At 37.3% G+C, this 60,948-nt stretch overlaps 1 protein-coding gene across 1 annotated transcript; it reads left to right on the top strand.

The window, feature by feature from the left end:
* Positions 1 to 1,290: 1,290 nt before the first annotated feature.
* On the top strand, positions 1,291 to 31,180 carry LOC131030918 (uncharacterized). Its single transcript, XM_057961884.2, has 5 exons — positions 1,291 to 2,114; positions 29,257 to 29,614; positions 30,032 to 30,177; positions 30,531 to 30,649; positions 30,894 to 31,180. Exons 2-5 carry the CDS (start codon positions 29,400 to 29,402, stop codon positions 30,993 to 30,995), a joined length of 582 nt encoding a protein of 193 aa, XP_057817867.2. The 5' UTR covers positions 1,291 to 2,114; positions 29,257 to 29,399; the 3' UTR covers positions 30,996 to 31,180.
* Positions 31,181 to 60,948: the final 29,768 nt, after the last annotated feature.

Genomic DNA, 60,948 nt, shown 5'->3' with positions numbered 1-60,948 from the left:
TGCTTGAGATTTGGCCTTGTTCAAAGCCTCGTCTATTGAGGTTGATGTGGCGATCAATAAAGGAGAGCCCCTACTCTTTAAACATCTCTACCTCTAACTTGGACCTCTTTTACTAATGGCACACATGACATTTGGATTTTTTGTTCTATTTTCCCTTTTTCTGATGGAGGTACTTTTTGGTCAGCTATTATTTTTGCTCAATTCTCTTGAACGAATGGGGAAGTCTTCTAATGAATTATCTTCAATTTCTGGGAGGGATTTACTAGTCGGGTATTATGAAGTGAGTTGGGTTTGTAATGACAAACCTTTCTTTTTACTAGATCTTATGGTGAAGGTTCTAAAGATTTGTTTATGATAGCTCTTTGTAATGTCCCCATTTTCAAGTTCTCTTGCTTTGTTGTTGGCAGTGACTTTCTCGGTGTGTGTCAACCTTATTAAAGTGGGTTTTTGATGTTAACAGTGAGCTCAAATGGTTTAGAGGACACATATGACACTTTCAGATATTATTTTCAGCGTCCAATGTGTTTTCCAAGATTCTTGGAGAGAGCGTCTATTTATAGTTAGTCATCTTATTGGGTCTAGTTATCATCATTCATCATCAATATTATCTTGTGCAAATAGTTTTCAATTACGATGTATTTCGACCATTTTGGTAACTTGAGAGTAATATTGAGCTATAATTAATTAATTTTACTAAGGTTGTTATTTTATTAAAATATTTTAATAGGCACCTTAGTGTCATAACTCGTTGGAACCGAGATGAAAAGTTTTAAATGTTGGGATGTAGAAAAGTGACTTGAAGTACCAAAAATATTTTTAAAATGAATTAAATCACTTTTTAGGGATATAAGACTTCTTGTTGTGCTTTTGGATTTAGCTATGTGAACTTTTATTGGCATTAACATTTCGGATCACACTCCATGATCCATCATCAAGATCATGGAGTGTGATTCAAAGCGTTGATGCATATAAAAGTTCACACAAATCTAATGTCTCAGATATATCAAGACCATGGGGTGTGATCCGAAACGTTGATGCAAATAAAAAGTCAGACAAATCTAATGTCTAAGTAATAAGACTTATTTAATGGATAAAATGATTTTTTATAGTTGAATTTTCTCAAAAAATTTAGAAAAAACTTTTCTACTTTTCTCTAACTAAAACTCTTAATAGTTTAAAAGAGGGAACATGGTTAGACGACGAAAACCCTCTTAAAAATATCAGTTTTAAGTGGTGAAAAATTCTTTCACTACCTAGTGATTTAACAAAGGCGCCCAAATTTGATAGTTCAATTCAAAAGTTGAGGTTTGATGATTTGGTGATGTCTTCTTTGAAGACAAATTGAGGGTGTTGTGATTTCATTTGGTATCGATATTTGCTTTTTTAGATTTCTATCTGATTTGGCAAGAACATAAGACACTCGGAGTCGAATTTAAGTTAGCATATTGGAGGCTTGTGTGGCATCTCTATGTCTATGCTAGCTGCATCAAGCAGATTTTGAGGGTGTCGGGATTTTTTGGTGGGCGTTTCCATTCATCATTACCTCTAGAACTATACTTGTGGCTAAGGAAATCGAGTAAAGCTTGTATCCATGACGTAGGGTTAAGAGGAAGAGTGATTGGGACGTGAGCTTTCTGCTGGTCATGCACAGCGAAGAACATACATTCAAAGAGTTTGGGAACGATTTATTCCTCTATTTCAAGACTTGGTATTCTCTCTGGCTGGTTTATCTCTGGTCCCTGGAGCTGGATAGGAGTCGCGGGAATGACCAGAACATTTCTGTCTGGGCGTGGCCATTAATCTTGCATTCAAGTCGGGACTCCTGAGGTTGTTGGGATTCAAAGCTTATCATAGTGCTGTTCATGCTCAATACATTTGCAACATTATTCCAGCCATGACTGATATTCATATTTGAAGGATACTCTCTGCTTATTTCCCTTCTTGCCATTAGCCTTGGCTGTAGACCTGTACGTGGACAGAGATAAAGGAAATACTTGGAGCTTAATGTACCTCATAGTTGCTGCTGTATAATTTCTGAGTATTAAATGGTAGATTATTATTTGTAATTTCTGAGCAATATTCAAGCCATCACAGACTGGTTTTTGCAAGTGAAGGTCAGCTCCCTGTATTTCTGTTCTTTGTCTGCTGTTAATATTGAATTTACAATTGGTAATCTTCAATATTCAGTCTATATGCATTTCTCTTTAATTCTGAAGTTTAATTGTATAGCATAATATTACCAGTCAATAGCAAAACTGAAACCCTGAAAACATTGCACCCAAACCATCAAGCAAACTGTTGACCAATACTCAGAGTAAAGATTAAAATTTTTTTGGGAAAAATCTTAGCGGGATTTTACACTCTTATGTTATCATCCATTTTTAAATTATCTCCAAGTTATCCATACTATTCTTGACGGTAAGGGAGGGTGAGAAATGGGGCGAATTCATAGGCGATGGTTTGTGTTGAGAAAACGAGTGAACAATAATAGTGATTATATAAGCATAAACTTTGCAAATCCAATTAACCTGATTATTTATACATGTGATTAACCATTAAAACCAAAACAGAATATGGAGAATTATGTAAAACAACATTAAGAAATCAATAAGCACAGGACACCGGATGTACTTGGACAAACCCTTTCAGGAAAAAAAATCACCACCGAAGAGATGCCAAACCTGTATTAATCAAGTAGAAAAAAGTACTTCAATACAACCCATACAATTTTCTTTAGTTCGGCAACATTCCAGTAGTGTGAGTGTACAAGCAAATAATCATTTCTCCTCCATACCAAGCCTTCAATATATAGACTTAAGGGTTTCAGAAAACCACCGTAAAACAATACCATTTACAATTACTACATGAGAGTGGTCTCTAAAATTGAGAGTAACCTCTCTTACACATTAACATGTCATAGATTCTATCATAAGATGTCCCTAAGCCCAATTTCCCATTTCTAGGTGCTCCATGAGTGCATTAATTTGCATTGTCATAGCCTATCTTGGAAAAGATGCTCCATAACTCTTAATCTTTGGCCTCTTTTGTAACTTATCTCATTCAATGCCATTACAACAAATATTGCATATAATCCAAAGAATAATAATAATAAAGTGATATCCCTTAACTCCTCATGGCTGTCCAAGTTACCTATTCCAATAGAATTGGAAACTCGACTGTCCTAACAGTTTGTTCACTTCGAAAGCCCTTCAGAAGTTTTTAACAAGATTTTTTTTTTACTTCAAAATCTGAATGAAGTCAGCTTAATTGCAAATGCTAGCATAGGAAATAAGTTTTTTGTGTTTGTAGCTGAAGTTATGCATATAAAACATTCTGGAGACTCTGCATTTTTTGTCCCAGTACTTGTCATTCCACAGTGGTAATGGAAGGTTTAAAATTTACACCAGCCCTTATGAGAGAAATCGAAGTATGGCATCCACAACTTCATGAACAAACTTGACTAGCTCAGGAATCATGGGACTCTTTCAAATAAGGCAGCACAATCCTCTTCTTAAACAAAGATTGATGTTGGAAACTTTTAGGTCCAATCTTCGATTCACTCATGTGACCAGCCAATGATATGCTACCCAATTAATCAAACCCTCCTCTTTTGGCTGTATTCCAGTAAATTTTGAACCAGGTCTTTGATAGGTGCCTCAATTTCTTGAGTGATATGATGTTGGTCTGATGCTTTCAGATTAATTCAATAATCAGCTCATCATCTAAACTTAAAGCACGAAGACAACCATTTTTGAATTATATGGACTTCTTTTCCTTGTCTGCAAAAGTCAAGAGGTCCCTTGATGTTGTTCACTCTGCTAAAGTGAGAATCTGAGTTTTGAATTGTCTTCTTCAAATAGTCTGTTTTATGTGGGAATTATCCTTCCATCTATTTGTATGAGTGGACTAACTCATGTTTTCCACATGTAGAGAATCCCAATCCCTGACTATCTGCACCCCCGCAACATCCTGCACCTGCATAACATCCTGTACCTTCTTATGCTCTTGCTTCTGTTCATGACACCTTTTTCTTCACGATGTTCTTGTTTGTTGTGATTGCTTGCAACTTATGTTCCTACAGTCTAGGAAGACTGCAGTTGATTGTAAAAACTTGTCAAAGAAATTAAAACATGGATGGTATGTGATAATGCTAGATGGTTACTCAAATAGTTGTTAATAGATTATGCCCTGCCTTCTTTTTGGACTATAACATTATTACCCGTAAGTCAAAATGATAGCATAGTTAAAATATTTTTTTTAATTGGAAGATTATTCTAGGGCTAACATCATTGTGGTAAGGTTTTATAAGGTCTTAATCAAGATAGGGCTTTTTTGTTAAACAATCATAGGCGGAATGACTTATGTTAAGTCATATAAATTTTGAGGGCCTTAATTAGCTTTTATCGACATAAATGATAAATCAGGCCATTGTAGTCAAGCTACAACTGATAAGGTGTACTTGAACATAATTTTAAACAAATGGTCTTAAATGTTAGATTTGGTTTTTATTTGGCAGATTAATGGCTTAAGCACTTAACCATGCAACTTTGTAAAAAAATGGAATTGTTTACATCTCCTTAATTTTTCATTAAGGTATCATAGCTGCTGCTGGTATTCTTAAGTCATTTACAAATTGATTTATTTGACATGCTACTCTTGGAATCAGAAAGGGTTGAATGCAAAAAAACATGTAGAAAATAAATTTAATGCCCAAAAACACAAGCAAAATGATTTTGGTCAATGCTACAAGAACATTGCTACTGTGAGAAAGTTAATTAAATCTATTACAAATTAGTAATTACCTTTGACTTTTCAAATTTACCAAATTCATATCTTGCAAAATATTTTTTGCTTGTTACTATTCCTATGATGATCATGCTGTTCCATAAACTGCAGATACATATCTCTATTTAGTATTTGTGTATAATTGTTCCTCATGTTCACTTTCATTGTGCACTCCTAAGGTGCAAATCGATGGCAAATTTGTTAATTTTATAAGCTGCCTAGTTATTCCTCTGTTTGGCAACCTCTTTTTATTTGTTATCTCTACAACAATTACTGTGGTTTGGTTATCATCTTTTTTACATCCCTTGAATGTTTGTGTCTAAACTTTTAACCAAGAATCTTCAAGAATGGACTCAAATAAAAACAAAAATAATGTCTTCAAGCATAGACACCTATGTATATTTTGGGTCATGAACTCGTGTAGACACAGAAGCCATAGATTTGGGGGTCATGAGGTCAAGATTCATGGAATTAATCCATTATTGCGGGGTCAAACAAGCTGAAATTCATAGCATAACACAGGCATTTTTACAGATGCAAAGGTAGCTAAAAATCACGACAGAAATAGTCACAGTTTGCTATAAGTTGTGGTAGGGTTGTGATTTTTCTTTTCCAATTGAAATTTGCAGCAGCTGTTTCTACAGACGTTCATCAAGCTGGCTAGGGCATGCCAAAAGTTTGTAATATTTGTAGACAGAATAAAAATTCTTATTATTTTGTTTGAAAAACAACATACAACTAGGGCATGAGACACTGCTAGCCAAATTTTGGGTGTTCTGGTTTGTAGATGGGGGTTCTGCTGTGCAGCTCCCTGCTTTGCATGATTTCTAAGTGTATGGAGTTGATTAAAACTCCTCGTCTCAAGGCACTGTCCCCACACAATAAATATGGCAGCCTTAGGAGGTTGTCTGGGATCAAAAGCCTCAGGAATGAACTCAGAGAGTTGATATCGCTGTTTCAGAAGCAGCTAAAGAAAAAAGATGACATCATTGCTAATTTGTAGGTCCAAATCACCTATCTTGAACAGGCTCAAGCTACTAGCAAGTCTTCTTATTTACAACAGCATAATGATATAATTTCTGAAATTTAGAATAAATAGTCAGAGATCATCACCCAACATGAACATCTTTAAAAAGCAATAGAGGCCCAGCAAAAGTCTATCCAAAAATAGGTCAAAGAACATACTTCATGGGTGCAAGTTGTCCTAGGAAAGAAGGCATTTCTTGTTGTTGAGATGGTTGTTCAAGCCAAATTTGAGGAAGAAAGGGTGTGACAAACTAAGGCATTGAATTTCTGTGTTCATGGTCTACCTAAGCTCACTAATCCCTTACAAGACGGTCATGCATTCTTGCACAAATCTTTTGGTTTGAAGGATATCTCTTTCCACAAGGCTTTGGCGCTTCTGACAACACTCTTGTCATCCACTTTCAAACAACCAAGGGCTGTCTACAAGCTCTTAGAGAAAAGTGAAAGTGCTTCTCCCTCGAAACATATATTTAGATGCTGATCTTACGAGAATTTTTGTAGAAGGATATCGGAAAGCCTATACCCAAGTTGTAGCTGCTAGGAAAGAGAACGAGTGGGCTGTTACATGGAACGGTTGAGCCATCATTCATGACTTCCCTGTAATGTCCCCTATTTATAGGCTGTCAATTCCCAAAAGGAAACATACATTACTACCTGTTGTGACCTTTTTCACACATCGCCCCATTGCAAATGGGGACCCTCTCTTTTCCTGCTTTCTAGGGTTTTTGTTAGTGTCCTATGACCTTTTGCTGCAGTTTCACCAAGCCTTGTCCAGTTCAGAGCATTTCAGGCCCTAATGATTGAAAGTTAGTTTTTGCAAGTTATGTGATTCCGAAGTGTGAACACCACCAGAGTGCTTAGAAAGGCCAAAGGACGAAGATCGCAATTGATTTGGACGAATTTGGACAACTTTCTATTTTTAGAAAGTTTGCTTTTTTGCTTTTTCCTATTTTTTAGGAAGTTTCGTTTTTGGCATTTTTAGCCCAATCCCCGGTATGGCTATTTTTAGAAAGTTTTCCCTATTTTTTAGGGATGTCTGCTTTTTGCTTTTTCGGAATGGGAACCTAGGGTTTACACTTGCACCACTGACTAGCTTCGACCGAAACTCGAAAATTCCAAGTTTTGACCTAAAAAAGCTAAATCCGTAGATTTTAGGCTTTTTGCTTTTTCGGGATGCAAACCTAGGGTTTACACTTGCACCACTGATTAGCTTCGACCGAAACTCGAAAATTCCAAGTTTTGACCTAAAAAAGCTAAATCCCTAGATTTTAGGCTTTTTGCTTTTTCGGGATGCAAACCTAGGGTTTACACTTGCACCATTGACCAGCTTCGACCGGAACTCAAAAATTCCAAGTTTCGACCTAAAAAGCTAAATCCCTAGATTTTAGGCTTTTTGCTACTTCACATGATCCACCTAGGCATGGATTTCAAATTTCAAGTTAATCCGATTAAATTAGACTAAACTGTGAAATTTTGAAATTTCTTTGAAAACTATTCTAAGTCTGGCTAACAAGGGTTTTGAAGTATTTTTGCAGGTTCAAACCCCACCACGATGCAAGAGAGGCCACAAAGGAGCTTTGCCTGAAGTCCGCCATGTTTTGGGAGGTCACATGGGTGCTCGCCTCAAAGTCCGCCAAGGCTAAAGGGGTCATGTGGGTGCCAAGTCTAAAGTCCGCCAAGGCTAAAGGGGACATGTGGGAGCTAACTTCAAAGTCCGCCCCAATGCCTTAGCCAAATAACATCAACAATGGAGGTCATGATGGAGCCCTCTCCAAAGTCCGCCATGCATTTGGAGGCCATGTGGGAGCACTCTCCAAAGTCTGCCCAAGGTTGGGAGGCTAAGGAGGAGGAGTGATCAAAGTCCGCCCAAACATGTGGGAGCACTCTCCAAAGTCCGCCCTCTTGAGAGCCTCCAAAAGTCCGCCTTGAAGAGCAAAGGTCTAGAAGTCCACCCATGTTGGAGATGTCTAAAAGTCCGCCATGTTGGGAGGTAGACCAAAACTCCGCCAAGATGGGAGAGATGCTTGAAGTCCGCCCAAGAGGAGGGATGCCTAAAGTCCGCCCTAGGAGGTGTCTCCAAAGTCCGCTCAAGGTGGGAGTGTTGCCTAAAGTCTGCCTTGCATGGAGCAACTCCAAAGTCCGCCATGTATGTGTAGGGTGCATAGGGGTGTAGCCTAAAGTCCGCCCAAGCATGCCAAGTGATGAGAAGCCAAGTCTAAACTCCGCCATAGGTTAGAGAGCCACGAGGAGGTGTCTCCAAAGTCCGCCCAAGGTGGGAGAGATGATAGAAGTCCGCTCAAGTTGGGGACACCACCAAAGTCCACCCAAGATGAGAGACCACCAAAGTCCGCCCAAGATGGAGGTCATGTAGGAGCCCTCTCCCAAATCCGCCAAAGTAAGAGAGCAAGGTAGGAGGTGCCAAGTTTAAAGTTTGCCAAGGGTAAAGAGAGCCATGAGGAGAGACCTTCAAAGTCCGCCCCATGCCTTAGCCAAAATTTCACCATGTAGGAGCAAAGGCTAAAGTCCGCCCCATGCCTTAGCCAAAAATTTTGCCTTGAAGAGAGCCATGAGGAAAGGTCTCCAAAGTCCGCCATACCTTGGAGAAGATGGAGATAAATTTCAAAAGTCCACCTACGCATTGAAAAGTCAAACAAAATCAACAAGATGCCAGTGATGTCATGAAAATCCTTCAATATTTCGAACTTAAATCCAAAATAGAAAGTTTTTAAAAGGAGAATATTGGAAGATTGATAAGGATTTCGAACTTAAAACCAAAATGGAAAGTTTTTTTTTTAAGAGAATATTGGAAGATTAATAAATATTTCGAACTTATAGCCAAATTGGAAACTTTTGGAAGATATTTTCTTCGAGTTTGGAAACATGACAACACTTTCCAAAAGAATAAAGTTAAAATTGGAAACATGATTTGGAAGATTTTAAGGGTTTCTGATTGAGGATTTAACTTTATTTACAAATACTTCGTTGTAAACTTCATTTCTACACCAAGAAGTTCGAAAATATTAAGGAGAGCATAGTAAAATACTTTCGGTTTGGAGTTCATCTGGAGAAAGTTTTGGATATTGCTGGAAGTTGGATAAACTTTTTTTTGACAAAAGTTTCACAGATTTTTGGAGAAAAACAACCAGTGTAAGGACGAATTATTGAATCTCTCCTGAATTTTTGAGTATTTTTGAAGGTGAAACTAAATTCATGATGCAGATTTATGTATTTTCTGAGTTTTTCCAGAGTTTGAGAAATGATTTTTAGTGAATTCGTTTGAATTTCTAAGGGAGGAAAATCATTTTTTTGGCTAAGTATAAGAAATTTTCGGAGTTATAACACTTGGTGTTGGATTGTGATCACAACTATCTTGAAGGTTGGAGAATTTACATGTGAAAATCCCATTCTCATGGCTAAGTATGAAAATGAAGTGAAATTTTCCAAACACTTAGTCGTTCGCAGCCTCAATTTTCTTTAATCCAAGACAGATTTCTAACTTATTTTCCTTTGGTTTTACAGGTCGCAGGAGGAAATAGAAGCGGGATCATCATAGAGATCGCAGTTGGAGTTTCAAGCCAAACAAAAGATTGAGGACAAGTTCACAGGTAAGGTTCATCCGGGCGTGAAGATAGCCAAAATTTGGCTAAGTATGGGAAATGTTTCACAAAGAAAATTCCAATTTCCTCAATTATGATGAAGGCATGTCAAGGTATCGAGAAGAAGGACATGATCATAGCGTATGCCTGAACAACTTGATCCCATCATTTCATATTTGCAAGGGGTTATCTAGAGCTTTTACTCTCCTCCCACACAACATAAATTGGCAACTGAAGGCAGGATCATCACAGAAAACACGAATGGAGTTTCGAGCCAAATTCAGAATTGAAGACGGGACCACGAGCAAGGTTCGTACGAGTATAGAGAGGGCCAAAATTTGGCTAAGTATGAGAAAAACTTTACAAGGGGCTTTCTTCTCCAAATTCGAGGCACTTGAAAGAATCTCAAGGCATCAAGAAAGAAAAGTTCTCACACTTGGTGAAAATATGGAAAAGTTAGATAAACTTCCAACTTCTTGAAGAATTTCATCTCCTGAAGGAATTAAAAAGGACAAGCTCCCAAGCAGAATCAAATGGCGACAAGAAGGAATCAAATTTCCATATGTAGAAGATTTCTTGACACAAATTGGAGAATTCAAGAAAGACATCCAACACGTTGAGGTGGCGCCTCGTCATTTTCCAACCAATCAGATCGCTCCAAGTCAGCATGTCCAGGTTCAATGAACCTGACTTATCCAGAAGCTTCTAGAAGGGCACACTTCACAATGCAACAACCTTCTATTTTCATTGATGGTTCATATTTAGCAAGAAGGACAAGTGTCCCAAATGTAATTGGTCGAGGGTAGTTAGTTTTGGGAAACCATAATTAGGGTTTATAGCTTTCAATCTGGGCCCTTGATCACTGTTTGATCTCGGCCGTTCATTTATTCTTGAAAACTATATAAGGCTACCTCCTCTCATTTGGAGAGTGAGGTTTTTGATGTATTGTTGCTTAAGGTCATTTCCAGATAATATATTGCATGTGCGCTGCTTTGTAATCTCTATTATTTGAATGATTTGCATGGTTTCAATTGCCTCAACACTTAGTTAGAATTAATTTAGATTTGCTTTCATTGTTGTTAATTTGAATGAAGGATTTGATAAGTGTCAATTGATGGTGTATCTCCGCTCATACTTTTGGTGTATGGATGATTTCCATCTCACCGTGCAAAGTTAGTCTGAGCCCATCCCTTGTGCATCCCAACATCTCAATCATAAGCACAACCCATTGAAGTTTGCACCGGCCTTGTGTAGTTGTCCCTAGTGTGGCAAAGCAAGGTTTGGTTTCTCGAGGGCACCCAGTTGATACCGTCTCCAGAATTCATAGGATTAGATTAGCCTTCCTGAACCCTATCTCCCTTTTTCCATTTCTTTTGAAAGTCTAAATCCCAGAAAATTCCCAAAAAAAGAGAAGAGCCTAAAATTGCTAAATCCATCTAAGTCCAGCAGTTCAAGATACTTGTCAAACGTAAGTCCCCCTTGAAATTTCAGCATACACTACCCAAGAAGCTATTCCACGAAAGTCGCTTGTTTGCACATATAGACCTTGGAATCAGTAGTGATTTTTCAGGAGAGGATAGAATACCTTCGGGTATCCTATCCTAATGTTTGGTAGATGATAAAACAGACACCAACACTACCTAGTATATTACATTAATTCGGAGTAGATAATTAAAGTTGTCTATAATTCAACTTAATGTTGTCGTTACTCCAGTCCTAATTCCTAATCCCTTCTCATTCTTAATCCCAGAAGAGGGCATTGGCTTGTCTAGGGTGCTATGACACCACATCCCTAATTCAGCCCAGACGTCAGGAACATCAGTCCTTTCATCCTTGGGGCGCTTTCATCTTGGAGTGGATTTACTCTGCCTCTTCCTAACAGCACCCGTCTCCCTTGGGGAATAGAATTAGAATTGATTAAGTACTTAGGCTGTGAATATATTTGTCTTTCAATTATTATGACTATATATGAAATTAAGTATGACTGTCATACATATTGCATTCTATATTAATATTATTAATATTACTACTAAATTCTGCATAAGAATAAGCACATCCCCATGCATACCACCAAGAAAAAAGATGTTACTGCCTGTAACTTAATAACAGTTCTGATTTGATCTGATCAATCTTACTGAGTATTAATAACTCATATATTATCTGTCTCCATCCCTTTGATGCCTTCTGGGAGTGGTCAGTTTATTGTATAACTATAAATATCTCTCCATTGGGATGAGAGGTCATGTCCTTTCATAAAGTCACAGCCTTAAAAGATGTCCCTTCATATGTTGACTTTTCATAACCATTGGAACCTTGTGAAGAACTGCACCCTTCAGGGATTGATAACAACACTTGTCAGTGCCACTAGTAAACACTATAAATAATTAATGAGAACGCTTCTATTTATGGTTTGTTCTTTTTCCCTGATTGCAGTGAACTGAGTTAATATTTATATCAATGTTTATGGTTCACTGTCAGTGTCTTTCCATGATGATCGCTGCACCATAGGGGAAGAAGGATCGATCCTTAAGACTGATGTTGTTTAATATCTAGCAAGCCTCCTTACATAAGATAAGTGATTGAGGTATAGTGTTTGATCTTGTGAAATTGTGAGGTCTTACTTTGTAAGACAATTTCACACTTAGGTTCGTTGATTATTGGATATCAGATCGGGGGCATGGCACTTCACTCCCTCTGGGTGGTCACACTCTAGACCATTAGCATGATGAGGACCTTGGGTCTCAGTGAGTGGCAATCGCATCTCCATTACTTGTTGGAATTGCAATGTTTCTATATGGTCCTCACCAGGTACTTTCCAAGATGTGATTACTTCCCACAATCTTATCTTCCTCATTGAAACCCATGAGAGCGCTAAACTGACTCTCCCATTTGTTACTATTTGCTTTTGGATCTTGGCCTTCCACCATGACACTCGAAGATTTGGTGGTGTTCATGGCTTTGGAGGGGTGGCCTACCTCATTCGAAATAGCCTTAGGCCTGGAGTTTCACTAGTTGCTTCTAATGTCTAGTCCAAATACATGTGACTCCAAATTCATAGGGTATCTCTTCCCATTAGGATGTCTTCATTGTAGTTTTCTACTTCCCCTCGCTTCTTTGTCTTTTGTCATTCACACTAATGGGCATCCATACTTGGACCTATATCCAAAGATCTCCAAATACTGCATAGCCAGTGATATCATTATATGGGGTGAATTTAAAGCTCGTATTGGGATCCTTCGAATACCCTTTCATGATCTTGCAGAGGATGAGCTATGTCTTCATGGGATGGAGCTTGAGGAGTTTGGTTTATAAAGAGTTTCCTTTGATGGGAATAATGCTATCGTGGCCTATAGAAGGCATCTTCTTCGATTAGGGGAATCTCAAAGGCTTCACATTCTTAATGGGCTTCCTTGCTTGCCTAAGTCTATAGATTCACTTGTTTTCGTCATGGTGGTTGTGCAAGTGTCATGGATTGTGTTCTCACCTATAGGTTCCCCAATTCATAATATCCATGATTTCTTTATTTCTCCTTAACTCCCACTTGCTGATCATGCCACAATGTCCTTCATCCTTGCCAATTCTCACTCCTTAAACCCACCCTCTCCTACCACATTTCCTATCACTAAGCATCCCACTATCCATTTTGTTAATGACTCTGCCCATGATTATATAGGTGGTCTCTCCCTTATCTTGATGGATTTCTTCTCCATCCCTATTCCTACCATTGAGTCCATGTATGATTTCCTTCGTCAAGCCCTTTGGGATGCTGCCCTTGAATCTTTTCCCCATATTTTACATCTTTCTTGCCTTCCTCGCCTCCATGGATCTTGCCCTATGAAATGGTGGTTTGATGATGAATGCAAATCTCTCCATCAAAGGTTTTGATTTTCACTAACTCATTGTAATGTCCCCATTTTTATGAGTATTAGACTCATAGTGAGATTAGCCTATTATCTTGACCCTCGTAGGTGAATAAGGTTGGATAGCGGGTCCTTTACGGGATGCAACTTCTTCAGTAGTCAAAGCTATGAGGATTGGTATCATCTCCAGTGTTCAGAGTGCTTCAGTTTGGTCTTCATTTGGCATCATTCGGACATCATTTGCTCTACTTATCATTTTTGGTAAGTTTTGGGATGTTAGAGATGGACCCCTGCTATTTTTAGTAAAGTGGGTATGATATGCAGTCTCCTCGTGTTAGCTCCTAGTTCAGATGACATTCGAAAATACAGAGTATTCATGGAGATATTAATGTTTAATTGGTTCAATTAAACATTAATTATTTGGAGATTATATTATTAAGTTATAAAATGACTTTATATTATAAAGCACTTAAATGAGGGTCTATTTATCATGAGAAGGGGGCCAAGTTTATTAATAATTTATGAGCACATAACCCAAGGTTTAATTACATTATTGATGCCAATGAAATATAATAATATTTTAAATGTTAATTAAAAGCTTTTTGAAGAAGTTCGAACTTCTAGAGGAAATATAAGTGTGCAAAAGGAATCGAACTAGAATATGTGATTGGAGTTTTTGATTGAAGTTTCTTTGAAGCATTGAAGTGTAGAATACCAAGGGTTTCTGCAAGATTCAAGGCTTGTCGGCATTGGAGAGCGTGGCTTCTTCATTGTAACAGCATATAGAGGGTGTGCAATATCATCTGATTATGCTTGTGAGAGTTGGCTTCATTCAGGAGTCAATATTGAGCTGATTGGAGGGTTTATTTCAGAGTTTGTTTGCAGATTGAAAGAGATTACAGTGTTGTGAATAGTGTGCTACAGTAGTTCGAATTCTGTAGAAGGGGATTTAGAAAGGTGAACAGCTATATATTTTTGACAAGGGCTTTGCATATGAGGAGAATCAAACCAATATATCAAGGCAGCCATTGAAATTCCAGGTTTTCTATCTGTGGTCATTGTATTATGACTTCATTGCATCATTTGCTATTATGATTATATCATGAAATACTTGGAGGTTGCATATGTTTAATGGAGATATAAGTTGCATACTCCACATTCATGGTAACATTCAACATTGATCAGCCACTTGGCTTTCATGCCAACTGTTTGCTTAAATGCCTAATGGCTGTAGGTATACATTGGGATGCATGACAAGTGTTTTTCTTAATGTCAACTAGCTGTACTAGTTAATTTCAGTCATTACATGTGTGTGTAAAGGTCTAAAACAGCTAGTATATCATTTCTATAACAACCTTGCATTGTTAGAAGCTTTCCATAACTTCACTTGCAGCCTACAAACCCAAAGAAGACAATAAAAAAATTCATAACAGCGGCTTCAAACATTGTTTTCCAAGTGTTTGACAATATTCCTTGGGGTTCAAATAAGCGAAACAGGGTCAGATTAGCCAAGGGATATTACACTCATGACCTCCCTTTGTGCCCTTCATCCATAGGGGTTATCATTCTCTTCCTTGTTGCAAGAAGCAAGAGCTTCTTGCTTCTCAACAACTTACCCTCCTCGTTGATCCCACTCCCCTAAACACTTTTGGCACACTCTTCTCCCAAGGAAAGTTAAAACCTACAAGTATGGCCTCTAACATCCATAGCATGGGCTTCCTATGCTAGCTGTTTTTTATGACATGCCCAATCAACTTGCTTTTGTGGTCTCCACTTCACCTACTTCCACCATTTCTACCACAAGTCATGTTAGGAAGGCTTTTCTAAAGTTATGTACCAGCCAGGCAGTTAAGTGCAAAGGCCTCCAGCTAAATTCATCAAATATGGTGTAGATTCCGTAGCCTCACCTTTGGCAAATCTTTTCAATGAGGTTATTTGTTTTTGCTTTCCTCAAAACTTGATCTCATCACATAATTAATCCTATTCAAAAGTCTAGGGTTCTCTCTAACCTTGGCAAATACTGCACTAAGGATTGGGCATACTGTTGCCAAACTTTATGCCATAGTGTTGGATATGTTGCTTTTTGAGTACATGGAGAAAGGTAATCTTCATGCTGTGAGTAGGTTGGTTTTAGGGGAGATTATCAAACTATTAGCCACATCTTCACACTTGAGGTCATTATTGAAGAGGCTCACCACCGATCTTCTCTAGTCTTTTGTTATTACATAGACTTTAAGAAGGCCTTTGACTTAGTTCCAAACTTCCAAGGCACCTACTTTTCTAGAAGATGTGGGATATTGGCATTTTTTCTTTTCTCATTACCGTTGCTTATAGGATTAATGAGATAATTATTGGGTAGTTCCGTACTTCTAATGGTTTTTTTTTACTTTTTCAAGAGTACTACTCCCTTTGGCATCTATATTGATGAGTTGGAGGTGTTTTGTTGGCAACATGCTCATCTGGGTGATGGTTACACTTTTATGAGGTGGTTTGTCATGCTCCTGCCAAACTAGGGTTAGCAACCATTAACAAAAAAACAAATCGCAACCCTTATGAATAATATGTTAGGTCCCAGAGACAACTGAGAGGGGGGGGGGGGTGAATTAGTTGTCTAATAAATTCAAACCAAAATCAACTTGACCAAACTTAATGCTTAATACCGATAAACCAAACTTTATGCTGGTAGACAGTTTATCAGTTAATTGCAGTACCGGTAAAGATTAATGCATGAAACAGAAAGACAATAACATCCACAACACATAACACCAGTATTTGTACGTGGAAACCTTGTAAGGGGAAAAACCACAATGGGAAACCTTACCCACAATCAGATGGTACTACTGCAGATAGTATGTGTATACAATAGGGGGTCTGTACATGCCGAAAGGCCAAGTGCCTAGAGCTCATTGCTCAAACACAAATGGGAGTCACACTAACTACAATTGGATGGATAAATCCAATAATGATGTACTGCTCAAAATAGCATCTTCATATGCTGGATTCAGTACCGGTGTAGTTCTGATTGCCTTCACAAAATCCTCCTTCAACCTTCAAATGATGTCTGTGTGTATAGCTCTACTTATTCTCGCATATACCTTATTACAAATTTTTTTTCCAATCGCATATCAATCTTACAAATAAGATCTTACATATATACCAAAGCCTAGGACCAAAATGTGTAGGTCGGCTTTACAAAAGATATAACAATAAAACAATTTATAAGTAAATCAATAACTGATGCAATATCCGATTTAACATGTCGGCTTAATGCATTTACAACATTAATAAATCATCTCCGTAGCGTGTTGTGCTGATCTGGAATAGATAAGCTTGCCGGTGTTTATCCTGGACCTATTTGCCGGTAACAGCAAATATGCAAACACGAATATACCAATGAATAAATCTTCAAGACAAAGTGTCCAAACGATGTCTTCAACATAACCAAGTGTTTTCCATGTTATTCCATGTGTCGGTGAACAATATATCCTGCCGGTGAACCAGATACCTGTGACTGTGCATAAGTCATTTGCTTGTCGGTGAACATTGCCAATTCTCCAATTGCCAGAGTTGATAAGTGTTAATAGGTGTTGATATCAATGACAAAACCATATCAACATATCCAAAATACCAACAATCTCCCCCTTTGTCATGCTCCTGCCAAACTAGGGTTAGCAACCATTAACAAAAAAACAGATCGCAACCCTTATGAATAATAAACCTAGATGCTGTATAGCATTTCATTATAGAGGCCAGCTTAGATTAATTTCTAGGCTAACTAATATTAATAGAAGCGATTAACATATAAAGGCTGACTGAGATTAATCTTTGGGCAGCAATGGAATTAAAGGGTTAAATAATAATTAAAAGGCAGCAATCTATTTGTGAAGGGATGTATCCCTTACAAATTGAAGAGTTGTGACTTCTACACGTGGAAGATATAAAGAGAGTACACTTCATTGAGGAAGGGGGAGGATGGAAAATGGAATAATCAGGTTCGAATTGGAGAAGAATTCAGAAATAAACTCAGAATATGAAATCTGAACAGCATGGAATTTGAGACATAAAATACAGAAATAAGACCGAGTTAGATAAAACCTGAGTTAGAAATTAAGAACAGCAATTTGGTATGCAAGTATTATTGTATTTGTTTATTTATTTCAACATAAATCTGATTGGAAGATTTTAAGTCCTCTTATGTGATAAAATTGTCAATCCACCAAGAAATATAGAATAATTAATTAATTACCTGATTTCAATCAGTAATCATGTTTGGAATCAATGTGAAATGTTTTATGGGAAGATGCAGCAGTACCAGTCCTCCCTCATCAAGCATGCTACCCCAAGATAGATGGACTTAAGATCCTGCCATACTTGTGGGCCAAGGGCTTGAATGACTTGGAGGCTCATTTCGTGCCCTTGAGCTTGGTTGAGGAAGACAGTCTCCCAGCGTCCTATCAAGCTTTTCCATCAGATTCCTAATATGGTTGACTGGAAAATAAGATATGAAACAAATATGAATGTTTTTAGGATACTTGATTTAAATAGAGATTATTTGTTTACATAGTTTCTTGATATAAATGCTTTGATGTTAATTAATATTGCTTATAAGACCTAAATTAGGATTTTCTATAAATTGGCATTGCAATTATGTAATTTGCTATAGATATTCTATTTGTAGATGAATTGCATTTGTTGGAATTGTTATTTTTGGACAAAAAACAGGTATATACCAAAAGGGGTCATTACATGGTTATTGTCATTCTATTTTTTGTTGATGATCTTGCTCTCTTCTCTCACTTTGTTGAATGTTTACAATGACAATTTCATGCCTTTGCTTATTTTTGTGATCTTTGTTAACTTGTGGTCAACCTTAGTAAAACTAAGGTCGTGATTTTCAATATCTCCAAATGTCTTCTTTCTAGATTCCAATTTTTCTATCAGGGGTTAGCCTTGAAGATTTCATCCCATTAAAACATGCTTGGGAGTCCAATTCTCGAGTCCCTTCTTAAGTGTGAAGCTTGCATCACATTCAAATCTTTGTAAGGGATATGCCTCTCTCTCTCTCTGTCTCGTTGAATTCTTGTGTTTCCATCCCTTTCCAAGATATCTCCTAAGAGATACATCTTTTTGATACCTTCATCAAGCGCACAATTTTTGTATGGCTCAAAAGTTTGGGGGCTTGACTTGGGATCCATTGATTGGGCTTGTATTGAGAGGGCCTAGACTCATGCTATGTCTTATTAGGTGCAAGCGTATTGTCCCCCAAAGCATTATCTAGGTGTTGTGACCTTTTTTCACACATCGCCCCATTGCAAATGGGGACCCTCTCTTTTCTTGCTTTCTAGAATTTTGTTAGTGTCATGTGACCTTTTGCTGCAGTTTCACCAAGCCTTGTCCAGTTTAGAGCATTTCAGGCCCTAACGATTGAAAGTTAGTTTTTGCAAGTTATGTGATTCCGAAGTGTGAACACCACCAGAGTGCTTAGAGAGGCCAAAGGACGAAGATCGCAATTGATTTGGACGAATTTGGACAACTTTCTATTTTTAGAAAGTTTGTTTTTTTGCTTTTTTCCTATTTTTTAGGAAGTTTCGTTTTTGGCATTTTTAGCCCGATCCCCGGTATGGCTATTTTTAGAAAGTTTTTCCTATTTTTTAGGGATGTCTGCTTTTTGCTTTTTCGGTATGCAAACCTAGGGTTTACACTTGCACCACTGACCAGCTTCGACCGGAATTCGAAAATTCCAAGTTTTGACCTAAAAAAAGCTGAATCCTTAGATTTTAGGCTTTTTGCTTTTTCGGGATGCAAACCTAGGGTTTACACTTGCACCACTGACTTGCTTCGACCAGAATTCAAAAATTCCAAGTTTTGACCTAAAAAAGTCGAATCCCTAGATTTTAGGCTTTTTGCTTTTTCGGGATGCAAACCTAGGGTTTACACTTGCACCATCGACCAGCTCCGACCAGATCTCGAAAATTCCAAGTTTTGACCTAAAAAGCTAAAATCCCTAGATTTTAGGCTTTTTGCTTTTTCAGATGATCCACTTAAGCACGGATTTCAAATTTCAAGTTAATCCGGTTAAATTAGATTAAACTGTGAAATTTTGAAATTTCTTTGAAAATTCTTCTAAGTCTGGCTAACAAGGGTTTTGAAGTGTTTCTGCAGGTTCAAATCCCATCACGAAGGTTGAAGAGGCCATGAAGGAGCCTTGCATGAAGTCCGCCATGCCTTAGGAGGCTATGTGGGTGCTCTCATCAAAGTCCGCCATGCCTTAGGGAGGCCATGTGGGTGCCTTGCCTAAAGTCCGCCCCACCTAAAGAGGTCATGGAAGAGCATGGGTTAAAGTCTGCCCAAGGCTTAGGAGACCAAGATGGAGAAGACTCCAAAGTCCGCCCAAGTCTGAAGGGGCCAACAACAAAGTCTGCCCAAGCTTGCCAAGTGTTGGGAGCAACCTCCAAAGTCCGCCATAAGCTAGGAGGGTCCATGGGTGTCATAGTCAAAGCCCGCCCCACCTTAGGAGGTCATGTGGGTGCAAGGCCTATAGTCCACCCAGCCATGAAGAGACCAGGAAGGAGGCAACTTCAAAGTCCGCCCAGCCATGAAGAGGCTATGTGGGGGCTAAGGTAAAGTCGGCCCAAGTTTGAAGGGGCCACGAAGGAGCACTCTCCAAAGTCCACCCAAGGTTGAGAGGCTATGAAGGAGCTAACAACAAAGTCTGCCCCACCTTGATGGAGGCCATGAAGGCGCTAATAACAAAGTTTGCCCCACCTTGATGGAGGCTATGTGGGTGCTAAACTTGAAGTCCGCCCAAGTCTATAGAGGTCACATGGGTGCTAAGGTCGAAGTCCACCATGGGATGAAGGGGCCATGAAGAGCCCAAGCCAAAGTCTGCCAAGGAAGGTGCCTACTCCAAAGTCCGCCCAAGGTTGGAGAGGTCACATGGGTGCTGAGGTTAAAGTCCTCCCAAGCCGAGGAAGGGGCCATGGAGGAGTCAACATCAAAGTCCGCTCCAATGCCTTAGTCAAGTTTTTTTACGTTAATAGAGGCCACGAAGGAGTTCTAGGCAAAGTCCGCCATACCTTGGAGAGGTTGGCAAAATTCGCCAAAATTTGAAAAAGATGGAGATAAAATTCGAAAAATCAACCTACACATAATCCACAGAGATTTCAAATTAAATCCAAAATGAAGAAATATCTAAATAAAAAAAAAATCCTCAAAATAAATCCAAAGTGAAATGTTTTTTTTGAGAATATTGAGGGAATATTAAAAATTTATTAAGATATTAATTCAAAATGGAAAGTTTTTTTTGAAAGGGAATATTGGAGGATTAATGAATATCTTCAAACTTAAATTAAAATGGAAAGTTTTTTTTAGAATTAGAAGTATGAGTTGGATGATTTTAGGGGTTTTTCTTAAAACTTGTCTACAAATACTTCATTATCAAATTCATTATTACACCAAGAAGTTCAAAATTACTAAGGAGATCTTAGTAAAGTATGTCAGTTTGAAGATCATCTGGAGGAAATTCTAGATATTGCTGGAAGTCGGATAAATATTTTGGCAGAAGGCTTACAGATTTCTGGAGAAAGGCATCTTTTCTGAATTTTCTCAATATTTTGGAGAAAAGTCTAGCCAAGTCAGAGGTAAAATTAAAATTGTGAATTTTTTGGATATTTTTCTAGAATTTAATAAATGATTTTGGAGAAAGAAAATTCAACTTTTTTTGGCTAAGTATGAAATTTTTTTGAAAATTTTAACACTTGATGGGGACTTCAACCAGCTTCAAGGCTGAGGGTCTGGAGGTGAAAATTCAACTTTTTTAGCTAAGTATAAATTTTTTTCGAAAGTTTAACACTTGATGGGGACTTCAACCAGCTTCAAGGCTGAGGGTATGGAGGTGAAAATTCAACTTTGGTGGCTAGGTAATGAGAGTGAAAAAATGGAAAATTTTCCAACACTTAGCCATTTCGCGGCCCCGTTATTTTTTTCGAAATTCTGCAAAATTTTTTCTAACTTAAAGTTTTTATCATTCATCTGCAGGTCTTGAGCACCATGAAGTTCCAGGTAGATAAAGATGCTCCTCCTGAGTCAAGGATGACTTCCAAGTGGAAGAACATCAGTGACACCAACCTCGAACACATCAATCTGAGGGAGTTTAAGAAGCGAATGTTTGGTCTGGACAACCTTGTGCCTACCACCATTGCGCGGAAGATGATGAAGAGTGGTATCGTGCACGCTGCCGGTTTCCTCCCCACCATGCAGTGCAATGAATTAGTAGTTGAATGTGCCAAATAGTACAACCCCATCAGTAAGGATATTGTTGCACCTGATGGAAGAGTGTTGGCGAATGTCAGCGATGAGGCCATCAGAGAGGCCTTCAGGATCCCTGAGTACCACAACACAGTATATATGACCAAGGATGAAGCTGACAGTCTGTACCATGATCACCTGGAAGAATATGATGCCATAGTTAATCATTCCTAGTTAGACAAGCTGAGGAAGGGCGCCTCTAAACTCCAGAGAAAGAGCCTAGTACGAGCATACTTCAAGGAGGACATTGGGGACATGATTGTCTAGCTCAATAGAATAATAGGAAATCCTCAGGGAGCTCCATTTGAACCTTGGATGTATTATTTCATTAATGAAATAATCAATGGAGTAAAAATGATAGACTGGGCGCGTATGATCAGCGACAGTTTAGACAGCTAGCTAAGGAATCTGGAGGTAAATAGGACTTTCTTCATGAGTTCTTACTTGTTCTATTCTTTAGCCAGGACCTACAGGTACAGAGGTCTCACTTGCAGAGGAGAAGTTGGGAACAAAGGGAACCAATTCCTAGTATATGATTGCTATCCCCAGCTCCAAATGGAGGAAAAGTTCCATTTCAAAAGGGTGAATGATGCCTTCCTGATGCACATTACCGGGGCCCTTCAAGGTGGCCTACACCAGAGGCTCTCTCAAGAGTCTATGGACTTCATCGGTCGGTTCGAGTGTTGGTACATCCAATATCCAAAGTTCACTTACCTCCGAATTCAGGGATTCTTTGGTCCTCCATACAAGCTTCCAGCTTACCCTACCAACCGAGTGGTGTTGCTCGAGGTTGTGAGACAATTGGAGGAGTATATAGTGATTCAAAGGGATAAGCAGAAGAAGGCAGGCACATCCTCACTTACAATTGGTGATGGGCTGGAAACATGTCCATCATCACAAGCTGCAGCTACCGCTGAGAAAGAACTGGCCTGGTATCCCTTTTACCAATACAAGGCAAGAAAAGATTTCGATCCATTCCAGAGGATAAAGAAGATCGAAGGGACAACGTTTGAGCATAGACTAGATCTGGAAGACTACTGGGCTAATGCAGCCGATAGTTTCGAGATCCGAAAGAGGTTCTGGTCAAGAATTCCTCTAAGTATGGTGAGAGCAACGGAAGTGTTCAAAGTTGCCGATCAGGTGGAGGAAAGCCAAGAACTTTAGCAGCCGGGTTTTGAGAAGATGAAGAATGAACCTTTAGTCTTGATAGATTGGACAGAGGGAGAAAAATCAGATCTAGCAGACCTCATGAGGTCAGTGGTTGAGTACTCAAGGTGGTGGGCATCTGAAAAGACAAAACAGTTGAAGGCCAAAGGTATGGTTCTAACTTATGAATTAATGGGAGTGGATGATACTCTGTCCGTCCACCCTTGTACCTCTGCCGGTGATGCTTGGAATCCGGAAAGCGTTGGATCTCGAAAGAGAAAGGAGTTGGGTGGAAGCTCTACAAAGTGCACAGGGAAAAGGGCTGTGGTTGAGAGAAAAGAATCCAGCGAAAGTCACTCCATCCTAAGTGCTGCTTCCATTGTGCCTGATCAGAGTACAATTGGGGAACAAGAGATAAATATCTATGTGAGTGATGATGAAGAGTGCTTTCTCAGCCAATTGAGGAGGTGGTGGAGAAGGTCTTCCGAACTCCAGACAAAGGGCAGGGTGAAGCCCCTATAATTTTCTTGGATGGCATACCAGCGAACCCAGGAGAAGCAGACGATGAGTTTGATCGGAATACTCTAGAACAATCAACCATTCTTGATTGGCTGAGAGCAAGAATAAAGGCCAAGGTTCCCAAGGAGGTCCACTCAACCGAGGAGGCTACCGCAGCATTCCTGGAGAAGGTGAATGAGCCCGCCGCAGCTAAACCGCCCAAACCAGCCAGGAAGTTCTCCCTGATTCAGAGAGACAGTGCCGGATTCAGGACAGTCCAGATAACAGTGCCCAAAGAAGGGAAGACTAGGGACAATGTCACCGCAGATGACTACAAGATCACCACCATAGAGATGGGTAAGCCTACCCAGGACCAGGAGGTCCAATATTTTGACGACTCCTGTGATGTTCTAAAGACAAGGCTGGCTCATGAGAAAGAAAAGAGAAAGAAAGTGGAGGAAGTATGTTCTCCATCTTACTAGCCCGCTCAACCATGAAGTCCCAGCTACTCCACCACAGCCTCTTCAGCAGGGATCAATGAAGGACTATGATGAGATGAAGGGATCGTACACTCAAGAAAAGGAGTGGATTTCAGATGCTGTGATACGTGCTGACACCCTGGTAGAAAACTTAGTATCAGCGCATGAGGCAACTTCTTTGTTGATTGATCGTATCCAGGATCTATCATCCAATTGGGAAGAAGTGGATGAAATTCAGAATGAAATACTCCCTCACCTAAAGGTTATCCGAGGCATGTCAAAGAAGAGCTTAGTGGATGCAGGCATCATACAGACAAGAGACAGGTACGACTTCGGCACGTGGTACTATGCTCTGGTCACTTGGATTGAAGTCCTGAAGAAATCCGAGACCAAGTGTTTTGAGACAGAGGCAAGGGTTAGAGAGATTCTGGGCAAGGTATTCCGGGTGGCGTCAGAGATCTGGCAGAAGGAAAGCCTAAGGGAGAAGCATTTACAAGCAGAGAACCTGAGAGCCAAGATTCAAACAAGCTTCTTTCGAGATTCAAGGATGATTGACAAAGGCGATCTTTCTAAGATTGCAAACTTCCTCTCCATCGATGACAACTTCCTCACCCAGGCAGTAGAGTGGGAAGGCATCCTTGCTACGTGCGCCGACGATGTGGATCTCGTCGATTTCCAAATTGGCAGTTTGCCAAGTGCCACCATAGAGGAGGTCAAGCTCGTGGTGTCCAGATACGTTGAATCTCTGAAAGAGGAAAGTGGCCGCTCACCTCAGTAAAATTAGCAGCTACGCTACTTGTCACTCTTTCATTTGCTTGAACTGATAGTATTTCGGGAAACCCTAATTAGGGTTTAGGACTTTCAATCTTGGCCCTTGATCACTGTTTGATCTTGGCCATTCAGTTTTTTTTGAGAAACTATATAAGGTTGCCTCCCCTCATTTGAAAAGGGTGAGGTTTTTGATGTATTGTTGCTTAAGGCCATTTCCAGATAATATATTGCATGTGCGCTGCTTTGTAATCTCTATCATTTGAATGATTTGCATGGTTTCAATTGCCTCAACACTTAGTTAAAATTAATTTAGATTTGTTTTCATTGTTGTTAATTTGAATGAAGGATTTGATAAGTATCAATTGATGGTGTATTTCCGCTCATACTTTTGGTAAATGGATGATTTCCATTTTACCATGCAAAGTTAGTCTGAGCCCATCCCCTGTGCATCGCAACATCTCGATCATAAGCACAACCCATTGAAGATTGCACCGGCCTTGTGTAGTTGTCCCTAGTGTGGCGAAGCAAGGTTTGGTTTCTCGAAAGCATCCAGTTGATACCATCTCCAGAATTTGTAGGATTAGATTAGCCTTCCTGAACCCTATCTCTTTTTTCCTTTCTTTTGAAAGTCTAAATCCCAGAATACCCCAAAAAAAGAAGAGCCTAAATTGCTAAATCCATCTAAGTCTAGCAGTTCAAAAGAATACTTGTCAAACGTAAGTCCCCCTTGAAAATTTCAGCATACACTACCCAAGAAGCTATTCCACTAAAGTCGCTTGTTCGCACATATAGACCTTGGAATCAGTAGTGATTTTTCAGGAGAGGATAGAATACCCGATGTTTGGTAGATGATAAAACAGACACCAACACTAGGCAGAGTTTGTTGCACAACCATTGCATCTCAAGACTATCTTCCACCTTAATTTCTACATGCGTGAACTCAAATCCATGGGTGACTCTGCCTCTAGTCATGATAGATATTAGTATTTGGCTCTTTGCTCTTCTAAGAAGATTGCCTTATTGACTCTAGTTTGGCACCATCATTGTTGGCTTTTCAAGGCTAGCTCACTCCTTTCTATTGGCATCTCTATTGATAGATTGGATCCTTTCGTTATTTCTGGGTTGCTCCTCCTCAGTGCCTCCTTTTGAAGGAGACCATCATCAGAGTTGCTAGAAGGGACATTTACAAGCAATGCATCTAGGTCACTTAGACCTCCCCTTTTGTGCTTCTTAACTTGAAGCTTGCTTTTTACATTGAGCAACGTCATTGGTCACATGGCTTAAGTTTTCCCTTTGGCCAAATGAGGGCATGTTCTCATCAACTAGAGGTTGAGATAGATCACCATAGTCCTTGCCTTGATTGGATTCTTTGCTTTTGCTTCATCTAGGAGGTTGAGACCAAAGAATGTTTCATCCTTAGATGCCCCATTCATTATTGGATTAGAAGGAGATATTACTACCTCTATTGGGACTCAAGCAACAATCTCTCCACTTTCTTTAAATATTTAGACCAGCAGTGTTTGGCTCTTTATCTTCGGGAGGTCATCATCCTTCAGTACAAATCCTTACATGTGGTTTGTCAGGATTCTACGATCCCTAGGTTGATCACCTCTTTTCAGCACATCCAAGAGATTGGTAGCTCTAAATAGCTTTTGGATACCACATCTTTCATAGATACAGATAGACTTGCGAGATGATGTCTCTCATTGCTACTGCATCAACATTTTCTCCCTCAAATGTCATGGTACTATTTCTTGCCAATGGTGCAGCACAACTCCCTTATTCATCATCTTTGCCATTGTGAACACTTTGCCTTTTTTGGTGATTTCAAACTGTATCTTAGAATTACAAGAGCCTATATACAGAAAACAATATAAAATCTATAATAAGCTCAAACACAGAGAAATGATATCAATCAATTCCCATGAGCTCTTCTATTTCCATATATTTAATCAAATAGATTACAAATGGCCTTTGACCTTTCAATTTTTCATATTAAGGTATCTTGCCTCTCTCATGACTCAATATCTTAGTTACATTTTATATAGCACCCAATTATCATTATCTCTAATACCCCTTGTACTCTCTACGCAAATTCTATCATTTTATGTCAGTAAAGCTTTTTTACCGACAGGTAGCATCATGTTGGCTTGCATGATTATATTGGAACACTTTGATTGCGAGACGTTGTTTTCTATGCAAAAAAGATTGCGAGTCATTGTTATCTATGCAAAAAAGAGGCATTAATAAAATAAAATGTGTACATTTATTGCTATTATTTTAATTTGAAAGTTTTACAGAAGGATGGCATGCTGACATCGTTTTGGTCAGTGGGAAAAAGCCCTTAGAAGTTCTATGCAAAATGCACGCTCTTTTTGGAGATCTATAGTAAATTATAAACTATTCCATATGGGCACTTTACATATTTGGCCTCCATTGCAGGATTCATAGACACTCTCATGATCCTATAGATATGATAAAGTATTTATGTTCCTCACTTGTACAGAAAAGAATGGATAGAGGCAGACAGATATCAAATAATTTTGCTAAATGAAGATGTTTTTCTGGAATTTTTGAGCTTTCTAAAAATTTTGCACATGTACACCCATCTTCATCTCCAATGCATCTGTCTATCGATTTTTATTGACCTGACTTTTAAACCTTATAGCGGAAGATATGCAACAAATATAAAGTTGAATACTTTTGAAGTTTTGCAGTTTTGCAGTTTTGCCTTGTAAAGTGAAATCTCGTTAATTGTCGAGACTTATGATTTTTATCAAATACATTTCTTTTTAATATTTGAAGATAGTTTACAAATATAGTTCAAAAGAGTGTGTGATCCAACTGAGACTAATACATAACTCCTTACGAGCATCAACACTTAGATAATAACTTAGATATTACCAGTGAAGCATTAATCGTTTGGGGAATTAATCGGCAAAACAAAAGTATAAGATTTTTTGAAAAAATCGTGAAAAAATCGGATTTACAAAAAAAGGTTAAAAATTGCAGAAAAACAATCAAAAACAATATTTTTTTAATATTTAAAGGCATTTCCATAGCATAGAGATATTGTAGGCAAATAAAATAGACACTTTAACACATGAATTGTAGAAAATAGATTTTTGTTGTTTAACTTTATATTCATATTGATGAATATCTTTATATTCATAACTTATTCTAGCCTAATTTGTTGACTACAGAGAGCTTTAGTCATGTTTATCACTAGGTAGTTTGGCAACAGCCTAAAATGAATTGCATAAGCTAGAAGTCACCGTCTTCTGTCACCTTGGAATATGCCCCTGCTTGTATTTAGGGTATGGTTCCCTTCAACCACACACTGAAGTTTAATTTTAGTCTTCCACTTGACTTTTTTAAGCTTAATTTTCCTATCTAGTCTACTTCTTTTACCATGCGTTTGATACTGGTCCAAACAAGGGATTTTATTCCAAGTTGTGGACATATGACTGTAATATATCATATGACTGTATGCATTTTTTAAATAATACAGTATTATTTTAGATACTGTAATATATCATATGAATATATTCTCTATCTATATTACTGTATTTTATTTACAGACATCTATTAATAGATTAACAAATGACTATCTAAATAAAATAAAAAATCTATCTATTACAGTCATATATTACTGTATTACTGTAATAGATGACTATCTAAATAAAATATAGTAATATATGACTGTATTGTGAATTGTCTATTTATATTACAATCATTTAGATAGACAATACAGTCATAATTTAGTCTATCTAGATTCTATATTACTGTAATAGATAATTTAGTCTATCTATATGACAGTAAGATAATACAGTCTATATTTGTGATAGACTATCTATATTAATTTTCTGTAATACATGTATTATCTATTATATTGATAATGATATTGTAATAGATAATACATATATTGCAGAAAATTAATTTAGTATCACAAATAAAATATATTAATTTGTAATAAATATATCTAATTTGTGATAGACTAAACTCATTTTCTGTAATGTTACAAAAAATGTGATAGACTATATTACAAAAAATGAATTTAGTCTGTAATATAGGGTAACCCGGCAAATAAATCGCAGCTTGCAGTCAGCTCTGGTAAATTCATGGATCCCTGCGCCTGCCCTCGACTTGCACAAAGAAATTTCCATCTGCCCTTGACTTTGTTAAATGAAAAACAAGCGTCGTATAGGGTTTTCGCGCCATTTAGGTTGTGTGTTTTTTTCCACGATTTTTTACGCGTTTTTTTCACTTTTTTTATTATTTTTTCATAAAAATAGTTGACCAAGGTTGACCGATTAATTCCGATTTTTTGGGGAAAAAATCGGCAAAACCCCCGACTCCCAATTAATCGGGTATAATCACGATTTTTTCCAGATGTTTGCTTCTTTGGATATTACCACTAAAAGTCTCCAGTGGAAGACAAAGTGTCACCATGTAGAACTCCACATTAATTGTCACTATGGAGATTTGAACTGGGATCTCCACAATAAGAACCCAATGATTTGGTTCTACTTGAGCTGAATCCCTTGGACTCTAATATGTTTTTCAATTTTTGTATGGTTCCTTTATATGTATCAAGTGGCTGAATCTTGTTCTGTAATCTTTCTGCTGCCTAATTGACAGATTTTTAGTTTTACTGATTTTTGCAAGTAATTTTAGAAAATTGCAGATTACGTAAGAAGCTTATTATGTTGGTAAAGATTTTGGTTTAGAGGATCATGAAAGAGTTTTCTAATTGAACTTTTTTAAATTCGGGAATTATGAAAGCAGGAAAGTATCTCTATCAACTTGAAGGGAGGCTGAATATCGTATGTCTGAGATTCAGTTTATGAATTGTACAAGAACAGGATCTAGATTTGTACGTTTTGTTAATTAGCTTTGGAGGAGTTATTGGATCCCCAGCTGTTTTGAAAATGAGACTCCGGCATGCTATGGTGTGTGCATCAAACCAGAATCGCAGTATGGAAGCACATGCTTTGTTAAAGAAGCATGGTTTTGATGTAAGTTCTTATGGGACTGGAGCCCATGTTAAATTACCTGGACCTTCAATCAGGGAGCCAAATGTATATGAATTTGGAACTCCTTATCGAAGAATGTTTGATGATCTAAAGCGTAAAGATCCAGAATTGTATCCTTCCCTTATTATGGTAAATAATACAATGATTGTTGTAAGAACCATATAGCATACTTTTGTTATCAGCACAAAAGTATTGTATTTTGGGAATTGAAAATTGCAATGAGCAATATTCTTTTTCAACATCACTCTACATCTTAAGAATGTTGTTGGAAATTTTCGGTTGTTTAAGCATAGCATTGTTCCTACTAGGGTTTGCAAAATTTGTTGTATTTGTGTGCATTATTTGTATTGCTAATATCAAAATTTAATGGAGGATTGTCTCAGCAATTCTTATATTGAATCAACTTGATGTTCAATGTTTGGCCTTTTATGCAAATGGGCCATGCTATCTACACGCCGTTCTGTTGAATGATCTCAGCTTATGGATTAGATTTAGTAATGCAGAAAAGTTCCTTGACCAAAAAACAGATATAAAAGAAATGGACTTCTGCAGATGCTTAAACGGAATTTAAATGTGAAAATGGCACCACAGCGATGGCAGGAAAATGCTGCAGATGGTTCGTATGATGTGGTTTTCACATTTGAAGAGAGGGTGTTTGACATGGTCATTGAAGGTTGGATTTTGTTTATCTGCATAATGTGGATTCTGAACTGCATGGTGCTATATTAGTTTCCAAAAAATTTGCTCCATTGGTTCTTCTGTATAATGCAGCTTCACTTTTTTCATTCACAATTCTCTATTTAGAGAACTTGTGTTAATGATTTAGTGGCGAAGTTTGCAAACCTAATTAATCTTCTGTGATAAGTCTCTCTGAGGTGATTGACATTTCTTAACTACATGAGAATATCTGTTACAAAACTTTCACTAATGGACAGCCTGATTAAATGTGTGAATTATGAGAGCAGGAAAGACAATGTTATGGATTAATTTCCATCACTTAATCTTGATCTTCTATTATACTTGCAGACCTTCATAATAGAGAACAAGTTTTAATGAAAAGTGTATTGGTGATTAATCTGGATGTCAAAGATAATCATGAAGAAGCAGCCTCTGGTGCACGTTTGGCATTAGATTTGTGTCAGAAGGTGAGATGTTTATATACTATCTGAGAAGATTGCACTATCCCAATATTATTACTTTACATCTTTTCAAAGTTTGCATAGTGGATACTTTTGATCGTATATTTTCCATACTGGTGTAGGAACTATGGCATGCTGCATAATCATTTTGTGTATCATGCAACATCTGAGATTGAATCTTGGGTGAGTGTCTATGGAATTTAATCTCTGCATTCCAATGAAATAATTCCATCAACCTTCTTGTGTGCAGCTTGAGGCAGTTGATGCTTGGGAGGATGACATAGATGAAATAGTTATAAGATTTGAGAGGCAGCACAGACGGAAGCTTATATACACCATCTGCTTTTACTGACCAATTCTGGAAGGATAAAATTTCCTTCTGTTGAACCTTATTTGGGCTCAGAAATTGGGGAATGCAATCAGAAAATGTAGCGATGTTTCTACATGGGAATGAGAAATAATTTCACTTCTGTAACATGCATGGATTTTGGAAGTCATGCAATATTATACAAATCATTCAGAATTTTGTTTCAATTATTTCTTGGTTTGTGTTTTAAGTCTTTAATCATCATAGGGAAACAACTTGTGGCTTTCTGTTTTCTAATCAAGCATAGGGAAGCATGTCATGAATTTTTCAGCTTTTTAATCTCCCAAATGCAGTAACAACCAATATCTTTAACAGGTGAATCTATTATATATGATGTATTTAATCCAACCCGGAGATAATTATTTTGAAGGGATTTCAATATGGCTCCAATGCTTTTTTAAGTATATATGTCCTGATCTCCTAGTTTTTTTTAATAATTTTTATTGGGCAGCTGTCATCAAATTCAGTTCGCTCTGCGCAAAATTATCATGGTTATACAATTCGATATTGATTACCTATGGCTGCATCCTAAGGGAGGGCATATAGGTAACTTAACACTGCAATTTTCAAGCATGGATATTCAATATAATGGATCATGTAAGTAACACGAAACTAGCTCAAATATCTTAATACAGATATTTTTAAAATAATTAGAAGTTATCTTTAATGTTTTTCTTTATGTAGTGAAAATTGAAAAGAAGATGATTATACTCGATACCTTCATATTGGCTAGATAGTCACATAGGAAGAATAGTAGCTTCTCAGTATTTTTAACTTAAAGCAATGATAATTTTTGCTTCTAATAGTATTGTCTCTTCTCTTCCTTTCATACTCATGATGGATCATGGAGTTTGATCCAAAATAAATTTCAAAAGATTAGTGATAAAAATCAACAGAATCAAAATCAAAAAAAGTATTGGCAAATTAGCAATATGGACTGTTGATTGTACACAATTTTGATTTTATTTTAATAAAAGATGGTTAAGAGATAGACTTTGAAATAATTCTTTTTGATTTATGATATATTAAAAAGCTTTATTTATTTCAACTAGTCGCTTTGTTAATAGGTTAAATGAAGGTTTTATAAAGATCTCTATTATAAGTAAAAATATAATTATAATATTTTAATTTTTCATAAATGTTTGTTAACTAATAATAGACTACGAATTATTTTCATTGGATCTATGTTTTTTAATAAATTTGGCTTCCAAGCTTTATTCATTTTAAGTTAATTAAGGGTACAATGACAATACAAGGTCAAATTAAGTAAAATTGGCCAAAGATGTATCTAACTTATAAACAAAATCTCAAATAAGAGATTTACATGCAATCACTATGATTGATACAAGATTATTTAGAGACAAAGCTAGGTTTCTACAATGAAGAGCTAAATAAACATGTTTTTCTAAATAGAGTTTAAAACTTGTAAGCCAATATGTACTCAAATTCTTGTAGACAAAACGATGTCTAAATTGGTAATGCATTCCTTCACAACATCCCCTAATCGCATGGGTGCTTCTGCCTTAGTGTTGGGAGATTTATCCCCCCTCATGGATGCCCTTTTGGGGCGTGTTGTTGTCGTGGAATGTGTTGCTCCTCTTTCTTGTGATGTTATTGATGGCGGTCTAGATGTGGGTGCTAAGGTCTTGCCCAAATCTCCCTTTGCTGGTAAGTGCAACTTTGCTCGTGTGACTAGATCTGTTGCCCATCCCCCCAAGGTGGTTCGCCCTCTTCCCATGCCAAGTCCTCCCCTTTGGTGTTTGTGGACAAGATGTTGTGGATAACATTGGGTTCTACCAACACTATGCTCTAGTGTGCAAATTCTCTAGGCTTTGGCCTTCGTTACCGGATCTCCATCACTGGGGGAGTGACTCCTGGAAGCCTTTGGTTGCTCATAATATTGAGCTCTTTCCTTGTGCTAAAGACTTTTTCATTGCTTCTTTTACTTCTTCGATTGATAGGGATTTGATTTTGGGCAAGTTGTGGACTTGGGGAGTTCACTCTCGCTCTATTAAGCCTTGGTCAACTTCCTTTAACCCTCTTACTGAACTGCTTCATGTGTGTCCAGTTTGGGTTCGCCTTCCAAATCTTCCACTCCATTTTTGGGAGCATTCTTGCTATGAGGCCATTGCTAACTCTATTGGTCGTTTCTTGAAGGTGGATGATGCTACCTCTTCTATGGGCCACTCCACCTTTGCTCGCATCTTAGTCGATATTGACATGTCTTTGCCTCTCCCAAGGTATGTGGTTCTTATGGTTGGGGATAGGCCTTCGACACAACCGTTGGATTTTGAGGGTCTCTCCTTCCACTGTTGGAAATGCTTCTGTATGGGTCACTTAGGATCAAATTGCTCTATTTCACATCGTAAAGGTGTTGCTACTTGGTGGAAGGATGTTATAGTTGATCATTTAACTATCCATGCTTTTGATTCGGATTCAGTTGGTTCCTCTCAAGAGGATGAGGTGTCTCTTACTATTGTTGATGTTGCCACTGTTGTGACTTCCTTCGTCCTTGGGGATGCAGCTCCTATTGCCCTTATTTTATTGCTCCGCTCTATCCCTACAAATTTTGCTCCTAATGTTGTTCCTCTACAACAGCTCGTTGTTCTACAATAGCCTCTTGTTGTTTTATAGCAGCACTCTGCTGACACTATTGATTGTAACCCTGCGGGGTCCCTCCCGATTGATCTCTCTCTTGGTAGTCCCAATGACAATATCGCTTGGATAGTGGTTTCTCGTAGGCGGAAGGAGAAGTCTTCTCCCCTCCCCCAAATCCCTCCTTGTCCGAGTTCGGGTGTCTCTCCCCTTCCTTGATTGGGGTTTTGGGTGTTTTCCAATTTGACAGGGTTTTTTTGGCTTGTTCAAATGTGTTTTTTGGGGTTTGCCCCTTGTTTTTTTGTTAATGTGTTGTTGATAGTCTTTGACTATGTTAAGGGCCAATGTCCTGATTAACGTTGCTTTACTAATCAAAAACATCCCCTAATAGGATAATGTCATTGTTTGCAAGGATGTAATTGAGAAATATGCTATTGTCACATAATTGTAGCTTTGGTACTAAGCTTGATGATGAGGTTCTCTACAATAGATGCCCTAAAATACATATTGTTTGTATTGATTAAACCAATCACATATTGTATCCTATACAAAATGTAGGGAATTAATGCTCAAGATACAAAATGTTTTTCATAGGCAATAGTTTGATATTGCCCTATTGTAGGAAAAAACTTGAACTAAAACTCTGTAATTCATGATTGTAGAACTTTGAATAAACATTAACCAACAAAACATGCAACAAAATACACACATAAGAACACAATAAAGTTGAACATCAATTATAGGGAAGAAAAGAATCATAAGGGAACAAGTTATTATCTTGATGGAATACACTTATAGTCATCAAATACACACAAATCTATATCATGCATGCATCCATAAGATGCATGATTGGCTAAATTTTTATTTATTTTTCTTTCAAATAAATGTGAGCCACTACATTGAGGAGCATCCTTGCCCATGCAATATACTTAGTTAATACATGTACTAATAAATATAGGCCATGGATTTGAATCATAGTTCATTTACACAATAGTGTGTTGAAAAACACGTCACAATATTTTTGGTGTTTTCTAAGTGATATGATGGCCATAAATGTGTATTTGATGGCCATAGGTGCATTCTATATGGAGAATGGTCGCTTCCAATTATGAGGTTGTTGTATCACCAATGAAAATAAAAACACCATGTGGGTAGTTTAAAGTGTAAAATTATTGGTCTATATATCCTCCCACAACAAAAAGGAATGATAACTTCAACCATCAAATAAAGGATGGGGGGAAACTAAAAGAAGGATTAATAAATTTGTTGGAGGATAGGGAATCCTCCTCAAGTACAGGAAACAAGTTGCAAAGGGATCTTATCAACCCCAACATTAACAAGACGGTTAATAATTCTATTATGTTACCTATAATAATATATAAAAACAATTGCTTTGAATTTAAGATTGAATATCCAAATTCCTTAAAAATATTACTAAACCTCACATCCTTCAAAGTGTTATTTCTCAACCCATTGATTATGGTCATTGAGACCCTTTCCACTTCTAGTTTTCTATAGCCTAAGAAAACAACCATCTTAAGATCTTCTAACATTGATAGGGATTACTCTGCATTGTTCATCTTAGAATCAAAATAGATAGAGGCACCTTTTCTAAAAATCCCTAAGGAAGATTGAAATGTCACACCAACACTTGTTAGGCCCAAGTAACCTCTATCTACACCATGAATGTTTAGTTTATAAAAATATGCTTGAAGTGAGGTCCAAGAAACTACTTTACACTTGAAAGGATTGATAATTGTCAATAATAGACAAAATAAAATAAATGCTTTAGGATATTTGGAAATAGAATGAACCCTTGAGGTATAAGAATACCACATAGTGTCATTTCAAAGGTGCAATCATCCCAATAGAATATTATTAATTATAATATTCAATATGTTTTACACTTGGCAAGCCATTACACTACATAGAGCTTTGTTGAAAACAACTGCTATGATTCAATGTATGTGGGATAAATACACTTATTGTAATTAACTAGTGGAGTGACTTACAACGCATATGTATCCACGCTTTAATATAATACTACCTAATACAATATTATCTTATTACTATTTACATTATTTTCTATCCCCTCAGTACATTTCATTTTCAAATTATGAAAAAAAATATTCAACTACAAATAATATAACAAAATGTGAACTTTATAAGAAAATAGTTCATTTATATTACATAACAAGATATGTTGAGTTTAGGAACACAACATGCCTTACCCCTTGGGAAGCTTTGTCTCCAAATCTTGAGGACTAAATTGAAGCTCTTCGCACATCTTCTTATTTTGTTTGTTTTTTTGTTTGGAGATGACCATCATAAGCATGTAACAAAAGTATCATATATATACATGCCCAATTATAATTATGACGCTAAAAAGAACATTGTGGAAAATCATTGATAAAAAATGGAAGACTCATGAAATCATCAAAACAAGCACCCCTTCCATGTCATCACCATTGTAGATAATTATCATAAAAAGGAGGAGAAATATCAAAAGCTAAAAATAAATAAAAAAATTCATCATATGAAAGATTCTTTGAAGTGAGTCCAAAATAAATTATTCTCATCCAAATACACACACCTGTGTGTGGGAGTATAATACCTTATGTGCAATCATTTTGAAAAGAAGACCAATTTATTGGTTTCATCCTCATAAGTAAATCTTATTTCATATCACAATCAAAATATAATATGAGATAAAGATTTGAGAAAATGATCTTTATGTCACATTTTATTTTGATCGTGATATGAATATATGTGTACACACGCATATGTATATATGTACATATACATATACATATATGTATATGTATATGTGTATGTATATGGTATATGTGTATGTATATGGTATATGTGTATGCATATGTATACATATGCAGATGTATGTATTTCTAGATATATTGCTAATTTAAAAATCAATGCTGAAATTTCATAATTTTCATGATAAATAATGCTAACAGCTATATGTCTCTAATTTTTAGATAATAAGCATATTTATAAATGTGTGTATTGAAACTACCATGAGCATTGATATACAATTTTGGAAACGCACTGGTAACTATATATGTTCATTGATTTCCAATCCATAATGCAAGAAAATACAAAGTGAGATGAACCTACGTGGAAAATCAAAAGGATGAAGCTCGAATTGGCTGTAAAAAACTACAAATCAATGGAAAATCAAAGAGCCCTAAATTGTTGTGTAATTGCAATGAAAAACCTTTGTTCTTGCCTAAAAAAATGGTGGAAAATATGTTCTAGAAGCCTACAAATTCGCTCCAAAAGTCGCCTTTGAGGATCACTGAAATTCTTGTCTGAAATCCACGAGACTGGTTGTGTAAAAGTCACAATATCTATTTTTGGTAAAAGCTAAGATTATTGTCGTGTAAGAATGCTCAGATTGCAAATCGTGCACTATTTTTAGGCCTGCTCACTGTGTTGATCCTACTTGGGAGTTGCATATCAATGCAACTTAGTTGGTTTTCCTTCCTATTATGCCCTATATTGAGCCTTCACAATGCATCAATTCATTTAGTTAGAGTTGCATTGCAAATCAATTCCTATTTTCTATGTGTGTACTTACCTTGGTATGGGTAAACTTCAATTCTATCCTCATGAATATGGCTTTTTAATCAATTTTAGGTTTACTCTATTGATTGAAACTAGGTTTTAAGCTTGGCTTGAATTGGGTAAGGCTACAAATAGGGAGCCACTTTCTCAAAAAAAAAAAAGCATCTAAATGCAAAGACCCATTAATAGGTCCCAAGATTACATCATCCCTTATGCTTCATCTTGGTGTGTGATGAAAGCTACATATTACAAGATTCCTCCTAGATGAATTTTTTTGGCTCTCTTCTCCTTCACCATTTTCCAACCATCCTCCATCTCTATTGTACCTTGCAACTCTTTTGTATGATCACGAAGTAGCTTGTTGAAAGTGCCTTCCTTCATTTCTCTTGTCTCCCTCTTCCCCTTTACCACTACTCGACTACCCTTTTGCACTATTTCCTCCCGCCCCTCCTCGAAAAAATCCAAGGTGGGATACCTTTCCCCACCATCTACTTTATGCACATTAATGTGTCCATTTTCATTTACCATAGTAGAACAACAATCAACTTTACCACTATCAATGGTTTTGCTCAATAACGCCACCCCCACCCCTCTTGGTCTTGGAGGGAACCTCACTATGCTTAGCCTCATTAGCATTAGCAACCTCTTTGCTAGATGTGTCCTTTAGAGAAATATCCTCAACTTTCTCCTCTAAATAATGATGGGTGGAAACTTCCTTCCACCATAAGACCCACTTGTTCTCTGTGTTTGCTATAGTTAGTTGTCATATATCCCATTTGAAAGTATCTTTTACATCTAAAAGGGATTCCTTCAAAATCAACGGGTGCACCCAACTTCCCTTTGTAGATTTCAATACTACATCTAATTGAAGGACATTCCAACTTCCCTTTATGTATGTATGTATGTATGTATACATGTGTGTGTGTGCATATACATATATATATATACTATATATATGCACACATGTATATATATACATATATATTTGAAAGGAACATATTTGTATTTAAAAACAATTCAGACATTTTATTTTTCTAATAAAACAAGTATGTACTTTATGAGTATAATGACATAAAATAAAGGAGATGGTTTTATTTTTTCGATCAAGTCATTTTAAAACATCTTTCAATTAAACTATGTATCTATAATAATGCAATATTAAACCATTTAAAATGCAATATGTATGCAGCTACGTGTGTGTGTGTGTGCGCACGTGCGCATTGGGTTTCCATCATGCTAATCATTCTCGATTGGCTAGGACACTTCTAACTCAACCATGTTCTCGTCTTTGACATGTTCCTATACTCATTCACACTTAGATTCTTGTCAATAGGCTAGCCCATAAAACCATAGAGGAAGCATGTGCTCCTAACATTTCATTATCATTATCATTTCAATTTCATGCATTTAAAAATAACATATGTTCTAAGAGACATTTATCCATAATTAAATATTTATAATATAATTATCCATAGTCTCAACTAGTTTATTGTATTGATAATGCAAGTGAAAAGAACCATATGTGACATCCTTCCCCACTAGGAAGAGACATTATCTTCATGTCTATTAGACAAAGATTGAAACAAAAAAAGTAGCACACGAATGCAATCAAATGTATCACACTAAGTAAACAAAGTATCTCAATCTAAGTCCTCAAATGACAAAAAGAACAATTCATTTCCTTTGTATTCTCCCATATGACATTGTCCATAAAATATTGGTCCCATTAGACCTTATATTGAACAATATCTCTATTACCCAACTTAACTTGTGTCGATCCAGAATTCAAATGAGCTCCACCAGCACCACTCCTAGACCCTTGACCTGTAAAGCATGATAATCAAGTATGCTAGTAGTGTTAGGATGCTACTTAAGCATAGACACATAAAATACATTATGGATTCGAGCAAGAGCTGGTGGTAGACCAAGTTTGCATGCAGCCACGATGATCACTTCTAACACATCAAACAAACCCACAATTCTAGGAGCAAGTTTAGATGATTTGCTAAATGATATGGAACTCTTATGAGGTTTGACCCTCAAAAAGACTTTGTTCCCAACTGAAAATTGTCTAAAAGTCATGTTCTTATTTGCATAACTCTTTTATCTATATGTTGCCTCCTTCGATCTCCCCTTGATCAATCTCATTTGGTCCCCTATCTCTCTAAGAATATTGCGACCAATCACAACCATGTCTTCCACCTTATCCCAACTGATGGTTGTGCAACACTTTCGCCCATAAAGAGCTTATATGCAAACTCCACCACTGGAACATAATTCTTTTACTTATACTCTTGATCCATACAATACATTCTAAGAAGGTATTCAACCACCCGATTCACTCTCTTTGTCTTTCCATTTGTCTAAGAGTAATATGTTGAGCTAAAATTCAGTCTTATCATCAATCCTACATTAAATATTGTCCAAAATCTACAAGTCATGCAACTATCTCGATCTGATATGATCATCTCAGGTACTCCATGCAAATGAAAGATCTCTTGGACAAACTTCTTAGCTAATGTCAGCAATCCATCCTTAAGATTCCCTTGGATGAAGTGCACAACCTTGGTCAACTTATCCACAACTACCAAGATGACACCATGCTTATTCCTTGATATAGGAAACCCTTGAATGAAGTCCATGCTAATCGCTTGCCATTTATACTTAGGTATATCATGTGAGTACAAAACCCCTACTTGGTGAACATGCTCAATCTTGATTCACTGACACTCCAATCATTGAGCCATAAATTATATCACATTCTTCTTGAGTCTTGGAAAAAAATATAAAGAACTCAATTTTGCTACCATCTTGGTTACTACTGGGTGCCCTAAATAAGGTGTGTCCTGGATCTCTTCTAAGATTGACTTCCTCAAATCCCCTAAGTTTGGAATGTACATTCTCCCTTGGTATCTCAATAATCCATTTGACTCAAATATATAACCATCAAATCAACAATTTGGAGGATTTTTCTCTAAGCTTGCTTCACTCTGCAATAATGCTCATCTCCTTGTAAATTTTGAGCCACTTATACTCAAATTAGACTTGGTAGTAGTCATGGGTGCTAGGTTCCTTCTTCTACTAAGAGCATATACTAATATAGTTTCCTTCTCGTTGATGTATTCAATCCCAAAATCATATTCACCAAGAAACTCTAGCCATCTCTTTTATCGAGCATTGAGATTGGATTGAGTAAAGATATACCTAAGGCCTAGGTGGTCTATCTTCAACTCAAACAACTTACCCAAAAGAAAATGCTTCCACATTTGAAGTGTGTGAGTTGTGGTTGCTAAATCTAGGTCATGCAATGCATAGGTCAACTCATATTGCTTTAACTTCATAAACTCGTAAGCAACCACTTGCCCATTCTGCATTAGAACTCCTACACCGTCTCATGATGCATCTATTATCTCTGTGAATTGCCCATTTGGATCATGTATAGTCAACATAGGAGCTTAAATGAGATTCTCCTTCAAAAATTGGAAATATTGCTCACAACTCTCACTGCACTCAAATCTTGTTTCTTTCTTTTGGAGTGAAGTGAGTGGTGTTGCAATTCTTGAAAATCCTTCTACAAACTTCTTGTAATATCTTTCATGTCCCATGAAGCTTCAGACTTCAATCACATTCTACAGTGTAGGCCACTCCACAATTTCTTTGATTTTCTATTGATCAATTGTAATCCCTTTTGCACGCTTTTTCTTGATATAAAGTTGTTTATGGTGAAAATGGATAACAATAATAACAATATTGAAAGGCTAAATGAATCCAACCACAAAACCCTAGCCTAACAATCAACAAAGATCCACCATAACATATGAAGATTACCTAAGACAATGCAAATCACATGAAATCACAAAGATTATACCATCACATGTCCAATAGGGTTTTGATCTTCATTCTTCCTATCTCCATTGATCTTGCTTGATATATTTGCTCTCAGATTTTATGTGCACAAGAGCTCAACAAAGAACGGAATGTGGTTGCAAGTAGAATCGTAGTGTAGTCAAGTCCTCCAAATTGTCGATTAGGTCATTAGGGTTTGATAATGAAGAAGGCATCTCCTTAAATAGAAGACACAATATGAAATGGAGGGATAAGATTGAGAGGTGTAAAAAGGAGGTCGCTAGGATTAGAGGGTAGGTAGAAGAAATAGTAAAATAATGAAAGAGGTAGGTAGTGTAGGAATTAAGAGATGAATGACATGTGTCATGTGTAGAAAAAGATAATGAATTAATTAAATAAATAAAGATTTATTTAATAAATAGAAGAAGTAGGATAATTAAATAAATAAAAATATTTATTTAATTTAGGAAAAGGATAATTTAAATAAATAAATGTATTTATTTAAATGAGAAATAAGGCTAGAAGAGGATAAATGAATTAATTAAATAAATAAGGATTTATGTAATTAATAGAAGAATTAGGCTTAGATAATTAAATAAATAAAATATTTATTTAATTAGACATGACAATTTTGGGTGTCTACATTTTGCCCCTCTTTGAGACAATGCGGATTGTCGCGTTGTTTCAAAGAAGATAAGATGAACTGATACAGAGTTGCCCCAAAATGGGAATAATATGCCCCCTCGAGAGATTGGATGAAAATGTCTGAAAAGATCGCAGACAATCTCTCGATAAGAAAGAAAGGCTAGAATGGACTGACCGAATAAAGTGACAAAGTCACGGGATGAAGAAGACTGACTCGGGAAAATGAAGACTAAGGCTAGGATAGGCTATAAGATAGACCACGGGCAAAAGACATCCTCATTGTCATCTACACCTTCACGAGATCAAAGTGCAGAGCGAGAAAAGAGCAGCAACTGTTAGCAGCGATGGCTTTCGTGCACAGATTCGACCACGTTCGCCGATTTCAGAGACCAGCAGAGGCAGGAGAGCCGGTAAGTACCACCAAACCTCCTCGTACTTTGACGCATTTAATTTTGTCATTAATGCATGCTAGTTAATGTAATAAATGCATGTTTATGTCAAGAAAAAGCATTTGTGTCCAAAAAATGTGAATTTGTGTCTTCTAGGTCAAATCGGCAGTTCTGTGATGAACATATGTTGTCGATTGGATAAGCTGCTGAGGGGATACACTCAAGCAGGTCCTCTAGGAAGACTAGGATAGATCAAGGCACTTTGTGATGAACAGTGAGTACCAAGATATAGTACTTTGTGATGAACAGGGAGTACCAAGATAGAGTACTTTGTGATGAACAGGGAGTACTCAAAGTATGAGCAGCACTTTGTGATGAACAGGGAGTGCAAATGTGAGTAACACTTTGTGATGAACAGTGAGTGTCACACATGTAGTACTTTGTGATGAACAGGGAGTACTACTAGGATAGATAGCAACACTTTGTGATGAACGGTGAGTGTCACTAGGATAAATAGCTATGTGCATTTAGATAGCGAGTAGCATTTTGTGATAAACAGTGAATGCCACTATGACTGACATGATTTGATTTGCTTGACTGCAGGAGTACTTGCCGATGCTGGAGTCATGGGAGAGATTCCCGTCGACTCAGAGGTTGCGACCTGAGTTGACAGCCGAGGACCGAGCTGCGATTGAGGCTATGGGCTTGAGACATATTCTGTATGTGCCTGAGTTTCGGGCAAACATGGGATTGCTGACTGCACTGGCTGAGAGATGGCATTCAGAGACTTGTAGTTTGTATTTGCCGATGGGTGAGATGATAGTCACCTTGGAGGATGTATACAGGATTCTGCGGATACCAATCGATGGGGAGCTAGTACCCTATGATCGAGATGGAGATAAGGATGCACTGAGACGAGTGTTCTAGGATCCAGGACTGGAGATGAGGGTGGGACATGTGGCATGGGATACCATGACATGGACAGGATTAGCACTACCAACAGTGTTGGCAGGAGTTATCAGTGGGTTCCTCTGTCTGGATAGGGCGACACGAGGGGTGGCTACAGGGGACACAGGGGCCAGGAGAGATGATCTTGGGGTGGGTCCTTCTAGGGCTCAAACTCCATCGAGGCCAGCCATCTCTGAGGAAGGGAATTCATCATAGCCGTAGAGGGCTCCCTATGTATCAGTATTGTACCATTTTGTATGATGATGTAGACACCTGCGGGTGATTGTAGCCATATGATTTTGACATCATTGTATCATGACACTATATATATATATATATATATATGAGATGATTCATCTTCGCGGCAACTATATGCATGCATACCTATGTGATGAGATGTTCTTATGTGATGCTTATGATATGGATGCAAATATGTATATGATGCAATGCAATATTTTATTTTTTTTGTTCGTTTATGTTTTATATGTGTATGCATGATGCAAATGTGAATGTAAGTAATGTAGATGAATACGATAATGCAAATGTAAATTGTGCTAACAGGTGTTGTGTGCAGGATGTGATGCAGTTGTGATATCTATATGTATGTATGAAATGCTTATATGTGGTAATGTAGGTGCAACTACATGAAATGCAAATGTTTTTGGTGTGTCATTATACTCAGTCATGTGATAGTAGGCTACACGGACTCAAGAAGGATGATTGAAGTCAATCAAGAAAGGGGGGATGAAAGATAGAAGATATGAAAGTGAAAGAGCTTCTTGTGTGTTATCATCATTGAGCTTTATTATGGCAAGTAGGTTATGACAATCGAGGCATATGTTCAACCCAAAAAGTCATTGTACCCATTTGCATGGAGATAGTCACAAACAAGGAATGCCCCAGTTCACACTAGACTCACAGTGTCCTCATATCCTTGGACAAGTCATAGCATTACTAAGAGACAATCCATAGACAGCAAATACAAATAGGTGATGATATCCCATCCTCGCCTTTCTAGTCAAAGACATCCTGGAGATAGAATCTCTAGTCAGAGACATCCTGGAAAAGCTAAAAGACATGTCACCAAAAAGATGAAATCAAAAGAAAACCAAGACTCGACACCAGCATCCACTGTAGTCCTCAAGTTTAGTGTCTCTTGTCACTTGTATAAGTCTTATTTGATTGTGGTCACAATGTTTACTTTCACAGAATGGATAGATAGCACTGAACCATATGTTGTCTGAGTCTGCTAAAAGATTTGATTTGTTGAAGCCCATTGTTGCTGCTGGCTCATCTGAAACTGACTGAATCCATGAAACTGATACTTTATTGCGGAGAAGATGGAACTTTATTGCGGATCTGTGCTGTAGATGTTGCTTTATTGCGGATTGTGTGCGGACAGACTGAAGGAAGCTGGAAGAAACTATACTCCTCGAAACATGTGATGTTCTTAGTTCCACACCCATCACTAGACATAGGATTTGCCTTAGCCACAGATAGGATCTGATTTATTATGGATGGAAAGAGAGGTTTATTATGAATGGCTAACCAATCTTGGGTAGATCAATAACAAGCCATGATGGGAATGGGTAAGTTTGTTATGGATGAATTGGTTGTAAGTGTGTGCAAAGTGAAAGGATGAAAGTGAATCCTGAAGGAGGGAGGAGCAATGTCTCTACACATGGCGTTGGTGACCCAATTTTCACCATGGTACTTGCCCAGGGCGCCACCAAAGTGGTTTTCACCGTTGGGCGAAATTATTTCTCTTTACTTTTTGATTTTTCAATGTTTTTTGTGTCACAAGGCGCCTGTTTGCCAGGTTTTCACCAAGTAACGATTTTTTTGTTTTATAATTTTTTTTGTATTTTTGAAATTTTTTTATTTTTTTGTATTTTTGATTTTTTTATTTTTTTTGTATTTTTTGAATTAGGATACTCTGAAGAGCTATGTATAAAACCTGCGAAGGTGCATGTTGTTGATAGGATCCTCCAAAGGTTCACCTTCTATAGTTGAGAGCTGATATGCCCCAGATCCATATGCTGCTGTAATGATGCAAGGACCAAGCCAGTTTGGTTCGAACTTGCCCTTCTTCTCTCTATCTTGTTGATTTTTAGGATTTTCTCTGAGAACTAAATCACCTACCTCAAATGTGCGAGGCTTGACTTTGTGATTGTAGCTGCATTGTTCCTTGACTGAATGATGTGTAGCTCGAGTGACTGTCTTCCTTGATAAAGGAACTAAGATAGAATTACTAGTGTGTGGACTACGTAGGCCCGTATGCATGTCACCTAAAGAAGTTTGGGCATCACTGATAACAAAGTCCTTTGAGGAAGCTCCATTAAAGGTCCATGATGTATTACCAGAAGGGAAAGGATGTGCGAAACAAGTGGATGAGTTATGAAGGCTTATGATTGCAAAAAGGAGTGAAAGTAGGATAGCATGATGGAGACTTAGGATCAACAAGTATGCTTTTTGACTTGAAATTTTAGAACTTTTGCCCCCAGTTATTTTGATATTAGGGGAGATCAACTCTTGCTCTTTTTGCTTCATAGGATTTTTATCCTTGACTTTGATTTTTGCAGAGTCCAATAGCTTTTGATTTTGATTTGAACTAAAGGACTTCTCTCTATTTTTTACTTTTAGATTTTTCTTTTCAAAGCTTAATTTTTCATCCCCAATGAGTGAGGGCTTTTGTAATTGTTGTTGATCCAAGTTTGGGAGAGGAGTGGAAATGGAATGAGTGGATGAAATGGTAAAGCTATGTGAGTTCTCAAGAGGGCTAGCGATATGCTCAATAGATTCTTTGTTGGAACCACTCTTAGGACTATTGATATCAAGAGTTGCTTGCACTGCTAGAGGAGATTTGCATTCAGACTTAGTAGCCACAACACTAGGTGGTTCACACCCAATTCCTTGGCATTGCAAATTGTTTGTAGGTTGTTCCTGTCGACTGAATACCTTAGGAGATAGTGGGAGTTGATCAACATGAAAGATATACTCACCACATCCCAGATCTTTAATCTTGAACTTTTCTTTTATCTCTGCTTGTTTTGATGTAGAAGCTTTCAAGGATTCTGGATCCACATATGCTGAAGAAGGAATAGCTTGTCGATTGACTGGTATTGTTATTTCTGATCTAGGTCGCAAATTGTTGCAATATATGAATGGATTGGGATCCGCTTTGACAGTCACTTCAACTCCATTGTGTGGAAACTTGATACATTGATGATATGTTGATGGGACTGCTCCCATCTCATGAATCCATGGACGTCCTAGCAATATATTGTATGTGAGATCCAGATCAAGTACTTGACAAACCACATCCTTTGTAACTAGCCCAACTCTGAGAGGTAAGGTGACTGTGCCCTTGGATGAACGCTCTTCATCGTCATATGCCTTGATGGTGATTTTGTTTGTAGAATTCACAGCTTTATCAGAATATCCCAATTGTTTAATTGTGCTCAATGTACAAATGTTTAGACCTGCTCCTCCATCTATCAGGACTCGTTTGATTGTATGTTTGTGTATGAAGGCTTCAATGTGTAATGGTGCATTATGTGGCTGACTTACGGAGGCGTCATTGGCTTCTGTGAATGTAAGGGAGTGTGGAATGGAAAGGTATCCCACCATGGCTTGAAAATGGCCCACGTTCAGATTAGTAGGGACAACAGTGTCTCTCAAGATTTTGTCAAGAATGGATTTATGTGCGGGGGATATGCGTAAGAGCTCAAGGATGGAGATTAGCGCAGGTGTCTTCCCTAACTATTCTACAAGGTCATACTCAGGTTTGGTTGATGAGGAGGCAGTGTTCTTGGCTGGAGCACCTTGCAAAGTGATTTTACCTCAACAGGTTGTAACATGACATTCAGAGGTAGGTTCAGAAGAAGATCCAACACCTTTTAAGACAATCTTGGGTCTCTGGGTAGAATTCTCAGGGTTTTTGTCCTTGATGATAATGGTAGAGACGTAATTGTCCATCAAGATGTGATTGATAGTTGAATCATAGTTATAAGATGCTCTTGTATAGTTGGTTTGGTCATCTGTGGCTTTAGCTTTTCCCTTGTCATGTTTTGGGAATGGTTCCTTAAATATCTCATGTTCTTGATTGGAGGAATGTCCCTCAATCTCAATGTCACCTCTATCAATGAGATCTTGTATGATGTTCTTCAGTCAATGGCAATTACCTGTCTTGTGATCCTTTCTCTTATGAAATTCACAATATTCATCATCGTTCCACCAATTTGGTTTGACCTTTGGTTCATATGGAGGAAAATCTGGAACTGTGATCACTTTATTTGCCACAAGATTTTTGAAGACTGATTCAAGTGGTTCTCCCAATGGGGTGTACTTCCTTCATGGTCTAGAAGTTGTTTGAGTATTCACTTGATTGTTTTTAGAACTTGATCCCGAAAAGATGAACTTGGGTCGCACTGTGTTAGAATCAACAACACCATCATTGACTGTGTTCTTGTTTTTATTCCAAAATCTTGGCTTGTCTTTTCCTTTAAAGTCATCTTTGTTTTCCTTGAATATCTTAATGACTCCTTGTTCAATTAGAACCTTTTCTATTGCTAAGCCTTTTTCAATGACATCCTTGAAGGTGGACAAACAAGCTTTCCTTAGATCATAGCCAATGTCTTTGTTAACATTTTGTGTGAACATCTCTACCATTTGTTTCTGTGGAATTTCACAAGAGCATCTGCTAGCTAGATTTCTCCATCTTTGTAAAAATGATGCAAAAGATTCTCCTTCTTTTTGCTTAGTGTTGCACAAAGTAGTGATTGATATGTCTGTCTCTATATTGTAGGAGAAATGTTGGATAAATGCCTCTGCTAAGTCACCCCATGATTTAATACCAGGTGGGAGTTGGGAGAACCATTCCATAGCTTGATTGCCTAAGCTTTGTGGGAACAATCTCATCAAATATGTTTCTTCTGCCGCTACCTCAATGCAAGCTGTGAAAAATTGTCTTATGTGTGCCTTGGGGTCCCCTTTTCCTCTATACTTATCAAATTTAGGCGTCACAAAGTGTGCAGGAAATGGAGGCATTGGAATGCTCTTGTCAAATGGATAAGGACATATGTCTCTCATTGTGTACGTTGGCTTTGGTGTATTTATGTCCTCCATTTTCTTTTGTAAATCTCTGATTTGTTGCTCCAAATTGCTCTTAGGTGGAGATCGACTTCTTGAACCATATCCTATGTTTGAAGCACCAATTGGAGGAGGAGCATATTGCATATATGGATGATATTGATCATACACATGTTCATATGGAGGAGGTCTATATTGATGCGGCATATATGGAGCACTTGGTATAGCTTCATGTTGAGGAACCCCATATCTATTTTGTGCATGTATACCATATTCTACAGGCATGTCATGTTCTATTGTGTTGCCTCCAAATTTGACACGGGGTTTCCTTGTGTCCAAATTTTGAGCATGCCTTTGAATGTCCAATTGTTTTGGTTGATCCATAGCTTGAGCATATCTATCTGCATAAGACTTCCATAATGGTCTTCGAAGGTAAGTATCATATGTTTGACCATGTGTATGTGGGACTTCTGGTTTTTGAAGCAAAGCTGATGGTGATTCAAGTACCATATGTGGTCCTCTATTTCCTCCACTATTAGGTCTCCTTTGATCCATGTTGGAGTGAGTTTGTTGCAAAGGTCGGTTTTCCATAAGTTGAGACATGTCAAAATCATGAGGTATCTTGGCTCCACTTTGTGCCATCATGTGTAAAAATTACTGTCTATCCCTCCTCATTATTTCTTCAACCAATCTATTGAAATGGGGATTCATAATGGATTCTTCTACATCTGTTGAATGTATTGAAAAGTTGTCCACATTGTCATTGTGTGTAGCATTGTTGTTTGTAGTGTCTGCGTTTTCCACATTTGGAATGTTTCTATAAACATCCATGTCAGGCAATGTAGTGTGCTCAGGATTGACAAATAAATCATTGTCATACTCATAAGAACTCGTGTTTGCGGACTCTTGAGCTTCTTTAGCTTTTCTCCTAGATTTTTGAAGACGGGTTTCAACCATGAACTAGGTATTGACCAAGATGTGAGAGACTAGATGAAAATGGAAAGAGTATGGAAGACCAAGAAATGTATGGAGTGTAAATGAATCTGAGGTGTACTTGCAATGTCTAAAATGTAAGACCAAGTATGTATGTAGTAGAGTAGGTGTGACTTCCAAAGAGAGGATAGTTTCTCTTGATGAGGTAAGTTGACCTTGACTCTAAGTAAGACCAAATGAGACCCAAAGGTAAGAAACCTTGATGAGGGACCACTTAGCAAAGTGTAGTTGTATGTAGTGTGTTGACAAAGTATGATGAGGACAAGCAAGTGACCTTTTGACTCAAGTTTAGACAATTGTGAATGTAATGAGAGATGTAAAGCAATGATGGACTATGTGAGACCCAAAGACAGGTTGAATGCTAGATGAAACCTGAAGAAACAACCTAGGAAGCTCAAGTATTCCGAAACTGATTTCGCTTGTTTGCTGGACTGTAAAATTTTTCCAATTTGTGAAGTTGTGACCAAATCTGAATGTTTGACTATTTTTCGTGACAAGAGGACACAATGTTGATGAGGACTCAATGTTTGCAAGTGTTTAGACTCAAAATGACTCCAAGAAAAGTGTGTTGTTTGATGTAAAGTTGTTTTGCATACACTTGAAGACACAAAAGACTCAATATTTTATTGTTTGGTCTTGAATGTTTTGAATGTTTAAAATAAGTCAAGCACAATTCTTATGGCTAGCCAAGACAATAGTTATTGATCCCACATGGGGTTTTACCCCCGAGGCTACGCTATTTAGAGCGGATACTTAGATGCTTGACCTCACTGGCTCCACCCTCGGCACTCACTTCTCGGGTCAGCCAAGCATCAGTCCCCATGAAAACTCCCCATGGCGAACTTTGTATCTCTACTAAAAACTGTATGTGTGTGGGCCGCTACCAGAGGTCTGACCTCCTGCCCCAACAACTAGAAGGATTTGGGCTTCTAAAACAAAAAGGTGCTAGTAAGGGCATCCGCTCGTGTGGCCATACATGTGGCACTTTCAGCTCTGTAAATACAGAAGGCTCCCAGCCGGTAGGGGTTACGCCCTACAAATGATCAAATAAATTTGATCAAACGGGTTTATGGGGAGACATAGTGTCGGTATGAACTAATCAACACACGTTATTCATAGTTTTCACCATGAATACATTTGATTATAGTGGTTCGGATGAGGTGGGTTTTCCTCGCTACCACTTGGGTCGTTCTCTTCTCACTAGTAGTCCTAATGACCACACGGAAAGACAGGCCCTCTAAAGATTAAACAAAAAGAGCCTATTGCTCAAGACACAAAAGACAATGATTCAATTTTAGTGCACCAATTGAAGTGTTTGCTAGTCTATGAAAACAAGGCACACAATAAAAATCCAAAAACCCTTGCCAAGGACCTGCAACAAAGATTTATTAGTAGTTTGGATTGTTTCAAATGATCACCCCTTCCTGCAAGCACACAAGTTAGGTAAATTTTAGATCCAAAAGACTTTGTGAAATAGGGGCCTTCAACAATGCATTTTGTTGACCAATTCAAAGACCTGATTCATCATAAAAAAAGACCACCTGTAAAATTTTAAGATATTTCTAGAAATGTAAGAAAATCCAAAAAATTTAATAATTTGCTCCAAAAATTAATTTTTTATGAAAAATCATAAAAAATTCATATAAAATGCAAAATCAATCCAAAAATTTTAAAATTTTTACTGGAGATTCTTTATGGTCTTCCAAACTTGCACAAAAAATTTTCTGCAACAAATCCAAGCAGTTTGTGAGATATGAGTAAAATAATGCAAAACCCTAATTTTCAAAGATCTAATTTTTGAAGAATAATTTTGCATTAAATTTAAAATTAAAAATAATATATCCTATGTATAATTCTGAGAGATTTCCAAAAATGTAATAAAATCCAAAAACTTTGCTAATTTTCTCTCAAAATTAATTTTTTATGAAAAATCATAAAAAATTCATATAAAATGAAAAATCAATCCAAAAAATTTGAAATTTTTATTGAATCTTTCTAATACTTTTCCTGATCTACACAAAAAAATTTATGTCAAATTTCAAATCCGTTTGTGAGATCTGATCAAAATAAAGAAAAACCCTAATTTTTAAAGATCCGATTTTTAGGGAAATATTTTGCATCAAAATTAAATTCACAAAGAACAGATCCTATGTATAATTATGAGAGATTTCAAAAAATGTAAGAAAATCCAAAAAATTCTCTCATTTGCTCTCATAATTAATTTTTTTATGAAAAATCATAAAAAATTCCTAGAAAATGAAAATCTGCTCCAAAAATTCTGAATTTTGGATTGAGAGCTCCTGATACTTTCTTCAACCTGCTAAAAAAATTTGGTGCAAAATTTCCTAGCCGTTTGTGAGATATGATCGAATCTCTCCAAGATCTTGATTTTGTGTCCAAAACCCTAGCTGCACAAGGTTATTCTCCAAATTGTTTTACAAAATAGCAATATAGGGTTAGAAAAATTTACAAAAAACACAGATCTAAGAAAAATCCATGTCCCATGGGGCGTGCCAAAATTTTTATGGTGAAAATGGATAACAATAATAACAATATTGAAAGGCTAAATGAATCCAACCACAAAACCCTAGCCTAACAATCAACAAAGATCCACCATAACATATGAAGATTACCTAAGACAATGCAAATCACATGAAATCACAAAGATTATACCATCACATGTCCAATAGGGTTTTGATCTCCATTCTTCCTATCTCCATTGATCTTGCTTGATATATTTGCTCTCAGATTTTATGTGCACAAGAGCTCAACAAAGAACGGAATGTGGTTGCAAGTAGAATCGTAGTGTAGTCAAGTCCTCCAAATTGTCGATTAGGTCATTAGGGTTTGATAATGAAGAAGGCATCTCCTTAAATAGAAGACACAATATGAAATGGAGGGATAAGATTGAGAGGTGTAAAAAGGAGGTCGGCTAGGATTAGAGGGTAGGTAGAAGAAATAGTAAAATAATGAAAGAGGTAGGTAGTGTAGGAATTAAGAGATGAATGACATGTGTCATGTGTAGAAAAAGATAATGAATTAATTAAATAAATAAAGATTTATTTAATAAATAGAAGAAGTAGGATAATTAAATAAATAAAAATATTTATTTAATTTAGGAAAAGGATAATTTAAATAAATAAATGTATTTATTTAAATGAGAAATAAGGCTAGAAGAGGATAAATGAATTAATTAAATAAATAAGGATTTATTTAATTAATAGAAGAATTAGGCTTAGATAATTAAATAAATAAAATATTTATTTAATTAGACATGACAATTTTGGGTGTCTACAAAAGTAAACTTGGATAGCTTACCAAAGAGTTTACACTCCCTTAAGCGTTGTAAAATTATGCTCTAATACTTATCGCGTTCCTCAATTAATTTTGAGTAAATCAAGATATCATCTAGGAATATTAACATAAATTCATGTAAGTAATCTTTCAAAGCATTATTCATTAGATTCATGAAAGTTGCATGAGTATTAATTAACCCAAATGACACCACTATGAATTTGTAGTGGCCATAATAAGTCGTAAAAGTTGTCTTCGAAATGTCCTCTTCCTTAATCTTTAGTCAATGGTAATTGGATATGAGGTCTATCTTAGAGAACAATGAAGCTTCTTTCATTTAATAAAAAATCTCATCAATCCTCAATAGGGGATATCTATTATTGACCGTTGTCTTGTTCAACATCCTATTCAATGCACAAGCACAAGGTACCATCCTTCTTCTTCCCAAAAATGACTAGTTTACCCCACAAAAACACACTAGGTCTAATAAACCCTTGCTTCAACAAATCCTGCAATTGTGCCTTCAGTTCATACAACTTTGTAGTGGTCATCCTAATGGGAGCTTTTGATTGAGGCTCAATCCCTGGTAGTAACTCAATAGAAAAGTCAAACTCAATCTTAGGTGGCAATTCTATTAAATCTACTAAGAACGCATCCTAAAACTCCTTGGTGATAGGGTAGTCATCAAGTATTTGCTTCATGTTGTCAAGATCACTATCTTGAATGTCATATATGGAACAATCCTTCCTTGAGGCCTTGTTTAGTTACATAGCTAAAATTTGTCTAAGCTTAAGAGGTCTTTGAAAACCATGAATCTCTACATGATTTCCAAAGTCATCAAAACATCTTATAATCTTATCTTTACAATTAACAATAGATTTGTGTTCAACCAACCAATTGATCCCCCAAATCACAACATATGACCCTAAGGGAGCCACATAAAGGTGACTTGACTCAAAAACTTGAAGGTCCAACTCATTACAAGAAAGACAAGAGTCTACCCTCAATTGCCATATTGAACCATCCATGAATAAGCCATATGTCTTGGTCTTATTGGTAATTTAGAAACCGCTCTTGGATCTATAAATCATTATGTTGCTCTAGTATCAATCAATATAGAAAATAGTTTGGCCATAGAGCATATCGATACACTAAACTGGTATGACTTAGAATTCATCATGTCGGTTGTCTACAACTACATGGATTTGATGTTGTAGTGCCTCATGTTGATTCCTTTCTCTTCACCTCATTGATCGTTGAGGATAGGCATTGGTGTAATGTTCACCTCTGCATACATAACATCTATCACAAGGTTCTCTTGATCCTTCATGCATATCCCTCCTGTTATTGTTGTATTTGTAGCCCTCTTGTTGCTTTCATTGCAATTTCCTTTTGCCTTATCTTGAAAATTGTTGCCTCTCTTCATACGTTGTATTCGATGACTGTTACCTCCTTATTGGTTGTTGCTTTAGAATTTATTATTGCCAAATTTATCATATGAGTTCTTATTGTAGTTGGTTGATTGTTGCAACTTTTATTCCTACTTGGTTGCCTTCTCAAAAATCTCATCCATAGTCAAAGGGTTATAAATATCCACTTCTGCTCCAATTTGAGGTTGCAAACCCAAAATGAACTTCTAGATTTTGAATCGCTCATCCATCTAGTACTATGGTACATATTTAAGCAAATGGGAGAACTTTTCCTAATATCGAGTCATTGTCATACCACCTTGGGTCAAGTTTTGAAATTTGGTTATATTCTTATCAAAGAAGAGTTGAGATAACCACCTTTTCCCGAAAAGTTGGAGAAAGAGATCCCAAGTAGCTTTTTCATTGTCCCACCAAGTAGCTACTTCACTAGTGAGTTGATATGTTCCCCATATAGCCTTGGTCTCATTGGATAGATATACGAGCTTGCAATACTTCTCCATCTCAATGATCTGAGACTTCGCTTCATCTTTGATGGTTTTACCATAAAGTTTGGGTGGAACAACCTTCTTAAGGTCCTTACCCAGTTCTTTTGTAATCCTACCCTTATTATTTTCGTTGTTATGATTCTCCTAGTTTTGTTTTTCATTCCTTTGGTCCTCATTTATTGAATTCTCATTGCTTTTTTTACTTCCTCGAATTCCTCTGACCTCTTGCTCAAAGTTGTCCATTCTAGCTCCTTGTTGGGTCAGGAGGTTGAGGATTTGCTCCAACCTTTCATTCTTCTCATTGTTTTGCCCACTTCTTGATCCATCATTCCTAGCATTCACCATGGTTGGTTATGAAATGACTTGTGTCAAGTTTGCATCTTAGCGTAGTAGATAGAGGCCCTAGTGTTAAACCTAGAGCTCTAATACAAAATGTAAGTGTAACGCCATAAAACGGTTAGTCTGGGGGTTAGTCAAATCAACATAGAACTAAACCATTAAAAAGCATTATCAAGAAAGATTAATCATAGAAACATATGAGAGATAAAACTAAATAAACATTAAGACTTCACTCATGATGCTCCCTACGCCATTAGCTCTCCCTTGTTCCTCTCCTCTCCAAGTTCCCAAATGAGTGTAACTCTCAGTAGCTTTTTGCACTATTTTTGGATGTCTTATGGAGATTCAAGAGTATGAAGTAAATGTTCATGAAAATACAAACATGAACAAGCGAAGAAATGAGATATTATGTTACTAACTAAGACTAAATTTAGACCAAAGTGAATTATGCTAAATACTCTCTAGATTTTTCTATAAGCTAGATGCATACAAGTTTTCAGGATTTGGATTATGAAGAAATGGGCTCTATTTATAGAAAAAAAGGAGCAATGGATGGTTGAGATTGAGTAATCTCAACAAGGGTCAGGATTGAAAGGCTTAAGATCCATGTGAGGGCTTTCAACCCAATCCTAGGATGACAAATGTCAACATGAGATGGGCTGAGGGGAGAGGGAAGAAGCATTAAATGCTTGACATGACCTAAGGGTTACTCTAGGGGGTAAGGTTAAGGTTGGGTTAGAGTCATCCATTGGATAAAGCTTTTATCCAAGGGGCAAACTCTTGTGCAAGGGTTAATTAATGACCAAGGGTAAAGATGAAGGTTGAGTTAAGGGGTCAAAGTCTCTAACCATGGGTGCAAGTGGATTTAACCATAAATGGTCATGTAAGAGCTATTAATGGTTTGGAAGACTTTAGAGGTTAGCCATTTGAAGACTTCAAGCCTTAAATGCCTTTCAAATACTTTGAGGGCTTTGAGAAGTGACACCAAGTTGCTTAGGAATGTGACAATATTTAGGGGATGGATTAGGCTAATTAGGAAGGGGTTAGAAGAATCTAGAAGGAGATTAGAATTGCAAGTGGGTTTGGTGGGCGAGGGAAAATAGGATTTTTATTAAAATAAAATTCATTTATTTCAACAAATAGGTGCAAGTTGCATTTTTAGGAGAATGCAAGTGGAGGGGATTTTAATGATTTAAATAAATGTTTTATTTAATTTATTTAAAAGAGGAAAATGGGTTAAATGAAATAAATAGGATTTATTTATTTAATTGATTGTGAGTTTGGTTTAATGACTTAATTAAAATAAATTTAATAATTTATTTAATTAATAGGAGAATATTTTGAAGATGAATTAATTAAATATTAATTTAATTAACTGATGGCTAGTGGATTTTTAATCAAATAAATAGCAAATATTCATTTAATTAAACTTGACAGATTTATGTGACTACATTTGCCCCTTTTTGAGACGGTGTGGTTTATCACGTCGTTTCAAAGAAAGAAAAATAGGTGTGAAGAAATATGCCCCATAAATGTTAATTTAATGGGTGGTATGCCCCCTCGAGAGATGGGCTGAATATTTTTGAAAAATTGGGCGATCTCTCGAAAAAGAATGAAAATTGGCAGGGTGGTAGAAGAGAAGAATTTAGTAATACTGGTGAAAAATAGAAGAAACATCAATCCAGTGAGTACCCGTAGGTCATGCAGGAGATACGGTAAAAATATGGTGGTTGTTCTTTTGAGTGATGTGATATAATTGATCAAAATTGGTTGGACAATCTAGTGCAATCGATTTAATTGCCCCGGTTGAGTCAAAGCATGACAGTTGATGCCAGTTGTGTGCTTGGACAAGATAAAGTCTAAGTAAGTGAATCAAAGTGACCTAATGTGACTTAGACAATTGATGTAATTGCCCGATGAAGTCAAGGTATATGAAGCAAAATACTCATTGAGACTTAGACAATTGATGTAATTGCCCGTTGGATTGTGTTTGATTGATTGATCAATTGATAGTGTGTGCATGTGATGGATGGTTGTGGTTAATCATAGCAACCCCGTTGAGACTAGGTCATTATGATAAATGTCTGATGTAGTATAGGATTACCATGATCGATTACCTGTTGAGACCCGAAGATACTTGATCAGAGTATCTGTTGATAGTCTAGGTGTGTGGGAGTCGATGGACCTATGCAGATAGAGTAACTTGCTTGATTTATAGGATGACTTAGGATGGGAAACGTAGTCCCTCCTATTTAGAGATGGATGGTGATGAACATGGCTTGATTGATTTGATGGGGCATGATGTAGAGTATCTGATGTTGATTATCGAGATAGGGAGGGTGAGGGGGGTTTGATGTTAGATAGAAGAAATGGAGGACCTATGACTCATTCCTATGGAAGAAGAGGAAAATAGAGTATGCACCCATTGTCATTACTATGTATGAATGATATGCAACTATTTATGAATGTATGGATGGATGGAATGCAATGAAATGCAATATATACAGATGAGATGGAATGATGATCCATAGTATTTTATTTTCATCATTGAGCATTAAAATGTTGTAAGAAAATACAAGCAACTTGACATAATGATTCAAGATTACCTGAGTATTCCTTACATGGATTTTGATATAGCAAGTTAATACAAGCAACTTGATATAATGGATCAAGTTGACCTGAGTATTGCTTGTAGAATAGACAAGGATCATCTCCGTTCATGCATGACTTGGATCGTCCTCCTTGATCTTGGGCTAATCATATCCTAAGACAAGTTCATACCTTAATAAGAGACAAAAACCTTTATCCAAATTGGATGAGGAGGAACCAAAGAAGGAGCATTGTTCTGTAAGCAAACAATATGTACATAAAAAATAAAGAATATGGATACTTGGTAATGGTTCATGCTCATATGGTCGAGGTATACGCTATAGTCAGCAAGCCGTAGTGATCTATGATTGCATTTTGCATAAGATCATGTAGCTTAGTGAACTTCCCACGTAGACACCATTAGTACATGCCCCAGAACTTCATTGGAATAATGCGTCGAAGATACACAAACAATGTTGTAGGAACTTGATATGAATAAATAACCCACAAATCAACCAAGTATTTGATAGCTTAAACAGAATTTTCTTGTCAAAGAAAATGTCATTTATGTCTTTGGTGTGGTAAGGAAGGATGTATCCTTGTTGAAGACAGTTTGAGTGTTGATGTTGATTGTTTGGTCAATTTGGAGAAGTGATCATCGTGCGAGTATTTTTTAATGCTTGTGTGGTATCTGCTCGGATGAGTATGTACAATGTGTTGCCATGTTTTTGTGTGATTTTCGATGTTTTCTAATGTTTTTGGATTTTGTGAGATATTTTTGAATGTTTTTGGTATTTTGATGATTGTTTTGAATGTTTTTGGATTTTGCGAGATAGTTTTGAATGAAGAACTTAATGAATCACAAAACAATGTAGAATCCACTTCCATCAATAGGTTAAGGGCATTGCCCCCAGTTTAGACATGACTATGAAAAAGCGAGATGCAAGATGCATGAAGTACTTTCTTGATTGCAGATTAATAACAAGCTGCGGTTTGGACAGATGGATGTGTGTAGGTAGTGGATGTGATCGCAACAAGTTTGAAAGATAATGGAGCCATAGCCTTTACGAGTGGCACCTGTTTGCCAGGTTTTCACCATCGCTTTTACCCAAGGTGCCACCGGAGTGGTTGTTCACTGTTTGGATGCATGATTTTTCTTTACTATTTTGATGTTTTTGTATTTTCTTCGGGTCATCTATCTGGATGTTTTTGGTATTTTTGCCAGTATATATGGGAGTTTGATGCTCTGTGCAGCTTCTATATAAAACCATTTGAGATGCATGTTGTTGATCGGATCTGCTAGTGGTTCTCCTTCTGAAGTAGCCAACTGATATGCCCCTGAACCAAATACAACAGTGATAACATATGGACCCAAGTTTGATTCAAACTTTCCCCGATGTTCGCGGTTGGGTTGTTTACGAGGATTTTCTCTAAGAACAAGATCACCTACCTCGAATGTACGAGGTCTAACTCGATGATTATAGCTTCTGCTCATGCGCTGTTGATAGGCCTTGAGGTGATTGTATGCAGCTTGTCGCTTCTCATCAAGTAGCTCTAAGTCTTGGAGATGGGATACTCTATATGCTTCATCATCTATGAGATTGTGCAAGGAAACCCGGAGTGATGGTATCTCGACCTCAATAGGTAAAATAGCTTCTGCACCATAGACCAATGAGTAGGGAGTTGCGCCTGTAGGGGTTCGAATGCTAGTGGGATATGCGCATAGTGCTGGATTCAATTGAATGTGCCAATCATGACTGGCATCATTGACTGTTTTCTTTAGGATTCTCAATATGTTCTTGTTTGACGCTTTGGCTTGACCATTGCCTTGTGGGTAATATGGAGTGGAAAAGCGGTGTTGGATGTGAAATTTCTCACAGAGTTCACGGACATCCTGATTTTTGAAAGGAAGACCGTTATCTGTGATGATGGACATGGGTACACCATACCGGTAGATGATGTAATTAAGGATGAATGAGGCGATCTGCTTGCTGGTGACTTAGGTAAGTGGAACAACTTCGATCCACTTTGTGAAGTATTCGGTGGCGGTAATAATGAATTTGTGACCGTTGGATGAAGATGGATGGATTTTACCCACAAGGTCGAGGCCCCATTGACAAAAAGGCCATGGTGTTGTGATTGGTTGCAGTTCCTATGATGGTGCATGTATCAGGTCTCCATGAACTTGGCATTTCTTACACTTTCTGACAAAGTAGTAGGAGTCTTTTTCCATGGATGGCCAATAGTATCCAGTGCGTAGGAGTTTCTTGGCTAGTGACAGACCACTTGCATGAGTTCCACAAATTCCTTCATGTACCTCTTCCAAGGCCTTTGTTATCTCATCCTGTTCTAGACATTGAAGGAGAGTACCATCAAGATTGCATTGGTATAGGGTTTCAGCAATAATGGTATATCGAGAAGTTTGGTGAATTAAGGTTTTACGTTGGTTATTCGATTGGTTGGGAGGAAGGGTGTGATTGCGGAGATAGGTGTAGAACTCACCATACCATGGGGATTCGAAACCGATTAGGCAACATATCATCTCAGATTTGGGGATATCATAAGCAGGGATCCAAAGTTGTTCTACCAAGAACTCGTAGCGTGTTGAATTATGTGGAAGATCTAAGAGAGATGCAATGGTAGCCATAGCGTGAGCAGCTCGTATCTGATCTCTTGGTATCTGCTCAAAGGTGATAGTGATAAATGATGCCTTTAATTTGTCCACCATTTGTTTGTACGACATGAGTTTGTCATCCTTGGTTTGATATTCATTTGTTGCTTGTCGAATGACCAATTGGGAGTCGCCATAGACTTGTAGTTCTTGTAATTTCCATTGTATGGCTTGCCTGAGTCCTGTGATCAAGGCCTCATACTCTGCTATGTTATTTGTGCATGGAACTGTGAGCCTGTAAGATTTCGGGATGTTGTCACTTTGAGGTGTGATAAACAGAATGCCTGCCCCCGAGCCATGCCTAGTGTACAAACCATCAAAGTATAGTTTCCATGGTTGTGTTGTTGTGATCATGAATATCTCTTCATCTGGAAAATTGGAAATGAGAGGATGATCGCCTATGAGTGGTGCATCGACCAACCAATCTGCAATAACTTGACCTTTGATAGCTTTACGGTCCACATACTCGATGTCAAATTCACTGAGAATCATCACCCATTTGAGCAAGCGGCCTGTCAATGCTACTTTACTGAGTAAGTATTTTAGTGGATCAATCTTTGAAATGAGTTGTACTTTGTGTGTTAACAGATAGTGCCTTAGTTTAGTGGCTGCCAAGATTACTGCTAGGCAAGCTCGCTCAATAGGGGTGTAATTGAGTTCATAGCCAACCAGTGTGTGAGAGATGTAGTAAACAGCACACTCTTTCCCTTCTGCATTATGTTGTGCTAGTAGTACACCCAATGTTGTACTTGTTGTTGAGATATAGAGTAGCAGAGGTCTGCTTGGATCTAGTGGGATCAACAATGGTGTATTCATGAGATAGTCTTTAAGTATCTAGAATGCTTGCTGGCATCTAGCATCCCATTGAAAGCAGATGTTTTTGTGTAGCAGATGTGTAAAGGGGTGACACTTATCTACCAGTTGTGCAACGAATCTTCGGATGGATTGTAGCCATCCTTGTAATGTCCTTAGCTAATTGATGTTCTTTGGTGGTGGCATGCCCATGATTGCTTTGACCTTTGTTGGATCGACCTCAATACC

Source organism: Cryptomeria japonica, chromosome 10, assembly GCF_030272615.1.
Source record: "Cryptomeria japonica chromosome 10, Sugi_1.0, whole genome shotgun sequence".
In the NCBI taxonomy this organism is placed as follows: Eukaryota; Viridiplantae; Streptophyta; class Pinopsida; order Cupressales; family Cupressaceae; genus Cryptomeria; species Cryptomeria japonica.
Note: the sequence above shows the minus strand (reverse complement) of the source record. Positions and strands in the feature narration are given on the sequence as shown.

What these genes read in the sequence shown, in the direction of transcription:
- LOC131030918 (XM_057961884.2), top strand. Translation starts at nt 29,400, where the DNA reads ATGAGACTCCGGCATGCTATGGTGTGTGCATCAAACCAGAATCGCAGT. An exon ending in AAGCGTAAAGATCCAGAATT is followed by an intron (nt 29,615 to 30,031) that starts GTATCCTTCCCT and finishes ACCAAAAAACAG; the next exon opens with ATATAAAAGAAATGGACTTC. An exon ending in GTTTGACATGGTCATTGAAG is followed by an intron (nt 30,178 to 30,530) that starts GTTGGATTTTGT and finishes TTATACTTGCAG; the next exon opens with ACCTTCATAATAGAGAACAA.